We start from the raw sequence: 72,089 nt of genomic DNA, 5'->3' as shown, positions 1-72,089 counted from the left end.
ATTTTCCTTTCACGCTTCGTGTGAGAGCGCGGGCAGAGCTACCACACTCACGGCCTCGGCGAAAAGCACGTCCGGTGGCGCGGAAGAGGTGTGCCTGTGGAACGTGCCCGCTGCTCCCCGCGACCACACGTGCCACACCGGAGGAGCGTTGCCAGGAAACCTGCGACCCGACATGACCGTGACAAACGCCCCTGGAAATAGCACAAAGGGCCGGGCGGGCATGTGGTCACTTCGAAGTTAAGGACTCGGCGGGCTGCCGGAGGGAGGCAAGGGGTGAAGTCTGCCGTTCTGTTCCCTAGCACGCGGCAGCGGCCGCTTAGGGGAGGCTACGCCGAGGGGAAGACGGCGGGCTATTGTCTCGCGCATTACCTGCGCACTCTCCGTCTTCGCTCGTATATACCGACAGCGGGCACGCACGCGCGGCGCGAGGGGGCGCGTGGGGTGGCTGCAGACGGCACCGCCACAGCAGCGGTGCTCACATCCAACAAGCAACGACCCCAACTGAACGTCATTTCGCTCTCGTCGCGAAGTCTTCGAGGGAAATTCGACGAATGAGTACAATTATTTCGGGTCAAATTCGTCTCCGCAGAAAAGTCAAGACGGTAGTTTTAATGCTTCAGGTGTTCTATAGTCTTCCCGCACTTGACTAGAACGCACAGAGCGTTCTTAAAACCCTGTGAAACTGTCAGGAAAGTCCTTCTTTGTGATGTTCAACTCGAAGGTCACATTAGTACCTTCTTCGCTCTAAGCGAACGGAAAAGAGGCCCACTCTGCACTTCCATCTACATCTACATCTACGGGATTACTCTGCAATTCTCGTTTAAGTGCTTGGCAGAGGGTTCATCGAACCACAATCATACTATCTCTCTACCATTCCACTCCCGAACAGCGCTCGGGAAAAACGAACACCTAAACCTTTCTGTTCGAGCTCTGATTTCTCTTATTTTATTTTGATGATCATTCCTACCTATGTAGGTTGGGCTCAACAAAATATTTTCGCATTCGGAAGGGAAAGTTGGTGACTGAAATTTCGTAAATAGACCTCGCCGCGACGAAAAACGTCTTTGCTTTAATGACTTCCATCCCAACTCGCGTATCATATCTGCCACACTCTCTCCCTTATTACGTGATCATACAAAACGAGCTGCCCTTTTTTGTACCCTTTCGATGTCCTCCGTCAATCCCACCTGGTAAGGTAATACGTACGTGTTGATAGCCTCTAATCTCATCACCGTGACGAGACAAGAATTGTCGACAGGTAGCTTCTATTCCGTGTAAGTATCTCTGCTTAAAAACTGGTAGTCAGTAAAAAATAAATAAATAAAATATAACTACACTACTGGCCATTAAAATTGCTACACCGAGAAGAAATGCAGATGATAAACGGGTATTCATTGGACAAATATATTACACTAGAACTGACATGCGATTACATTTTCACGCAATTTGGGTGCATAGATCTTGAGAAATCAGTACCCAGAACAACCACCTCTGGACGTAATAACGGAATTGATATCCCTGGGCATTGAGTCAAACAGAGCTTGGATGGCGCGTACAGGTACAGCTGCCCATGCAGCTTCAACACGATACCACAGTTCATCAAGAGTAGTGACTGACATATTGTGACGAACCAGTTGCTAGGCCACCATTGACCAGAAGTTTTCAATTGGTGAGAGATCTGGAGAATGTGCTGGCCAGGGCAGCAGACGAACATTTTCTGTATCCAGAAAGGCCCGTACAGGGCCTGCAACATGCGGTCGTGCGTTATCCTGCTGAAATGTAGGGTTTCGCAGGGATCGAATGAAGGGTAGAGCCACGGGTCAAAACACATCTGAAATGTAACGTCCACTGTTCACAGTGCCGTCAATGCGAACAAGAGGTGACCGAGACGTGTAACCAATGGCACCCTATACCATCACGCCGGGTGATACGCCAATATGGCGATGACGAATACACGCTTCCAGTGTACGTTCACAGCGATGTCGCCAAACACGGATGCGACCATCATGATGCTGTAAACAGAATCTGGATTGTTCCGAAAAAATGACGTTTCGCCATTCGTGCACCCAGGTTCATCGTTGAGTACACCATCGCAGGTGCTCCTGTCTGTGATGCAGCGTCAAGGGTAACCGCAGCAATTGTCTCCGAGCTGATAATCCATGCTGCTGCAAACGTCGTCGAACTGTTCGTGCAGATGGTTGTTGTCTTGCAAACGTCCCCATCTGTTGACTCAGGGATCGAGACGTGGCTGCACGATCCGTTACAGCCATGCGGATAAGATGCCTGTCATCTCGACTGCTAGTGATACGAGGCCGTTGGGATCCTGCACGGCGTTCCGTATTACCCTCCTGAACCCACCGATTCCATATTCTGCTAACAGTCTTTGGATCTCGAGCAACGCGAGCAGCAATGTCGCGATACGATAAACCGCAATCGCGATTGGCTATAATCCGACCTTTATCAAAGTCGGAAACGTGATGGTGCGCGTTTCTCCTCCTTACACGAGGCACCCTCTGGCATGGGTGTGTGTATTGTCCTTAGAGTAAGTTACTTTAAGTTAGATTAAGTAGTACGTAAGCCTAGGGACCGATGACCTCAGCAGTTTGGTTCCATAGTCCATACCACAAATTTCCAAACTTCCGAGTTCTCCTACTCAACAGGCAGGTCCGTAGGAGACCCGTGTTCGAATCGCGGCCTTGGTACAAATTTTCTTTGCCTCCGTCTGAATGTACGCATCATAGATAATTGTGACTTGAAAACGTCTCTGGAACCATGTAGCTTCATTTGGCTCTGGAGAATGTCTGGGACACTTGATACAGAAGTGTTCTGTTTGTTCCTCCATTACGTTTCGTGGAACAAAAACGTTGACACACTACAGTCGTTCGCCCACTACTTAACACTGCCTGCTCGCGACTGACTGGTCGACTGCAAATCTGTTGTTTAAGAGTTTCAGTTTAAGTTGCCACCGTAGTTGCTGCGCAGATGTTGCTTGTACGCCACAATAAAATCAGTCTATGAACTGAAACTTCCTAGCATATCAAAATTATATGCACGACCGAGATTCGAACCTAGGACCTCTGCCTTTCGCAGACAAGTGCTCTAGCGAGTGAGTTATCCAAGCGCGACTTAGGACTCGCCCTCAAGGCCTTACTTCCGCCAGTACTTCACCTCCTACATTTAACACTTTACAGAAGTTCTGTTGCATACCTTGCGGGTCTATCGTTCTTGGGAGAAAGGATAATACGGAAGACGTCTTAGCCTCGACCTGGGAAGATTGTTTCCAGAATGAGCTTCCACTCGGCGGAATGTGCGCTGACTTGAAACTTTCCGACAAATTAAAACTGTGTGGCGGGCGACATCACACTGAACTGTCCTACAAATATAGCTATGCGCACTAGTAATGTCGAGTCGTATAACTGGCTTGAAGACGGATGCCTCGTTGTAAGCCGAAAAGTCAGATTTCACCATCCGGTTCTAGTTCCGAAATCTCATGGAATACTTACACACAAAACTTGTCGAGATCGTAGTGTACTTATTACTTTCTATGACACGTTTCGTCAATACCATCATCAGATCTTTTTGAATACTGTCTTTCATCCTACATGCTGCTCTGATTTCACTTTTGATTAACGTAATTTCGAACCTATGTTTTGTATTCTGGGGAGTTTGCAAGAACTAGAGCTTAAATTGTTGTGTAATTGGGAATCACTTCGAGCTGAGACAGCACGTATTAAATTTAGTTCTCTTAATACAACTCATTATGTTCCTTTTAACTTCATAAAACAGCTTTACCAGGTACAATTCTCACTGAACAGGATAGGAGATCATTATAGAGGTCGGTGATAGTACTTAAAATTTATGCACAGAATTTGTCTACATAGCAATGTGTTCATTATTTCGTACGTGGCTTGTCAATTCTAATAATGGCTACGGCAGAAATGAGTCGTAAGAAATAATAACCACATTGCAATCCAGACGAATTCTGCTTGTAAGAACTAAGAACTATCGGCGACCTCTATAGGGATATCGTTTCCTACGTAATCTCATAGAATACACATTATCCCGCGGAAATTTTCAAACTACATATCAGACTAGGTGTTGGTCTGTTAGCTAAAAGCAACGTGTGGGGACCTCCATACCATGGAGACATCTTCAAGCGTAAGTCGATAAATATTACAAAGGTAATGGTGTCGAATATGCGCTTGCAGAGAAGGGGTGCACGCTGGAATGCACTAAGGGTGCAGAAGGAAAAGGGTCATAACATTTTCAAAGGACTGTCCCGGCACTCCCTAATCGGATGACAGAGCGGGGATTTAGTCTGCTCCTTCTGAATGTGAGACCAGAATCCTAATCACAGGTTAGACACTCGGTCGTAAGTGGGTACCACTCTCATTGTAATATTTGGGGCAGTCAGTTCGAGCAGTTGAGTGTGATTTTGTTTGTTTCAATTTAGCATTAGTTTGAATAATAGTGCTGTTTTAAAGTTTTTTGCGTATATTGACGATTGCAGTAGGTAATTTGTAGCTTTTTCATTTTATTTTGTATTTGAATCCCCTTTGCTTCAGATTTCCAAACATTGTCGATTCTTCAAATATGTATTGTTGCTTATGGACTTCAACTGACAAAACGACGCAATCCTCAGGTTTTTTTCTGAGATGGCGACGGTATAAATTCGCGCCCGATTTCCCTTCTCATCCTTCCTTAATTCGAGCTCCGTGTCACCTGATCACATTATCAATTGGATTTTAAACACTTACCTTCTTTCCTTTCTTTTCAGTGTTTTCGTTTTTTTTTAAAAAACAACAGGGTCGTACTGTAAATTGGATTCGAGTGTAACACTTAGCAAGCTACCTTGTGGGATACGAAAGTGAACCTGACTCGGATCAGCTTGCTACGCGCGCCAGACCAGAGATCGTTGGTCTGGTAGATTGGAAGGCCTGGACCCCGTTTCAGGCAATTTCCCCCTCTCGTCTATGCACACAGCGGACAAGTACTTTCCACAGTCTCAAAACACAACAAACAGAGGCAGAATTTATCGACTCGCAAGCAAATGGCGTGTACGGAGCCCTCCTATTTTACTTTAGAAATGACATTTTGGTGGCAGAAATAGCATCCAGCAATAGAAATATAATAACGATAAATTCCTTTCCCATTAATATTCATTGTCTTCTCGCTCTATGAATTCAAAGTGTTTATAGATCGTTAATTATATTCATTTCACGAATTGCTGTTATATGACGAAATTCTAACTTCGATATATCAATTCGTTCGGTTTATTTCATCACCACTTGCGTCAGTAAAAACTGCCACTCTATTTACACTGCGCTCGTGTAACTTTTAATCTCCAAAACTCGACATCAGCGGCAGAAAATTAATCTGTATTGTCGGTAGCCTTACGTAATTATTTTAGCACGTTTATTGTACACATTTGTGAGCGTCTGAGATTCTTTAAGCATGTTTATTTGCACAATATAATCGAATGGTTTTAAGCCCTCTTAAATGTATACATATGATGGTTTAAAATAAGCACATAAAGGCATTTACAATTGCAGTGTTTTCTGGACGCTGGCTGTGCTTCAGGATATAAAAAGCGGAGAGCGTTTGGCGTAAACGAACATTGTAAATTTTGCTTCCGCAATGAGCGATAACAGAAAACCAACAAATTATTAACCGCGAAAAATTAAGATAGGCCTCTAACAGGTAAGCCTGAGAAAGTAAATTTATTCGTACAACAAAAAAAGAACCGAATGCTAGCCATAGCATGCAACAAGTGCATAAAACCATTTTTGAATGCTAATGGACTGATAGTGCCTATGGAGGCTTGAGACGTGACGTAGTACGAAAAAGTATGTTTCTTTCACGTATGGCCCAGCTGCTGCGACAGTAAAATGCAAGAAAGTGTTAAATTAGACTGATTCCCGAATCATTGGCGTCTATTATTTCTCTTGTTTAGTCAGTAACGTGACCATTTAAACGCATGTAACTGGTTAAGCCACAGCAATTCAGCAAAATTTTTATATACCACAATGTAATCAAAGTATGATACTTGTAACATCGGTGCCTGTGTAACCACTGACAGGCAGCGTCAAGAACAGCCCAAGAAACAGTAACCACACCGAACAAACAAACATTCACAAGATTTTAAGAATGGGTTTATCTCAGTCCTCCTGACGGGAAGGCAATCCGTTATTCGCGCAGACGTCGTGAATTCATGAAATAAAAGTAACTGATCTTACTTACTTTCCCGCTTACACACCAAACCTTAAACTACTTGAACTTGCCCAGATTCTGCGCTAACATATTCGTCTCGACTGTTTATGTTTGTTTTCACGTAAGTTGCGTTCATTACGTCCGAATCCATATTCTGGTCTGTAGTGTGCTTCGCAAAGAAAGTGATGTACGAAACTACCTCCGTATTGATGTAACAATCACTACATTTTTTTCGTCTTCCTTTTAATTTCTTCAATCATCATCTAGCGATGTCACTCTGTTGTTTTCTTACCGAGAATAACACCCTCTGATTTGTTAATTAGGAAGTTATTCTACTGTAACACTTTACGAATAGAGTCGCGCATTCTTGTCTGGCCAGTTAACTCTTTTTATTGTGTGTCATTTCATTTTCCTTAATAGTTGTTTGCAGGTCTCTTCATTTCGTTTACTACAGTTGTACTTTCTAATTTTCTTTAAGAGCCTATATATATGTCTGCAAATTCAATTTTTGTTTTCTGTGCACACAGTAACAAAAACACTGTTAATTTTTGCCTCCCATAAGAAATTAATTTACTTTTTTTCTGAGTAGGCTTACTGCATTTAATTTTGTAAATTTGGTAAAAATCTCATACATTCTGTAGCTTCGACGTGTAAACTGCGGTATTTATTAGTTTATCTCCGTTGATTCTAACAGATCCTACATCTAGAAACACTGTCTGTTTTTCTCTACTGGTGGTTACAAATATAGTACCATACATACTGATAATTGTTACAGTTGATTAAAAGCAGTAGATATTTTTTATTTTCATCTATTTTTTTAAGCTTTAGTTAAGGTGAGGAAGATGGTCGCTGAAGTATAAAACTGCACATAGTAACTCTTCTGGCTTCTTTTGTTTTCTGCTCAATTTCGGTTAGGAACGTTCAGCGTTAAGTCAGACATTTTACTAATAATGCAGCTAATGAAATATTTTCAAAAGTTTCAGGGTAAATGGATTGCCATTAATTTTTTACAGGACTTGTGCTTATAAATTCAGTATTCTCACAGAATTCCAAAATCTGTATCTAATATCTGTCGAAACGATGAAATACAAGAATTAGATAGCATTTAGTGTTTAGGGCTACGAATTGATCACCACCCGAATTGGAAATCCAAACACTATACTTCATAAAGTCCCTTAACTTCACACATTTCATGTTGGGTGCTGTGACTGCGTTTTCGAATTGAACTAAAAGCAATGTCAATCTTCTAATGTATACAAATAACTCACGATCGGCTCTTATGATTAATGAATGTCTGACAAGACACGATCTACTCGGTCTGATTATTCGATGAAACTGCCGAGAAAACGGGACGAAGCTTTGTGCAAAGGGCTAATAAACGAATTGTAGGCTACTCAAGGATATAACGTCAAGACTAGTCGCGGGAAACTTAAAAGTGTACATAATTTGAAATATGGATCTCAATCAATGAGTGGACGAAGACAAGCAAAGAAAGAGCCAAAACATTGAAATTAGCGTTCCGGATGAGGCATTTTTAAAAGGGCAAAACACAGATTAAAGAGCGGTGGTGGAAACTGTGGAACTATAATCCCCGAAGTGTCTTAAACCGAATAATACATAGGAGATGCAAAAAACGAGAGAAAAAATCTTGAAATATTGGGAAAAAATTCAAGACTAGTCGCGGGAAACTTAAAAGTGTACATAATTTGAAATATGGAACTCAGTCAATGAGTGGACGATGAGGCATTTTTAAAAGAGCAAAACACAGATTAAAGAGCGGTGGTGGAAACTGTGGAACTATAATCCCCGAAGTGTCTTAAACCAAATAATACATAGGAGATGCAAAAAACAAGAGAAAAAAATCTTGAAATATTGGTAAAAAAAAATAGGTTACATAAAATTTCATATAATATATCGGAGAAGAAGTAAAATGAGGACTATACAAGCATACTTAAAAGATTACTGATAAAACGGTAACTTGGAAGTAGCAATTCTGTCGTCATTGAGCAATAATGGATGCAAACAAGCGTTTTCGAAAGGATTCTGTATTACGTTATTAATTAAAAGCAGCTACACCGTGGATAAAGGAAACTAAGAAAGACGCCGAAGAAATTTCGACAAACCACAGATGTAGTGGTCGCGAAGTGTCAGGACGCGTTTAGTAGCAAGTAATGTTATCCGAGTTGCAAATCAAGACTAAAGACATTTTCTGGGAAATAGAAGAATACATGAATGAATACTACAATAGTCTGTGATAGTGATAATTCGTCCGCAACACACGGTTGCCATCATTGTGTAATATAACACAGTTTTATGTAGAACTGGATATGTATAGCTGAAGATTGTCATCCATGGCAAAAAACCAATTGATGCCATTTAATAGCATTTGCATTCCACGGAGCAATGTGGATAATTTTCTGCTTCGATAAATCACAAGTAAAACTATTTTTATGCTGTGTTAACATTCTTTTGCTAATTGTACAATCTTCATGGGCTGCTGTCAGGTAATTAGATGGAATATTGTCTCCCATTTCGTGGAACTCGTTCTGTTGTTTAATCAAGTCATTAGGCCTATAATGTTTTCACTTTTTAAGTTCGTCGACCTCGCCCTAATAAATTTTCAGTATCTGGTTCTGTCAACAGAAAAACACTTGTAACGTTCTGCTGTCGTTAATGTCTCTCAAACTTAAACTCTACCGAATATTGGAGTAGGTTATACTTTACACTAAGGACATTTGAACTATGTACGCCTGTTACCTTTTGAAAAACAATGACTTTGATTCCATGTATTTCAACTACTATAAACTATACGAAAAGACTGTTTATGTTTTTCTTTTCAGAATGGGCGTTATTACATATGTTGCAATATCGGTACCTTTCTCTAACGCACAATCTAAGACTAGAAAAACATTTTCGACTGCTGATTAATCGAGTAATGCGTACGGAGGTTATACAAAATGCTTCCGTAGAAGTTGGCATGTAAAATTTCGTCCGAGATACGAGAGCTAAAGAGCAGACAGTTGTTTTGTGTTACTCACGTTAAGAAAATGAGCAATTATTACGCGATGTGCTTTCATTCTTGATATCTCTGAAACTCACAAATTTAAGATTTGACACTTAGCATAATAATTGAACACGCGGCGCCTGAGTGTGACAATGTCTGCGCTACAACGTATATGCAAAATTAGTTGATTTTTCTCTCCTTTTCTGCATTCGTAAGACACGGCCTGAACTGCGGAAGGGCTGGCGGGGAGGTTGGTGGAGGGGGAACAGGTACACAGGCGCGCAAGGAGGGGAGAATCGAGACAGTGGTGGGGAGAGAAGTGGTGGGGAGGATATATGCGTGGCGCTCCCCCACCACTAATCGACGGCGGTATATCCAAACCTCCGTGGCCAGCAAGACCCGCTCGGAATGCCGTGCCGCTCGGCAAGATTGTGTTTATTGATCAATTCTACGCTGCGTCAGGGCGCCCCCGCTCATTTCTCACGCAGTTGGCGAAACATTTGCGCAGCTTTGGGGAACGGGAAACGAAAGAACTTCCGTTTCGCACATATGCGCCTCCAGGTCCTTGAAGTATACCCTCCCCTCCATCCCCACGGACGCACAGCTTCAGCCGAATCCCCGTGCTCTTCGTTCGCGCTTTCTCGGCTCTTCGGGGGAAGAGAGAGAGTTCGCCGCGGCATGCGGTGGAGGCAAGACGAAGTGACGTGCGTTGTGTTGTGATGTGACGCTCCACAAATATACTGTAGTGATGGTGAAGTGGTTCGTGCATTGGCTGTGATATGTCGTACTATAGTTTTAATACAGGTAAGAATGACCAGTGTTTCTGATACTCAGAACCGGCGCGCGTTTGTAAACCTTGTTTTGCCGGTAGTGACGTTTCCGTCTATTGTTTACGTCGGCGCACACAATTCTGTTCAGCACGTAATGAATTCGTGATCATTGATATGCAGGGGTGTTGATAAGTTAGTTACAAGTGATGTGGAAAACAATGAAACTTCCATAATACTTTGGGCTTTCCATTTGTTTATAAGATAAGACTTCTCTCCGAAATTGTCGCAGCTTCGCCTTGCGCGCTCTTTGAAACAAGCGACGTAAGCTGAGCATTGTTGCAGTGCAAGAAAAATCTCTGTCACTAGCAAACGAAGATAGCACTGTTATAGGATTAGAATTACGATTCTGAAAAAGAAGCTGCTGCAGATGAATAGCGAAACTGTAATTAAATGCAATGCTTGTTATCGTTGTATGTCATTAACTACAGACCGCGCTTAAAAAAAAAAAAAAAAAAACAACCAATGAAAAACAGAATGTTTTTGTGCCTTTGAGTGAAATAGTGTTTGCCTCGTACGTATATTGAATATCTTAAAATTTTGTTTTCTTCGCTGTTGAATTAACATTCCACATAGCGGTATTTTTGTCAAGCGTCGCTTCAATTTGCGTTTAAGTTGCTTTAGAAATTTAATTGAAAAAAAAAAACAAAAAAAACGCGCGATTGTCTTATTTGTCGTACTACACGTTTGTTGTCCGTGCTAGAGAGCCGTCGCGCACATTTTTAACAAACAATGAAATCCCACGTTTTTCTTGCCGCTGCGTGGACACTTCATAATCTTAAAATTTATGCTAAAAGCAGTTCCTTGCGTGAATTTGATATCGCATGTTCTTTTTCCAGGAGGCGAGACCGTCACAACGTGACGTTTAATATGTAGCAAATGGATCCTATAATTACTGCAGAAACCGAAGGTATTAATTTTAATAGCTCATATTGTATACCAATTTGTATCATACAACTTCGTGTGTCTCTGAGCTGCGTCCCCGAGAGACAAATTTCCATTGGAAATGTGTATTCGATGAAAAATAATGTATAAAACTAAATTAAGGTTTATCAGCAATTATTTTCGAAATTTTTAAATGTGTATTTGTTGATGATACGAACACTTGTTCCCACGGTAGCCCAAGCGATGCTGTTAATTCTGAACGACAGCAAACTTTCTTTTGGCTTTAGACAATTTTGTGATCGCAGTACTGTTACAGCTGGATATTTTCAGTAGTAAAAAAAATTATACAGAGAACCATATTCCACTCAACACTGTTGTTATTAACTAGAACACACGTAGTTTTTCTTCGAAACAGTGTTGCTCACTTTTCTACAAAGCCCCACACATTGTTAACTTCTCAGACGAAACTTGTATTTCCGTGGAAGAAACATATAATAACGCGCACTCCGACTGTTTCCAAACTGTAATTCGTGATAGCTTTTTATCCTATCAGGGCGTCGCGTTTGCGCTTGTTCTAATAACTGTATATTAAAACATATAAAAAAGTTGTCAGTTATTAGCATGACATCGACTGCTTACAAAGCAAAATTATTTTGTAGCTACAGCAGACAGCCTTGTGTTGGGATATAGTGCACCGGACAGACGAGATATTAGCCGTGCATGTCTGGAGATCGTAGAAAATCTCCGGAGATTGACCACATTTTCACGGTTTCGTCAACTCTACCTTTTTTTTAAAATCTGGTTGCTCGTTTTGTTCGCTTTATAAACATAAGCAATGGAATATCCTTGTTTTTAAATTTAGTATACACCCTAATGCAATTACAGCACAGACTTCAGATTCCAGCTTATTAAACTGCTTATCAGTAACAATTGTTACTGTGGTTTGTCATGTTTAAGACATGCGTAGACAATTTTATTTTCACCAACAGTTGCAGTTCACACATTTAGGAAACGTGACCGCTTGATGTGGTTGTAATACTTCGAATCTTTCATTTGTCTCTGTAGTTCGTTCTTGTTCTTTCAATGTATGTTAATTTTAGAATAATAGAGTATGGAACTGTCAATGCTTTTGCTGCATTCAACTATTTATATTTAAATAATTTTTTAAATTAAAATGAAATGGCGCCAATAGTCAGCACTTTTCTTTTTTTATACTGACCATACTTTCTCATCATTCATTCCAACATTGTCTTAAAATAAGTGGAACATCTTGCTTCATTACCAAAAGGAAACTTCAAATTTTTCCATTAAAATATCAATAAGGTCTATATGGCCCACTACGAACTGCTCATCTGTATTATAGTACTCCATGTAAACAACTGTTTCTTACTTGCCCATCTCAGTAAGGTAATGTCATATCACTTACTTTTCACGGAAACAACTTTTGGAATTTAGAAGCAGCTACATATTTTAAATATCTGGTGGCATGACAGTGCATTGGGTGCATCTTCGTGTTATTACATGAATGCCGTTAAATACTGATATGTTTTTATGACTGTGTCCATAACAGAATAAAGTAATATACGGAGTAAATCACTATGTCTGCTGGCAAACTGTACAACATACAGTAATTGGTGGCATACAAACCCAGAATTATAATAACCTGAAATGTGTTTAGAGATTTCTTTAGGAATCTCATTCCAGTGCCACCCCTGTTGTGTACATTATTTGGAACTCTGGTGGATTTCAGATAAATTCAGTAGTCCATAGTCAAGATATAAAATCAAGTTACACAGAGACTTTGTAACAATTCCCAGAGCTTAGAAAGATGTTCTGTACTGATCTAAGACTGCTTGAGTTTATGGGGTTTGTAGTTCCAAATGCTTGTCAGTCCCTCTTCTGATGTACCTATGTGTACTTCATGCAGCAGCTGTCATCACGTCATACAGGAGTGTGAAATGCATCCTTGACAGATCGGCAGTTTTCATTGCCTGAAATGATATATCACTTACTATAAAATATAACACTGAAGATAGTGAAATGGTATATAGCATTTCTTATATAATAAATATGAATATTAGTGATCACTGTCACATCGTGCGGAGTACAGACAATTCATTCTCTCTCTCTCTCACCCCTCCTCCCCCACATCCCCCCCCCCCCCCCCCCCACACACACACTTACACCCTTCAGTCATTCGTTGCATTTTGTAAATGCCATCCTGAAGGAGACCCTTCACAGGTTTGTGGAACAAATGGAGGTGCAGAATGACAGATAAAAGCAACCACAGTAGGAAACTTTCATAATGTACAGTAACAAATTTTGGTGAGTGCATATCTACTTACACAGATAATTACAGGAATACTTTTAGGTAGTTGGGTGACAAGAAGTTAATTTGAAAAATGCCTATGTTCTTACTCTTGACACTACTGAACTGCTGCTTTTATTTACAATTTTGTTCTAAGCATTTATGTAATTTTATTGATCTGAGAAAACTCATGTCTTTTGAAAGCTAAAAACATTTTTTTACATGCTTATTGCTGTTAGCAGTGATTTGCATCACATGAATCCAAAATTTTTGCTTAAACTATAAGCTTAACCAATGAGGCACTCTTAATTATTTTTAAATACTGGTATCAGAGAATTTCCAGTTTCCTTCCTGCAGTGTGTTACAGGTTTTTTCAACAGAATATAAAAGTTCAACTTGATCCCAAGAGATGGATAATATATAGATTATTTGGATATAATTTTTACTTAGTGTTGTGGTTGTAAGCTGAACAGTTCATGTTAAATTCACTCTTAACTATTAAGTAAAAACAACATTATTAGGTAAATATACAAGCATATAAGTGTAAGATACATTAAGATGTGTGTGTGTGTGTGTGTGTGTGTGTGTGTGTGTGTTATATAGTTCAACTCTTTGTAAAATCATAAGAAATGACTGCTGTAGCAATTTGCTAGAGAACTATTAAAAACTGAAGGTGTTTATTGATAGAATCACAAAAATACTGAAGCGTTGTATGGTATATATATTAATGTACATGGGTAATTTTGTTGCAGAGAGGTGTCCTATAATTAAATCTGCCATGGCATCTCCACACTACAGTTTGAGATGGAATAACCATCAGAACCACATCCTCAACGCATTTGACACACTGCTGCAAAATGAAACACTTGTGGATGTCACTCTCGTGTGTGAAGAGACAAGTGTTCGAGCACATAAAGTTGTTCTGTCGGCTTGTAGGTAAGCATTTTTTATAAGTACTGTTTTTTTTTAAAGGAAGGTAAAATTTCTAATGATTGTTAAAAATGACACTAGTAGGAGACAGTTGCTTGATAAACAGTTCTTCGTGCCTTATTTTGTGACATTTCTGTCTAATATGTGCATTTTTGTCTCATTTGGACATATTAGTAGATCAGAGCTTCAAATCTACAAAAAGCTTTTTTCTGCCTTTTAACCAAATGTGCTGCTTATATTCCATCCCATATTCCACAAAACAGTAATTTTCAAATTTTAGCTGTTACCTGTAATATGACAGCCTCTAATGGGTAATAAAAAAATTGATTTCCTTACGTGAATATTACTGCACTCAATTTTTAGTTTTAGAAACTAATTAGTTAGTATTATGCACTGATAACAAACAAAATCATCTTTGGTTGTCTTCCATCCCAAAATGACTGTAGTTTCTCTCTCAACCCAGTGTTTTGTTGTAGTTATCCTTTCTGTTACAGTTACTTGTTTCACTCCTTTCTCATCCTGTTTTTAATAATTAAAGCAACCATCTGCTATTTCACATTATTTTTTCTGTCTTCATAAGTAATACACCTACAGATCACTGTGTAAATACAGTTTTTTCTAATCCATTGTCTGCAGCCCACAATGAATTCCTCTTCTGCACCAACCTTTTCATCTTAGAGTAGCACTTGTAACCTACCATACATCTCCATTTACTTGTTGGATGTATTCCAAATATCTGTCTTCCTCTACAGTTTTTACCCTTTACAGCTCCCTCTAGTGCCATGGAAGTTATTCCTTGATGACTTCACAGATCTCCTGTCACCCTTTCTCTTCTTCAGGTCAATGTTTTCCATATATTCCTTTCCTCACCGATTCTGCTCAGATGTTTTGATTCTCTTCTTCATGGTTGTCCCACAGTCCATATTTCACTACCATACTACACTACTCCTAACACACATTCTCTGAAATTTCTTCCTCAAATTGAGGCCTATGTTTGATACTAGTAGACTTCTTTTGGTGATGAATGTACTTTTTGCCAGTACTAGTCTACTTTTGCTGTCGTCCCTGCTCCATCCGTCACGGTTTATTTTACTGCCTAGGTAGCAAAATTCCTTAACTTCATCTACTTCATGATCACCAATTCCAATGTTAAATTTCTCGCTATTCTCATTTCTGTTGCTTACCATTGCTTTCATATTTATTTGATTTACTGCCAGCCCATGTACTGTGGTCATCAGAATGTTTGTTCCATTCAACACATCCTGTAAATCTCTTCACTTTCACTGAGGATAGCAATATATAAGTGAATCTTGTTATTCATATCCTTTTACTATGGATTTGAATCCTGCTTCTGATGAGAATAACACCATCAGTAACCCACTCTCTGTCCTTCATTCCTGTTACACCATTTTCTTCTAATGTTGGTATTGCCCAGTTCTTGTACAACCAAAAATTGTAGTCTTCTTTACATTTCACTTCACTGACTCCCATTATATCTAGACTGAGCCTTAGCTTTTCCCTTTTCAGATTTTCTAGCTCCCATAACATATTCAAATTTCTGACATTCTGTACCCTGACACATGACACATTTTCAGTTACAGGCCACATGTCCTTTGTGTACACATTGTGTGTCTTTAATGCATTAGTTTCCATTACCTTCTGCATCCTCATGCCATTGATCAATGCGGAGCCTCCGACCTTTTAGGGACAATTTCCCTTTGCAGAATGAGGGTGACTTACACCAAAAGCATACAGCCACCATTACTTATGATTTTTTGTTCAAAATTTAAGTACTTGTTATGTTTGAACCAGGACCTAGGATGTATTGATTACTAGTCAAACACAACATAAAACTGGCATGTCAGATCACCAAAATTATTTGCTGCCGAGCTTAGGTAGCACTTGGATGGGTCACCGTCCAGGGCTGTCGAGTGCTGTTGGCAAGCAGGGTGCACACAACCCTTGTGAGGCCAATTGAGGAGATGGGGGATTAAGAAGTTGTGACACTGGTCATGAAAACTGACAACAATGGATGGGAGAGCAGTGTGCAGACCACATGCCCCTCTGTATCCGCATCCTGTGATTCCTAAGACCTGAGGATGACACAGTGGCCAGTAGGTATCATTGGGCCTTCATGGCCCGTTCGGACACTGTTTACTTAGTCACTGTCCCTCATCATAATAAAAATACTGAAATATGAATGCAGCCACAGTTAACAGCTTGTCCTAATTATATCTAACCTGCTGGCAATGCAATATGGTTTATTTTAGGTTTATGTAGTATACTTTTCTTTATGTCTCTCTTCATAATTGTGAACTTGGCTGTTTAATACTGAAAATTCCATATGTGTTTTATGGTAACATGCTTTAAATGTATACTGAGTGAAGTGGCACAGAGGTTAGCACACTGGTCTCGCATTCAGGAGGATGATGGTTCAGACCACATCTGACCATCCACATTTAGGTTTTCTGAGATTTCTCTAAATCAATCCAGGCACAGCTGAAAGGGCACAGCTGACTTCCTTTCCCATCCTTGACACAATATGAGCTTGTGCTCTGTCTCTAATAACCTTGATGTTGACAGGATATTAAACCCGATCTCTTCTCATCCCACTTTATATATGTACAATCCAGGAAGGCCAAAATTTTAAATTCCTTAAAAATGTTTCAGCATGATTTTCTATTAGTAACTCCTTTCACTATTTTTATTGCTCATTTTTAAATTTTAGACATCTGTTTTTGCAAAACTTGCATTTCCCCGTAACATCACATGATTCTATAACAGGCTACACACATCTGCATAGTAAGAACATATTACTGTTTCAGTGTTTCAGCAGTCACTAAGCATTCTTAAGACATAAGAATATTGACTCAACCTTGTGTTCAGTAGGTTGACTTGCTTTTCTCGTCTTAAATGACCATCCACAAACTTTGTTTGATGTTTATTCAGTGCATCAAATAATAGTAAAAAGAAGCAAGGAGAAGTATAATTTATTGAGAATTGAAAATAGACTTGAGATTCAAGTGACAATCCTTCAGCTTTAAATAAAGGCAATTAAGGAGGACTAGGGATTGGATTTGGTAGTCAGGGGGCGCATTGACATAGGACAGAAACATTTTACAGTTCTAGAAATGAAATCAGTGAGGAAAAAGTTAGGTGAAACATAAAATAATTCAAAAAGAATAATACAAAGATGATAAACTGTTGACAAGATAGGAGCCTGCATCAGTGTTTAAGTACCTGCGTTACACAAATTTCATGCCAGTATGTCTAATTTGACGTAATTATTGTATGCTTCACAAAGCATTAAAATTACATTGTATTCAGTGGCTTTTTGTAAAAATCTGCATGCAAATCTAAAAAGATATGTAACATGAATTGTATGTTTTGGGGGTAATGCAGTAGTTTCCCTGTGGTCTTTATCAAGCTGTAGTCCTAGCTGACTGATCCATTTGACATTAGAATTAGTAAAATGTGAATGAATTTGAGCACCATATTCTAAGCATTTCTAATATCGTGAGTATTAGTGTTTGTTTTTCAGATACAGGCACACGATAATCCTTTGACCTACTTTTTGTTAATTCTTCTTTTTCAGTCCCTACTTCCAAAGGATATTCTCAGAGAATCCTTGTAAGCATCCTGTCATTGTGCTGAAGGACTTGCGAGGATGGGAAGTCCAAGCAATTGTAGACTTCATGTATAAGGGTGAAATAAGTGTCATCCAAGAACAATTAACATCGCTTATAAAAGCTGCTGAGTCATTGCAGGTAAGACATTAAACTGATTACATTTTCGGTTTCATATTCTGCAGATAGTCATTTTTAGTGTTTTGTATGAAACTGGCATAATTGACAATATGCCTTCTACATTTAGCTGTTCAGTTTTCTCTTCTATTTCACAATCAATCATTTTGTATGTAGTAGGATTAAGATACAAAATCTGGCCTTTGTAGGCAAGTCTGCCCAGTTGTGTTGTCCAGGTATGACTAACAACTTTTCCTCACAGTTTCTGTTTTTCCAGTATCTTCATCTAGTTTCAAAACTTAACCAAAATTCTCCTGCATGCTTCACTATACTAGCACTTCTGAATCATCATCATCATCAGTGTTCTGGCAAAAGGCAGGTTTTCACATGGTAGTTCTCCAGGCTGTCTGGTCTTCTGCCATCCTCTTCAGGTCTGCATATTTTCCCCTTTATGTCATCTATCATATTGTATCTCCTTCTACCTCTCAGTCTTCTCCCACAAACCAATCCTTCCAAAGCATCTGCTAGCAAGCACTCCCTTCTCAATGAAGGTCCCAACCAGTTCTTTTTCCTTTCTCTTACAACCTTCAGCAGACATCTTCTCTCGCCAACCCGTTCCAATACTCTTTCATTACTCACTCTTTCCATCCAGCTTATTCCCTCCATTCTCCTCCACATTCACATCTCAAATGCTTCTAACCTTTTTTCATCCTCTCATCTCAGCGTCCATGTTTCTGCCCCATATAGTGCCACACTCCAGACAAAACATTTGCCAAGCCTTTTCCTTAGACCTTTATCTAATTTGCCACATAAGATTCTCCTCTTTCTGTTGAATGCCTCCTTTGCTATGGCAATTCGAGTTTTCACCTTCTGGTGACATCTCAAGTCTTTAGTTATTGTGCTTCCAAGATATTTAAATGCACTTTCACATTTATTCAATGATAGTATATGTTTTGGCATGAGATGGTACAAATGTAGATAGGGCCCATTAGCATACTTCTATGCTCCATGCAGCAATGTTGTCAGTCTTTGCAATGAAATATGATGAAAACAAAATGATGTGTTTTGAAAGCTGTTTTCTCAGGTCTCACAATAACCACAACATAGGAAATTGCAACATATTGAAAAGAAACAGCCAAATATTTGTGTCAGACCCGATTACAAAATTCATTGCTTGCTCTATATGTAAATATGTGGTATCTCTTCGCACCTCTCAATGGATATATAAAACTATCATCCCAGATAATTACACAGGTGATGATGATGGTGACAAGTATGATGAAGTGATACCACATACAATAAGCTTAGATAGTAATCATAAAAGGATACGAAAGTAAAAATTAATGTAAACCCTTTCTTTTTGTTTATTTTATTTCTCCTTATATTATCAAGATGTAGACTATAATGAATGCTATATGTTTGGAATATCTAGAATTTTAACTTTTTTAGGCTGATACTTTATACAGATAAAATAGTTTGTAATTCTGATTAGCCATAGCATGTTAAAAATAATATTTCCTCAACATGCCTCTTAAGAAAAGGGGTCATCTTGTACTCAGATAAATATGGTACACAGGAGCTATTCAAAGTAAAGAAACTTGAAGACAATATTATGGTGAGGAAGAGAAAGAGTATGAAGATGAGATGCAAAATGCAATACTTAAGAATTTGACAGAGCATTGAAAGACATTAGTCAAAATAAAGCACCTGGATTAGACAAAATTTCCTAAGAGTTATTACAATCCTAGGAAGATCCCAGGCCGGCCGAAGTGGCCGCGCGGTTCTGGTGCTGCAGTCTGGAACCGCGAGACCGCTACGGTCGCAGGTTCGAATCCTGCCTCGGGCATGGATGTGTGTGCTGTCCTTAGGTTAGTTAGGTTTAACTAGTTCTAAGTTCTAGGGGACTGATGACCACAGCAGCTGAGTCCCATAGTGCTCAGAGCCAATTGAACCAATTGAAGATCCCAGTGTGATAAAACTGTTCTACCTCATCTGTAGGCCATATGAGACAGACATACCTCAGACAGACGGTCATCAAGAAGAATGTAATAATCATAGTACTTGACTAGGCAGGTGCTAACAGGTGTGGGTATTACAGCGCCATCACTTTAAAAAGTCATGTCTCCATAATACTCTGAGGGGTTACATACAGAAGTATGGAATGACTGGTAGAAACTGACGTGGTGTAAAACAGTTAATATTCTAATGAAATAGAATTACACTGGAAGCTGTACTGACCCTGTGACTTTTCTTAGAAAATACACAACTGGCCGTTAAAATTGCTACACCAAGAAGAAATGCAGATGATAAACGGGTATTCATTGGACACATATATTATACTAGAACTGACATGTGATTATATTTTAATGCAATTTGGGTGCATAGATCCTCAGAAATCAGTACTCGGAATAACCACCTCTGGGCGTAATAGCAGCCTTGATATGCCTGGGCATTAAGTCAAATAGAACTTGGATGGCGTGTACAGGTACAGCTGCCCATGCAGCTTCAACACGATACCACAGTTCATCAAGAGTAGTGACTGGCAAACTGTGACAAGCCAGTTGCTCGGCCATCATTGACCAGACGTTTACAACAGGTGAGAGATCTGGAGAATGTGCTGGCCAGAGCAGCAGTCGAACATTTTCTGTATCCAGAAACGCCCGTACAGGACCTGCAACATGCGGTCGTGCATTATCCTGCTGAAATGTAGGGTTTCACAGGGATCGAATGAAATGGAGAGCCACGGGTCGTAACACATCTGAAATGTAACGTCCACTGTTCAAAGTGCCGTCAATGTGAACAAGAGGTGACCAAGACGTGTAACCAATTGCACCCCATACCATCACGCCGGATGATACGCCACTATGGCGATGACGAATACACGCTTCCAATGTGCATTCACCACGATGTCGCCAAACATGAATGTGACCATCATGATGCTGTAAACAGAACTGGATTCATCCGAAAAAATGACGTTTTGCCATTTGTGCACCCAGGTTCGTCGTTGAGTACACTATCGCAAGCGCTTCTGCCTGTGATGCAGCATCAAGGGTAACCGCAGCCGTGGTCTCCAAGCTGATAGTCCATGCTGCTGCAAACATCGTTGAACTGTTCGTGCAGGTGGTTGTTGTCTTGCAAACGTCCCCTTCTGTTGACTCAGGGATCGAGACGTGGCTGCACGATCCGTTACAGCCATGCGGATAAGCTGCCTGTCATCTCAGCTGCTAGTGATACAAGGGCGTTGGGATCCAGCACGGCATTCCATATTACCCTCCTGAACCCACCGATTCCATGTTCTGCTAACAGTCATTGGATCTCGGACCAACGCAAGCAGCAATGTTGTGACACGATAAACTGCAATCACGATTGGCTACAATGTGACCTTTATCAAAGTCGGAAATGTGATGGTACGCATTTCTCTTCCTTACGTGAGGCATCACAACAACGTTTCACCAGGCTACGCCGGTCAACTGCTGTTTGTGTATGAGAAATCGGTTAGAAACTTTCCTCATGTCAGCATGTTGTAGGTGTCGCCACCAGCGCCAACCTTGTGTGAATGCTCTGAAAAGCTAATCATTTGCATATCACAGCATCCTCTTCCTGTTGGTTAAATTTCACGTCTGTAGCATGTCATTTTCATGGTGTAGCAATTTTAATGGCCGGTAGTGTAGTTGAAGTAAGAAAAACCTACTTCTATAGTGTTCATAGATTTGGAAAAAGCTTTTGACAATGTTAACTGGGATATACTCCTTGAAATTGTAAAGGTATCTACTGTTTGTACAGAAACCAGACTGCACCTATAAGAGTCAGTGTATATGAAAATGAGGCATTAATTGAGAAGAAAGTGAGATATGCTTGTAGCGTATTGTACATGTTATTCAATCTGTACCTATGGCAAGCAGAAAGGAAACCTAGGAGAAATTCAGAAAATCATTGAATTTTCATGAAAAGAAATAAACACAAATTTGTTAATGGAATAGTAATTCTGTTAGAGACAGGAAAGGATTTGGATGTACAGTTGTTTGGAATGAATAGTGCATAGAAAACTGGTTATAATATGAATGCCAACAACAATAAAATAAGGGAGTGTAGTGGAAGTAAATCAATCGGTACTGAGGGAGTTAGATTGGCAAATGAGACACTACAAGTGGTAGATGAGCTTTGCTTGAGTGGTAGAGACTGCAGAAGTAAAGAAGATATAAAATGCACACTGGCAGTAGCAAAGAAAGCTTTTCTGCAAAAGAGAAGTTTCGTAATGTAGAATACAAATTTAAGTTTTAGGAAGTCTTTTCTGAATGTATTGTCTGAAGTGTAGTCTGATATGGAAGTGAAACATGGATGATCAACAGTACAGGTAAGAGGACAACAAATGGTTTTGAAATGTGGTGTTACAAAAGCAGCGAAGAAGTACTAAATGAATTTGGGAAGAAAAGATCTTTATAGTACAATTTGACCTTAGAAAAGGTTGACAGGTCACGACTGGAGGCCTCAAAGAATGATTAATTTGGTGATGGAGGAAGTGTTTGGGGGGGGGGGGGGGGAGGATTAAAATTTTATTTTAGAAGGGGACCAAGGCTTAATCTCAAACAAGTCATTGGTCTGAAGATCACTACCATAACATGGAAGAAACTTGTGCAACTACACAATTTCTTGAACCACAGTGAAAATTTTAGCTGATTTATCATCATAAGCTATGCACTTAGCAGTGCATGAAAGTGAGAACTTGATACAAAAAGAGCACAGAGGAAGATTTCTCATAGTTTACCCCCTGATGTAAGTGGTGGTATTGCAAGTGACACTGAACAGAAAGTACAAATATAATCTATGGAGACATTGGGTGCCACCTCAGCATGTGCAATCTCTGTGATGTATTCCTCCCAATCAGATGGTGAAGTAATCTGGCTAATCAGATGGTAATGTAATCCATCTGATCAGATGACATCCTCAGGGCATGAAAGTAAATGGGAGGCTCATGAGTTTCACAACAGTCAGAGTTAGCCCCTGATGATGACAATAGAGGCAGTCGTCAGAAACTAGGAATTTTATTTGAATTTAACATGGCAAGTATACTGAACACTTGTTATCAGAGGACTCCATTGTGAAAGTCTTTGTAGTCTTATGATTTGTCCTTAGGCCTTCTCAGTTGTGGTGCCACAAAAATAAATAAATAAATAAAATAAAATAAAAAATTGAACATGGCGGGTGATGTGTCCACTTTACATGGCATTCTTGTGTGAACTACAGTATGGTACTTGGAGTCAACAAATTGGCAATTGGACTGTGTCACACTATGACTGTATTAAGAGTGGAAATTGGTGTTAAAATGTAGTTGATTAGTGTTAGCTACATGTCTGAGATGTGTAACATTTATTTATAAAACATTTAACCCTTATTGGGATCACTGCCATCTTAGTATCATATTTGTGTAACAACGACATTTACATGCATAGTAATATTATGTAAGTCTGCATGGTCACTGGGACAGAGTCAGCTGTTAACAAAAAGACTGATTTCACTGATGTGTGTTAGCTGAAGCTATCCTGAATCCAAAGATTGCTTTGAATACTGCAGTACTTTACTAGGAATGGTACTGTTGGATGTGGTATATGTATGGTATACCTATGAACTGACACATAGCCAGTTACAGGTGGACATGCAGTTCCACATGGGCTCTAATCCATGTCCTACTTGACAGTTTTCTTATGCCCAAAACACTGAAGAAGTAAAAAAAATGATGAGAGACAGAACAAAATCCTAGGACCAAAGTGGGGCTTCAGAACTTCTTAACAGTGAGCTAATGGTAACATTGTCTGCAGATGTGTTACATTTGGAGTGTAAGCTGAAGCATTATTAGAACCTGAGTATATAATTTATACCATTTGCAGCTTCATTTAATATTATATACTCATTAGATATATTGCTGGAAAAAGAAATTAAATGAAGAAACTTATGACTGAACTTGTTGAACTATATTGTGCATACATATTTTGTTAAATATGTTTTCTAGGTGCGTGGTCTGGCTCACACAGAGCATGCTGTTTCGGAAAAGGATCAGCCACATACGTCACCACCACCACCTCCTCCACCACCTCCATCGGCTACTCTTACTCCACTGGAGAAGCTGGGACTATTTGCGTCAGCACCACCACGTAATTTCTCAAGTTCCACAGGTCATTCAACAGAGAAAGACTCATTTTCTCTGTCACCAGGACTGCAGGGTCCACCTCAGCACTTTGAGTCACCACTGAAACTCCCTCAGTTATCTCACATGCCACATATATCATTTACTGAAAATCCACCTTCACCTCAGCCAAGAAGGAAACAGGTGAGTTATTTTTCCTGCTAACTTACAATGAAAATTTGGATTAATAATTCAATAAAAGATAGGAGAGAAGAAAGGCTGATGTACAAAGATAAGAAGGGGAAGAAAAAGAAGAAAGAAGTAACCCAGTTTTCGAAATTTTTACCTTGAGAGAAAGACAGATAGGAAAAATTAATATTAATAAAATAGTTCATGATTGACACGGTTAAACAGTTGGCTGATGCAACATACATTAAATGGTTTGTGACATGCTACAGTTGGGCTCTGTTTTATATGAGGAATATTGTTCATCCGTTTCATATGTTTTTCTCAAGTTTTGAAGATGATAATCTGCTTCCATGGAAGAATGAAACAGGAAATTGCATAATTATTTCTGTATTAAAATAATGTATGGCAAAGGTGTAAAAAATAAATGTACAAAGTTGACTGAAGAATGTCTACTTACTCCATTACTGCATAGTATAGAGGAGGTGTGAACCATACATCATCAGTTTCAGTTACAGACAACCAACTGGAATTTTATACAGGTAGCCAGTGACAAATGAGGAGATGTCTATAGGCTGCTAATATGAATCACTCAGCTGTGGGGATGGCCATTTCTTCACTTTGCATTTGCTACGTGCTGATGTTTTTGGTACTGATATTTGTGGTAGTTATGTACTAGTACATGTCTGTTTTTGTTAACCATTTTGTCTGAGAAAAAAATCTTTGCTGTAATGACAGACTGATCAGCAGTAGATTAGTTGGAAGGTATTTGTTAATTTGCCACAGGCAAACAAAATGCAGTTTGCTTTTCCTCTGCCTGAGATTTCTTTAGTTACAAATTTATAGTGATCTGGTACTGTGACCAAAAAGATATGAAGGAACTTGTAAGATACGAAAATCTTGATATGTATGTAGCATGTTGGCAATAAAATGGTATCATTTAGTGCTGAACACTTTTCATTTATAGTCACTTACTCTTAAGTACACATTAGTTATTCCATTGATGCCATATAAAAGCTCTGCAGGTGTGGTCTATCTTCATTGTCTGAAATATTGGAGTTAATGAATGTTGATATGTCAGACATCTGTTCTGTGAGTAGTAAATTAATATTTACACAGCACAGAAAAGTATCATGGTTGGAATCAGGATGTACATTTGATACTAATTTGGATAATAAGTAACCAAATAACACTATTCAGGGCATTGAAGGTGTCATAGCAACAGACTGTCAGCTAGACTAGATGAAACATTCTTAAGTGCCAGCAGGCTTTTTGAGACCCTGAGTGAAACATGTAATGATGCTATATTTTATGTTTGTCAATCCTCTTAACAGCCAAAATTCTCTTCTTACAAAGTTCCCATTTCATATTACTCAGTAACAGAAAGACATTCAGTGTTGCTGCTGAGGAAGAAATGGTGAATCTCAAGACTGAATCATTAGTAATGCTATATTTTGGCTTAATTTTATAATAATAAGACCCAATTAGTTAGAGAATTAAAACAATTTTACAGGAGAAATGTTACAGAAATAGGAAACAAATTTGCATTTGAGAGTTACAACTAAAAATAAAGAAGATCTCTTTCCAATTAATATGACACTGAACCACAACATAGAACACAAACAAACTTTCTTTCTTTCTTGGGGCCTTTGTCCCACATCATGTGGGGTCGGCTGTGTTACTATTGATTTGGCAGTGTTAGTCGCAGAGGGTGGCTGGATGCCCTTCCTGCCGCCACCCCGAACACCCCAGGATGAAAGTAATGCACCCCAGTTGTCTGTGTCTAGTGTAAGCCATGGAATAATGAGAACGTTTTTCAAATGTCTGCAAGTTGTGTAACTGAGGCGGAACATGGGGACCAGCCTGGTATTCACTTAGCAGGAGGTGGAAAATCGCCTAAAAAGCACATCCAGGCTGGCTGGCATACCGCCCCTTGTTGTTAATCCACCAGGCGGATTCGATCTGGGGCCGGCGCACCTACCCGAGTCCAGGAAGCAGCGCATTAGTGCTCGCAGCTACTCTGGCGGGTCACAAAGAACACAAAGCAATGGAAAGAGTAAAAATAACCACTCACTGTAAGATGGGATTTTAAGTGATATACAGAAACATAAACGAAATGAACATCTTATTGAGGTTTTAGCTAAAAACAAAGAAACTAGCATTAGACTTACACATACACATGCAACTACATTGCCCCATTGTTGTGATCCCACAGCGGTGGGAGGTTGTGTAAAGTGTAATGGGTGGAGCAGATGAGAGAAATGAGGAAGGAAGAAGTTAGAAAGGGAGAAAAATGCCTGAAGGAGAGAAGTGTAGCAAAGAAATTAGATAGGTGTGTTGCACCAGTGAGCTCACCCTCCTGCAGGTGATGGATGTCATCTGTAGTACACAATGCAATAGGAGACATGTTTTTGTAGGGGGATAGTGAGCAAGATAGAAGAGAAGTAGAGGGAGATTGTGGAGGAAACAGTGTGAATGTAGATTAATAGATGTTGTGTAGCAGTCATTGAAGTTGAACATGTATAGCTCAGAACCGTGCCCTGACATCGGACTGTCTACTTTGTTCTTGACCATAATTTGGCAGAGGCCATTGCTTCGAGAGGACAATGGGTTGGTGGTCATACGTACATAAAAAGATGTGCAGAATTTGCAGTGAATATGTGCAGAAGTTGCAGTGAATTTGTTACATGATATGACTCCTCACAATTGGCCATGCCTATAATAGGGCAGGATATGTTTTTGATAGGACTGGCATTTGTGCAAGGGTCATGCCTTGCACCTGAGTCTGTCACATGTGTGTGACTCATGTGACAGATTGTGAGTTGGCTAGCTTAAGGATAGAGGAGGATATTTCAAGGACTGAATAGAGAACAGAATGTAACTTTGAAAGAGGTGGGAAGGGTCTTGGGAAGGATCTTCCCATTCAAGGGCATTTTGATAGGTAGTAGGAGCTTTTATGGAGGATGTGGTTAAGTTTTCACAATCTGGGGTGGTGTTCTGTACTAAGGGTACTGCTTTTTTGCAGCTGGCTGGTACATGTGGTTGGACTTTTCTTTGTGAATTAGTATTTACAAGGCTGACATTGGTGCCTGTAACGAAAGCAGGACAGAGTCACTATCTACATTTTATACCCCGCCCATTCCATATTTTATTGAAAGTTTAAAATAATATTCCATCTATATTTTCATTTGATAATCAATCATGTCTTGGTTTTTAGACTTCTTTTTTGCAGCACTAGCTTTACTTGTTCTAAATAATTTTGATAAATAATTTACATTTCATTTCTATCAGGCTCGGCCTCGAAGACGATCTGGAGACTTTGGTGCTCAAGATTTGACTAAAGGTACAACAGCATCACCACCATTAGAAACTGCAGAGAATTTGTCAATGAAAAAACCTGTGAACCACATGCTTAGTAACAATGTTAGTGCATCGGCTCTTCCAGTCCAACATGGTGCATCTATTCCTTCACCACATCAAGTGGTAAGTCATTGTTACTCATTTATAATTCAAAATCTTGTCATTTTTTATTACTTATAGCTCTTGCATGAAATATATATTGCCATGTAGAGTTTTCAATATTCACAGGATCACACATCTTGCCTGACACACAGAAAGAAAAAATTGACTGGTCTGTGAACTATACATTCAGTCCAGATGATGGTAGGGTGTAGGAAACCAAAGATTTAGTATAAGATCCAAACAAATGTCCCCTCAGATGAGACTATTAAAATCCTAGTAGTCAACATTTGAAACAAACAGCCAAAGAAGACCAGAGCATTCTTGAACAGCAATGGAGCTCATGTATCACTAGGCACAGAAAGCTGGCCAAAACACAAAATCTACAGCAGTCAGATATTTGGGGTAAATCTAACGGTATTTTTAAAAGACAGGCTAATGAGAAATAGAGGCCATGTATTCACTGTAGCAGTTAAGAAACTAGAATCCACCAAAAGAGTACTTGAAGCTGCATGTGAAATTGTTTGGGCAAGACTCAGAATCAAGGGTGGGCCAAAACCAGATTAAGTAGGAAGAGTTATGTGTCTAGTAAACTACATACATGGGCAGTAGTGTCATATTGCAAGGAGGAACTCAAGATATTTAGTTCGGGCCAGGAGCACACAGACAAAGTGTGAGTCAATTTTAGAAGAATAATTGACCAAACACTCATGTACATATTAGAACAGTAAGTTCATGAAGACGGGTTTTCCACAGTAGACAGTCTCCATAAAGAAGCTGCTTAGGAAGCAGAGATTACTGCACAATAGGTGTAAAAGAAAGTGTAGGCCAATAGATAAAGAGAGTCTTTATGAAACGTGATTAGTTGTCAAAAAGGCAATGTGTAAAGCCTTCAATGACTGTGCCAGAATCTTGTAGAAAGACCTCTCACAAAATCCAAAGAAATTGTGATCATATATTAAAGTGTGAGTGGCACCAAAGCTACTGTCCAGATACTCGTTTATGGTATAGAAACTAAAACTAAGGGTAGAAAATCAAAAGGAGAAATGCTGAACTCCATGTTCATAGGTTCCTCTGCAAATGAAGATACAGGAGGACTGTCAAAGCTTCAATTTTCACACCACTGCATAGCTTAATAATTACCTATTAGTGTCAGTGGTAGGGAGAAACAATAAAAACTGCTAAAATTGAACAAGGCATCAGGAATCCCTGTCATACTACATATGGAATTTGCAGTGCAGTTAACCCCACTTTTAACCATAATATAGTGCAAACAAAAGCCTTTGGCTGGTAGATGGAAAAATGAATTCATCACACCCATCTACAAGCTTAAAATACCATCCACTGTCATCAATTTCCATCTGTTATAGTATTTTAGATCATATTCTGAGCTCAACCTAATGATTTACCTTGAACATGATGACCTCTTCCATGCCAATTACTGTGGATTCCAAAAACATTTAAAACCCATTTCATCCTTTTCTCACATTACATCTTGAAAACTATCAGGTAGATGCAGAAATTCCAGAGCTCAAAGATCATGTGGCTCATTATCTTGCCAACACTTATTAAATGCACTATGATCACTTGGAAGTTTGTGACTGGACTGAGGATTTAGTGATATAGCACATAGCAAGTTATTTTGGATGGAGAGTCATCTCAAAAGATGTAGAAGTTATAACAAATAAACAAATACCATCTGGACCACAACTTTTTAATTACTGACTTTTGGTTTCAGGTTGAGGTGGGAACAAAAAAGCAGTAACAGTAATGATTTTACAGAAGTGCAATATTACGGCTACTTGTATTGTGGGCAGTAGGGATAAAAATGAACTATTATGAACTGACACATTCATGGCAAAGCAAAGTGTAGTTTGTCAACAATTGAATAAAACTAATGTAAAACACATGCATGTGGTGGAAGGGGAAAAAATTGTTATAAATGTACTGAGAGCACACTTGTTCTTTTTTTACATATTTTAAAAAGTTATTGCAAAATTACCATCAATTTGTGAACTTTTATCATTTTAATGAATAAGAATAGGAATAAACTGAGGATTCTTACTGTAAGTTAAAAAAGAGAAAGGAAAAGGAGTCTACCATATTTACTCGAATCTAAGCCGCACTCGAATCTAAGCTGCACTTAAAAAATGAGACTCCAAATGAAGGAAAAAAAATTTTCCCGAATCTAAGCCGCACCTGAAATTTGAGACTAGAAATTCAAGGGGAGAGAAGAGTTTATGGCTGCACCTCCAAATCGAAACAAAGTTGGTCCATTGTAATATGAGACACAATTTAAGTCAAATGAATGACGATACAGCTACAGTAGTTTGGTTCGAGACGTAAGCTTAGCAGTTAAGCTTTACCAGGTAGCCATTGCTATGTGTCAGGCACTCCGTCCGTATTAATACGGGTACCCTTCCTTTTTCACGTGCTTCTTCTCGTTTGAATTGATTGCTTATTTTTCTTTGATCTGATAAGTGCCGTTCTCTTTTTTATAGGTGTTTACGTCATTCTAAGCTGGAAATGCCTTATTGTACTGTGTCATCCTTGTTTGTCGCATTCTGATGATAAGTGCTTACAACCTGTCACCGCTCGCGGCATGGCTTGCTTAGTTGCTTTAGTGCGTGCTGCCGCCGCTTATAATAAAAAAAAAGAGGACTTGTCTCATTAGTGAAACAATGGCAAGAGACTGCTATTTGCTGTTACTTACACTACTGCTTTCTTTGATAATGATCAACAAGAACCAAATAATAGACTGCGTGTGATAGAAAATGTTCTGAACGAGAATTCAGCGAAAATTTTTCTCCGCTTGAAAATCTTTGCAGGCAAAGAAATTAGTCATCTTAGATTCAAAAATCTAGTTAGTTGCCATGCTTCATTTCTAACTACCACTATTTAGCATAAGAATAATATGAATATAAACATGACATGATATGTATATTCTTCCGCGTTTGCTGTTGTCTCACTCTAGTTTCGTAGTTTATTAGGCAGACAGGATTTAAATGAGATAGCAGCAAACACGAAACAATACATGGCAAAATGTTTATATTCGTATTATTCTTACGGTGAAGAGAATACTGCATGTGATTCATAATTCATAAAAGTTCCTGTTAGCAACCATCTCTTCTCACAGGTAGGAAAAAATTCAGAACGTAGAGTTGGCCATATTGTCAAACATCCCAGACAGTCTTGCCAGTGGATTTTCGTAGTGCATTGAAATGCTGCTACATTCGAAGATGAACAATACGGACTTTTTATTTACTTCGTTGGATAATGTATGAAAATGCAGTGGTCGAAACTCGGGGAGGAGAAAAAACCTCGTCTTCCACCTTTTTTTAAAAATTTATTTACTGACGCAGAGGTTTTGGTGCCAGTATTTATCTTTGTGCCCGCAAAGCATGCCTGTGTAGTGCTACATATATTCAACAGCAGAAGTTAGTTGTGGTGTCACCTACCAACATTTTTCAGAATTTCCGCTCGCTTTGCACTCGATTCTAAGCCGCAGGCGGTTTTTTGCATTACAAAATGGCTCTGAGCACTATGGGACTTAACATCTGTGGTCATCAGTCCCCTAGAACTTAGAACTACTTAAACCTAACTAACCTAAGGACATCACACACATCCATGCCCGAGGCAGGATTCGAACCTGCGACCGTAGCAGTCGCGTGGTTCCGGACTGAGCGCCTAGAACTGCTAGACCACCGCGGCCGGCTGCATTACAAAAACCGGAAACCAGAAAAAAAGTGCAGCTTAGATTTGAGTAAATACGGTAGTTACAAAATAACCATAACTGTGTAAACATAGTACATTTCAGCATGAGTGATGCATTGCACAATAATAGATAAAAAAAAATTATAAACATACTGACAGCACACTGCATGCTTTATATTTTCATTCTTGTGTACATATTTTAAAAAGCCAGTGCAAAATTACCGAGCATATCTGAGACTTTAAGAATTTGCTTTCATTTTAATGAATAAGAATAGAAATATGTTGAGGACTCTTACTGTAAGTTAAAATTGAAGAAGAAAAAGGGATCTAGCTATAAAATAACCATAACCATAGCATTTAGGAGTAACTTCAGCAGTGCCTCCATATGTGTTGGAGCCCTTGTTAATGCAGGGTATTAATGGCCTTGTCAATATTAATAGTAACCTCAAGAGTTTTGTGGATGATGTAGCTGTTTATAATGAAAGATTATCGAAAAACAGCTCCACATATGCAGTCAGAATTTAATACGTTTCAGAATTTTGCTAAGATTGTTAACATGGTTTAAATGCTAAGAAATGTAAAATTGTGCGCTCCACAAAACACACACACACATGCCATCCTATGATGAATGAGTCAAAATTGGCATGAACTAATACAAGTGTCTGAGTGTAACAGTCTTGGGATGATATGATCACTTAGGATCAGTCGTAGACAAAGGAGGAGACAGATATGGTTCATTGATAGGGTAATGGAAAAATTTAATGAGTTTGCAAAGTTTGTAAAGGTGTGCTACGAAATTAATGGGTACTCCCTATGGCTTATTTGACTAATTGATATATGTTACTGACACTCCCCAGAGCCTTTAAGTATGAATCCAAATGAAGTACAGTTTGTACAGTTACTTAAATGATATGAAGAGTAACCATAGACTGACAGATACACACTTCCCCTGTGTCAACACAATGATAAAATTAAGTAGTTCAGACTGGCTCAAGCCAGCTTGTATGCAGGATTCTGGTATTTGTGGCCCCATCAGAGGATGCTCTTGCTGATAAGTTTCATCTGGATAGTGGCACTGTGGTAGTCAACAGTGATATAGTGTCAGCTAATCAGTTTTCATAGTGATGTCTAGTGGCATCACTATACTTAACAAAACTCATGGTTGGCTCATCCTAGGTTATTGCTTACATGTGTGGGACCCAGACAAAATGAGATTAAAAGACGGTATTGAATGTACACAATGAAGGGCAGCCTGAATGATGGCAGGTTCATTTGACCCGCAGGAGACCAATATGGGAAGAACTTAACTGTTAAGTGCTTGACACACGCAGAGGAATGTAAGTAGATGCTCTATTATCATGTGGAAATAACACAGTTCACAGTCTGATCCTATTGTCACAGTGAACATAATTGAAGCTTTACAACCTCTGCAATAATAATTACATATTCACTTCCCAATTAATCATTTAAACAGTCAATAAATCATTGAACAAAGTCCTGTAATTTGATGAAACAAGATACATTTTCTGATTTGTAACTTGAACTGATTCATCTGTGATACGTTTCACAGTATTGGTGAACGTAGATTATGTACGTTTCATAGCTCTCTGCAGACTGACTAAAATGGCTTCGAACAAGCATCCTTTATACTTTTTAAATAACTGAAACTGAATTTGTCTATTATTGTTATCTGAATTTTCATAAAGTACCATTATAGATTAACATTTCTGAGTAACCGAATAGTGAATGGATATTCATTTGAAAATTAACTTTCAGGTACATTAGCAGTTCCAATTGAATTACACCGGTTAGTTTGCCAAAATATGGGATTCTATTTCAGTAACAATATTTTAACTACATAATTTAGTTACTCTGAAACTAAGTGAGTGCAGGTGTTGCTAATATACTTTCATGATTAGCTGTAGAGATATTTCAGTTATTTATGTAGCTTTTTCATTTATGTAATCAGGAAGTTAGTAACAAACTATTTATTTACATATAAGCAATGATAGCAAAATCTGAAATTACTGATATTTTGTAATAAACATAGTTTTTTGGCAAACTAACTAGTTCATTATACTCATGATGACCAAAGAAATGTAACAGAGAATAAAATTAAGTTGGATAAGCCCTGGGTCAGTATTTGCCAGATGGGAGGGAACATAAAAATTGTAAGGAATATTCTTTCTTTTTTTCATTGCCACCCACATTGTGCTTTGTAGACATGTACTATTAAATAGCTAACTATATAATCCAATATCTGGACAATTAGCTACAAAATTTTTACAAAAAATGTCACTCATTCAAATTCAAAATCAGTTTGGTTATCAAAACTGACCATTATGCACGATACAAAGATACACAAACTGTCCCAAAACACATTCAAGTACTGTGTCATACACCATACAAGAGAAACCATATTTAATTATCAAAAGTTCTTTTTAAATTAAAATGATTTTTGTTTTAGTGGCTCTGAAAGTCAGAAATTAATAGCAAAAGAAAACAAAATGGGAAGTCTACACACACTTCATTATTCACAATAGGAAGAACTTCCCATCTTCCAGTCACTTCACTACTTATTGGGCACCAATACACTTTTCGTTGTTGTACTTAGCTGAAGATTGGTCCATGCCTCCTTCAGGTCAAAATGATTGTCCCATGTCCTCTAATTTGACCAATGCCCTTGGAGGTGGTTATTCTCCAGTATTGTATGTAGAAAGGAAAACAAAACATCCCACTGTAGTACACAAATAATTATGATAACTGAATCTATAAGAAAATGTTTCATTTTTAAAGACATATCCATCATGTAACATTACATATATACTTAAGTATTAATATTTCATGTTGACATAACAGGTCACCTTTCACAATGTATAGAGAATGGAATCTGTTTCATCTCCTCCTATACCTTAACTCAAATCACTTACTCACTTCACTGCACTCAAAAGTCCAATTTACAAAATATTTCATGTACCCCTATTTCTATTTCATTAATGTCAAATCCAGTCAGCATGTATGAATTAATATTTACTCATTGCAGTGAGCTACTCAATTAATGGAACTTTTGTCCTTTACTGATCATTATCCTTATTGGAAACACAAAAAGCAATTACTAATGGCAAGAAAATTGAATATGCAGCAAAACATGATTAGTGCTACATCAAAATATTACTTTTGTATTCAATTTTTTTGTATGCAGTGCCATAGATTATACACAAAATATGTTGCCTCACTCATAAAAGACATTCCATTGCACAAAAACCATATGCATCTGTACACAATTCACGTGTTATACTTACTTATGCCTGTTATTTCTCTCATTTACTGCTCAGTATCAGCAATACTGATTTGCTTTCACTCTTTATTTCTTGTAAAAACCCTGTTAGATGTGTTATCAACAATTATTCTACTGCAAAGTCAGGCTCCCTACCCATTCATTCCTTACCTAATACATTTCTGCTTGTTACTTCATTTCCACTGCATTTATTATAGATGCATCATTATACCTTACATCCTTGCATGATTATTACCTCATTACTCCATTATCGAAGAAATAAGCACCTGCTTTGCTCATCACATACAAAAAATGAACCTACAGAGCTACACTCTGCAATAACAAATCATAGTGTTGTATACAAAATTTACTCACATTACATACCAGACAAAATATCAGTTGCTGAAATCATCACTTCACTGGATTCCATCATATTACTTTAAAGTGAGGCTTAAGAGTTACACATATACAGGTCTTGCATTTTAATTCCATATACATTACTGAAGGTAGCTATTTCTTAACTGTTTTCTTTTACTAATGCCAGAAGGGCTATACTATTGACACAGTTTAATGCATATGAGCAAACCTCTCCGTAACCGATTGCACTGAGTACAAAACTTTTTGTATGTACTTTTTATAGTACTAAACCAAATACTCAAAATGTTATTTCTTTCTTTCTTTACTTCTGCCACTGCACAAATTCCTACTGACTCAACACATTAGCTGATTAACTTTTGATTTTATATATGATTTTCAGATTTTTTCATGTTTCTCACATATCCTGACTAATCTTTCATTTTCCATTCATGTTACCTTTTCGCTGAACAAAATTTATTACTATTGACACAAAATTCTCCTTGCTATTACTATGCACTGAAAAAAAAAACTTCATAAAATTTAGCAAAATTTTCCTGTACTGTATATGCTTCACATTATTTCATTCTATTCTAGCTCTTATTGGTATACAAAAATCCAATCCCAAAATAGTGAACATTTATATACATTTAAGCTAAGCAGTGTAGAAGGTAATTACTGTTCACTTATAATCTACAGACATGATAGTAGAAGAGGATTGAGTGGTCTATGAAAGGAAGAATAAAATCACCCAGCTTGGGGAAGCATTACCACTACATAATGAATTCAATACAGAGCACTGAACGTCCTAAAGGGTACTAGGGAAGTTTTGAAATACAGCTTTATCTACACTCCTGGAAATTGAAATAAGAACACCGTGAATTCATTGTCCCAGGAAGGGGAAACTTTATTGACACATTCCTGGGGTCAGATACATCACATGATCACACTGACAGAACCACAGGCACATAGACACAGGCAACAGAGCTTGCACAATGTCGGCACTAGTACAGTGTATATCCACCTTTCACAGCAATGCAGGCTGCTATTCTCCCATGGAGACGATCGTAGAGATGCTGGATGTAGTCCTGTGGAACGGCTTGCCATGCCATTTCCACCTGGAGCCTCAGTTGGACCAGCGTTCGTGCTGGACGTGCAGACCGCGTGAGACGACGCTTCATCCAGTCCCAAACATGCTCAATGGGGGACAGATCCGGAGATCTTGGTGGCCAGGGTAGTTGACTTACACCTTCTAGAGCACGTTGGGTGGCACGGGATACATGCGGACGTGCATTGTCCTGTTGGAACAGCAAGTTCCCTTGCCGGTCTAGGAATGGTAGAACGATGGGTTCGATGACGGTTTGGATGTACCGTGCACTATTCAGTGTCCCCTCGACGATCACCAGTGGTGTACGCCCAGTGTAGGAGATCGCTCCCCACACCATGATGCCGGGTGTTGGCCCTGTGTGCCTCGGTCGTATGCAGTCCTGATTGTGGCGCTCACCTGCACGGCGCCAAACACGCATACGACCATCATTGGCACCAAGGCAGAAGCGACTCTCACCGCTGAAGACGACACGTCTCCATTCGTCCCTCCATTCACGCCTGTCGCGACACCACTGGAGGCGGGCTGCACGATGTTGGGGTGTGAGCGGAAGACGGCCTAACGGTGTGCGGGACCGTAGCCCAGCTTCATGGAGACGGTTGCGAATGGTCCTCGCCGATACCCCAGGAGCAACAGTGTCCCTAATTTGCTGGGAAGTGGCGGTGCGGTCCCCTACGGCACTGCGTAGTATCCTACGGTCTTGGCGTGCATCCGTGCGTCGCTGCGGTCCGGTCCCAGGTCGACGGGCACGTGCACCTTCCGCCGACCACTGGCGACAACATCGATGTACTGTGGAGACCTCACGCCCCACGTGTTGAGCAATTCGGCGGTACGTCCACCCGGCCTCCCGCATGCCCACTATACGCCCTCGCTCAAAGTCCGTCAACTGCACATACGGTTCACGTCCACGCTGTCGCGGCATGCTACCAGTGTTAAAGACTGCGATGGAGCTCCGTATGCCACGGCAAACTGGCTGACACTGACGGCGGCGGTGCACGAATGCTGCGCAGCTAGCGCCATTCGACGGCCAACACCGCGATTCCTGGTGTGTCCGCTGTGCCGTGCGTGTGATCATTGCTTGTACAGCCCTCTCGCAGTGTCCGGAGCAAGTATGGTGGGTCTGACACACCGGTGTCAATGTGTTCTTTTTTCCATTTCCAGGAGTGTATTTAGTTTTTTCAAAGTAATTTCTTGCCCATTAAATAAACCTCTCCATGCTCTGAAACCAATCGCTAAACCAGTTCTCCCAAGTTTCTGTAGGGAGTAAGGCACACTCATTGTCCCAAGCTTTCAGGAGGCCCTCATCACTTCAAAACTGCACTCCTTTCAGCTTCATTTTCACATGTGGAAAAGTGAAAAGTCACAAGGAGAAAGTTTGGACTGTAAGGAGTTTGCTCAAGAAGCTTCAGTCCTATACCTCACAAATATTTTGTGCGTGCTTTGGCACAGTGAGCTTGAATGATGGGGGAACCAAGTGTCCATTCTTGACATTGGTTGCAAGTTTTCGAAAGATTGGATGACTTTGGGCAAACACTGCTCTGTGTACCACTTAGCTGTGATGGTCCCCAATTTCATTCCATTTGAAAAAAAAAAAAGAAAAAAGAAAAAAACCAGTATCATTTTCTTCTTTGCTGATAGAGATTTTCCTACAGGCGTGTCGTCGTCTTCAAAGACCCAAACTTTGTTCTGAGCCTTAGTCGGCATGTCATAATAGTACAGCCAAGTCTTGTTCCCTGTCATGATGCTATTCACATACTGAGATTCTCCCTTCGAAGACTTCTTTAACATCTCCTGGCACCAAGCCACACATTGTGTCATCTGTTCTTCTGTCAGTCTATGCAGCACCCAGAGACGGCAAAGTTTCTTTACTCACAAGTGATCATGCAGAATTGAACAAATTGCTGCTGCATTTAACCCCAAGGCATCCTCTACCTGCCTGTAGGTCACTCACCTGTCTTTGTTTAGCATTTTCCTCATAGCATCAATGTTTTCCTCCTTATCTGATGATTGGTGCCTTCCCGTCCTCTCAGTGTCCTCTAGAGTAGTATTTCCTCTTTGTAATTTTTTGTACCACCTGAATATAGTTGTACGATGTGGACACTCATCAACGAGTGCAAGTCATTTCTTCAAAGCACTGGTCTAAGTTTAAATTAGGAGCAAAGTTGTACCACAAAACTGTCTGAATCTCACTTCATGACCACGGTGCCATTGCAAGCACCTCAAACTAACCCTGCTAGTGAACGACTGTGCTCACAGACTTGTCACATATCCTAAAATGCAAGTATGAAGTATTCTCAGAACACAGCAACAATCAGACTCCTGCAACTTACTGTTGCATAGTGTTGCAAAGCTTTCCAAGTACCTTTGTACTTGCTTATAATTTAATGTTATTGGTTGAAAGCCAAACTTCATCTTTCACAACATTTTTCAGATCAGCACAAAACAAAACAGAATTTCTGTACATTCTACCTCAGTTGACATGATTGTGTTGACCATTTTGCATCCCGTAATCACAAAAATAGTGAGCATTGGCAGCACACTAAAAATTACTGTCTATGCATTTATATTGGATACTACCTTTTGCAAATTGTTTACTTTACTGTCAATTATTAAAACTGACTCCACTATCACATCTTGTGCCACCATTTTCTTTTTGTTTGTACACTTTCCACTTCCTAGAGACTCTTCTCCAAGGGATCCATGGAAAACGATAAATGTACTGTATTGTACTGTACTATCACTTATATTACTATTGTCATTACATGAGTTATCCAAAAATAAGTCACATTTTTATTTATTCCTACTTCTCTCTTATGTAAGTTATAAATTTCATCAACTTTTCCTTCCACCAATTCGGATAAACTCTTTTGCATAAAACTACCAATTTTCTCCACATTGAATCAGTAAATAGTCTATCTCCAACATTTATGCACACTTTGCACAGAAAAGTGTTACTGTATAATTCATTAAAATTTTTTTCTGAGTACTTTTGATAACCAGATTATGAACATAATTTGATTTTGTACTCAAGGTAAATTTGGAAACTTCATTCACATTTTTATTTACTTCTTTCAACTTAATGAAAAGCATGTCCTCTTCCTCTGATAAGTCATCAGCTTTCCCAAGAGAATCATTCACATCTTTATCTGCATCATTCTAAACCTCTTCCTGATCAAAACTGTCATTTACACTACATGTACTAATTACACTATGTGATGAAAAGTATCCGGACACCTCGCTGAATTCGACTTACAAGTTAATGGCGCCCTCCATCGGTAGTACTGGAATTCAATATGGTGTTGATTCACCCTTAGCCTTGATGACAGCTTCCACTCTGGCAGGCATATGTTCAATCAGGTACTAGAAGATTTCTTGGGGAATGGCAGCTCGTTCTTCACAGAGTGCCGCACTGAGGAGAGGTATCAATGTTGGTCGGTGAGGCCTGGCATGAAGTCAGCATTCCAAAACATCCCAAAGGTGTTCTATAGGATTCAGGTCAGGACTCTGTGCACGCCAGTCCATTACAGTAATGTTATTGTCATGTAACCATTCCACCATAGGCCTTGCATTATGAACAGGTCTTCGATCGTGTTGAAAAACAACAAGGGGTGCAAGCTCCCTCCATGAAAGACATGACCACACCATAACACTACCATCTCTGAATTTTATTGTTGGCGCTACACGCACTGGCAAATGATGTTCACCGGTCATTCGCCATACCCACACCCTGCCATCAGATTGCCACATTTCGTACCATGATTTCTCACTCTACACAACGTTTTTCCACAGTTCAATCGTCCAATTTTTATGCTCCTTACACCAAGCAAGGGGTAGTTTGGAAGTTACCGGTGTCATGTGTGTCTTATGAGTAGCTGCTCAACCATGAAATCCAAGTTTCCTCACCTCCCACATAACTGCCATAGTACTTGCAGTGGATCCTGATGCAGTTTGGAATTCCTGTGTGGTGGTTCAGAGTGATGTCTACCTATTACACGTTACAACCCTCTTAACTGTTGGCAATCTCTGTAAGTCAACAGACGAGGTCGGCCTGTACACTTTTTTGCTGTATGTGCTCCTTCACATTTTCACTTCACTATCACATTGGAAACAGTGAACCTAGGGGTTTTTGGGAGAATAGAAATCTCACATACAGACATATGACACAAGTGAGACCCAATCACCTGACCACATTCAAAGTCCATGAGTTCTGTGGAGCACCCCATTCTGTTCTCTCATGATGTCTAAGGACTACTGAGGTCGCTGATATGGAGTACCTGGCAGTAGGTAGCGCAGCATAATGCACCTAATATGAAAAACATTTGTTTTTGGGGATGTCCAGATACTTTTTACCACATAGTGTACATCTTCACCTACCATAGAGATACATTCTGTTTCAATCTTAATAACCTCAGGTTGCATCTCCGGCCATCCTGATTTAGGTTTTCCGTGATTTCCCTAAATCGCTTCAGGCAAATGCCGGGATGGTTCCTTTGAAAGGGCACGGCCGATTTCCTTCCCCATCCTTCCCTCACCCGAGCTTGCGCTCCGTCTCTAATGACCTCGTTGTCGACGGGACGTTAAACACTAATCTCCTCCTCCCCACCTCAGGTTGAGTTATCTGAAATTTATTGACATTACTGTCCACTACTGAAGTTCTACATTCCTATTCAAACTGACACTCATCCACATGTCGTATACACTGGCAAGAACATCATTCACTGGTTGCATGCACTCTACTTTATTGTCACTCAAGATTTCAACAGTCACATTAACACCTGCCTCTTAATCAGAACTGCTCACACTAGTTCACATTTATCCACAGTTTCATTTACACCTTCCTCATTTAACTCCTCTGTCTCAACTAAGAGCTCCTCCTTTTCACTATTTCCAATCATCAGTGACTCTTTGCACACATTCTGTTCCACTATCCTTATCTGTATAAGTATATACACCTAAATTCTCTGTAACAACCTCCACCTTCTCACTATCAGCAGTATGGATTTGCTGTACTTCAAATACCAATTTTGACCACTAAGAAAGAGCTCCTGTGAATGTGCTGGCACGGAGATCTGTACGCTATGGCTGCTCAGAGGGAACTGGATTCGGTCGCGGCGGCGGCCGATTTAAATACCCTCTGCCCGCGGCGCGCTCCCTCCACTGTCCGTGCCTTGCGCCACGGTCGCGTGGTGGAACAGATTGCGACGGCATCTGAGATGACGTCGGTGTGATGGCTCTGTCTGCCGTGGTCATCACAACTATACGTTTGCTCGATTTACTCTTGATTAACCCTCGCTGGTTCCCAAGCCTTGCTAAGATTATAGCCACAGTCACGGTTTATGAGGTCGTCATTGGTGCGATATTCGATGGCCTCTCTAACAACGCTGTCCCACTATCTCGACGTCTGTACCAGAATCCTTGTGCGTTCATACTCTATAGCGTGATTTTCCGACAAACAATGTTCAGCGACCGCCGACTTGCTCGGATACATCTGTCGAGTGTGCCTCTGGTGTTCACGGCATTGATCCTCGACGGTACGCATCTTCTGACCAATATACGACTTGCCACATTGACACGGAATCTGGTACACGCCGGCCTTCCTCAAACCAAGGTCATCTTTGGCGCTCCCCACCAGTGCACGAGTTTTGTTGGGAGGACAAAACACAGTTCCTACCCAGTGTTTCTTCAAAATGCGGGCAATTTTCCCGAGAGTGTGCCTGTATATGGAATAAACGCAGTGCCTACCTCCTCCCTCGTGATTTCATCCATCTCCACAGGTTGTGCTGTAGTGGTTGGGCGGAGAGCACATTGAATCTGCCACTCTGAGTACCCATTTTTTCGAAATACAATTCTCAGATGTTCCAATTCCTGGGGGTAGACTCTCTGTGTCAGAGATAGTGCACGCACTACGTACTAGAGTTGTAAGTTCCCCATTCCTCTGTGAAGGGTGGTGGCAGCTGTCTGCGTGCAAATACAGATCAGTGTGCATTGTCTTCCGATACACCCCATGATCTAGGGTGCCGTCAGCCCTTCTCTTGACCAAGACGTCAAGGAAAGGTAATTTACCCTCCGTTTCAGTCTCCATAGTGAATTTTATGTTGGGGTGTATGGAGTTTAGATGTGTAAGGAAGTCAAGGAGTTTATCCATACCATGAGGCCAGATGACGAACGTGTCGGCCACGTAATGGAAAAAGCAAGTAGGTTTCCATTCGGATGACGACAGGGCTTCCTCCTCAAAGTTCTCCATGTACAAATTCGCTACCACCGGTGAGAGTGGGCTACCCATGGCGACTCACTCCGTTTGTTCATAGTATTCTCCATTAAAAAGAAAATACGTGGAAGTCAAGACATGCCTAAAAAGTTCAGTGGTCTTCTCGTCAAACTTTTGACTAATCAATTCTAGTGACTCTCGCAGGGGTACCCTCGTAAACAAGGAAACTACATCAAAACTCACCATGATATCTGACTCATCCAACCTGAAGCTATCAGATTGTTAGTGCTGCTGAACAGGTTGCAGCTCGACTTCCGGCTGAATCAGCTGAGGAAATACCTCGTGGAACTTGTCATGCGTTGATCAAATCCAAGCCGATGAAGTCAAATATCACCAGTAAAGAGAGGGCGGCCATTCGTGATCTTAGGGAGGGCTCTGAAATTGTTGTCTTACTGGCTGACAAAGGCAATGCTACAGTTGTTGTCTCCCATAAGGACTACACTGATAAGATGCAGAGCCTGTTAAATGACGATTCCTACGGGAAGATCAGCATTGACCCTACAAAGAAGGTGGAGAACAAGACGAGGTTGCTTCTCAAGGACGCAGATTTACCGCAGGGTGACGCTAAGAAATTGTTACCCCAAGGTCCGGTAACGCCTAGGCTATATGGACTCCCGAAGGTTCACAAAGAGGGGGTACCACTACGCCCCATTGTCAGCAACATCAGGGCACCTACATATTTGTTGACCAAATACCTGACGAGAATATTAAGTCCTTATGTGGGTAAATGCCCTCATCACATCCGTAATTCTGTGGATTTTGTTAAACGCCTTGATAGCTTCAGGTTGGATGAGTCAGATATGACGGTGAGTTTTGACGTCGCTTCCTTGTTTACGAGGGTACCCCTGCGAGAGTCACTAGAATTGATTAGTCAAAAGTTTGATGAGAAGACCACTGAACTTTTTAGGCATGTCTTGACTTCCATGTATTTTCTTTTTAATGAAGAATACTATGAACAAACAGAGGGAGTCTCCATGGGTAGCCCACTCTCACCGGTGGTAGCGAATTTGTACATGGAGAACTTCGAGGAGGAAGCCCTGTCGTCATCCGAATGGAAACCTACCTGCTTTTTCCGTTACGTGGATGACACGTTCATCATCTGGCCACATGGTATGGATAAACTCCTTGATTTCCTTACACATCTAAACTCCATACACCCCAACATAAAATTCACTATGGAGACTGAAACAGAGGGTAAATTACCTTTCCTTGACATCTTGGTCAAGAGAAGGGCTGACGGCACCCTAGGTCATGGGGTGTATCGGAAGACAACGCACACTGATCTGTATTTGCACGCAGACAGCTGCCACCACCCTTCACAGAGGAATGGGGTACTTAAAACTCTAGTACATAGTGCGTGCACTATCTCTGACACAGAGAGTCTACCCCCAGGAATTGGAACATCTGAGAACTGTATTTCGAAAAAATGAGTACTCAGAGTGGCAGATTCAACGTGCTCTCCGCCCAACCACTACAGCACAACCTGTGGAGATGGATGAAATCACGAGGGAGGAGGTAGGCACTGCGTTTATTCCATATACAGGCGCACTCTCGGGGAAAATCGCCCACATTTTGAAGAAACACCGGGTAGGAACTGTGCTTTGTCCTCCCAATAAAACCCGTGCACTGGTGGGAAGCGCCAAAGATGACCTTGGTTTGAGGAAGGCCGGCGTGTACCAGATTCCGTGTCAATGTGGCAAGTCGCATATTGGTCAGACGATGCGTACCGTCGAAGATCGATGCCGTGAACACCAGAGGCACGCTCGACTGATGTATCCGAGCAAGTCGGCGGTCGCTGAACATTGTTTGTCGGAAAATCACGCTATGGAGTACGAACGCACAAGGATTCTGGTACAGACGTCGAGATACTGGACAGCGTTGTTAGAGAGGCCATCGAAATTCGCACCAATGATGACCTCATATACTGTGACAGTGGCTATAATCTTAGCAAGGCTTGGGAACCAGCGATTGGGTTAATCAAGAGTAAATCGAGCAAACGTATAGTTGTGACGACCACGGCTATAATCTTAGCAAGGCTTGGGAACCAGCGATTGGGTTAATCAAGAGTAAATCGAGCAAACGTATAGTTGTGACGACCACGGCGGACAGAGCCATCACACCGACGTCACCTCAGATGCTGTCGCAATCTGTTCCACCGCACGACCGTAGCACAGGGCACGGACAGCGGAGGGAGTGCGCCGTGGGCGGAGGGTATTTAAATCGGCTGTCGCTGCGACTGAATCCAGTTCCCTCTGAGCAGCCATAGCGTACGGATCTCCGTGCCGGCACATTCACAGGAGCTCAGTCCGTCAGTTCACCTGATGATGGTGACACGTATGATCGCTGAAATATTGTGCCCGTTGGACACTGTAGACCGGCAGTACACCCGTGAATATTTTGATTATTGTTAACATTATTCAGTTTAGCTTCTATGTCTTGTGCTACTTCATTTAATTTATTTTCAAAGTCAATTTTTACAGTTTCAGTTTTCCTATCCAAATTCATAAGATTAGTTTAATCACGTTAATGTTTTTCTTAGTGTCTTCCATTTCAATCTGTTACTTACTAATTTCTTTTTAAAATTATTTTTTAATGTCACCACTACTTGCATCTATTTTTGAATTTACTAATAGCATTTTTAGCTCAGTTCATTTTTGAATTTAGCTCTCTCATTAACTTCAACATTTTGGAATGAAAATTCCCATTTACTGGCTCTTTACTGCACTCACTACTCCCCTCATGCAATTTTTGTTCGACATTAACTTGTTCAGCCAATACAGAACTGTTCACTTCCTCATTCACACTACAGTGAGCAGTGAGTGGAGATCTGTCATCCAGTTTGTCACACAAAGATAAGCCTAGCCTGGGTTTATGTCCATTATTGTCTTCAGGTTCAGTTTTTAATTATTACTTTATGTCTACCCACCAAGTGAAATTGCTCCATTCTCCCACCAGAACACTATTTTTCTCATGTCCATTCACAATATTCACTCCATGTCCATCAACACCTAAAACACTGTCGAATAACTCACTGTCACATATTTTAATGAAGAATTACAATGTCAATTTACGCCGATGATGACTGATTTGAAATCAGCTGAACTCGCGCTATTGTCATAAACTTGTGTGTTGATTGGCTGCTGTACAGTATGAAGTCAACATTGATGATGTCAGGCAGTTCTGCATTTTTAATTGGTCAAATCAATCTCACAGTGGCACCCACTTCTAGTTGATTTAGGTGGGGTGCATAGACACACATAACAGCATAGGGATACAAGTAGCTTTGAAGCTACCTCTCTTTTTCTGGTATAAGTACACACTCTCAGGCACAACCACGACATCCAACATACCCACCTACAGCTGTTGATTGGTATGTTTGGTTGTTTGCATGATAATATCTGCTTACACTAGAAGAAGAGCTCCCTCATGTCCTTGCCTAACTTTTCTTCCCTCCTCATCTCTTCTATCTGTTCTCTACCACTCCAGTTAATCCTCACTCAAGATTACTCTTTTTCTCTGGCAGATTATTAAAATCTGATTCACGCAGTCCTTTCAGAAACATCTGAAACCTATGACAAGGTGTTACTATTCAGTTATTATTCAACCAATGTTCCTCCCTCTCTCAACATAATGAGTGGATGTAGGCAGATAAATTTCAAGGATTTAGTTTTCATTGTGGTTTCTTTAACTCATTTGAACAAATTATACTATGTCAAATGATTAGATGGTGGTATACTTGAGAATTACAGACTTTCTATCCTATTTGTCAGTTTTTGTCCATAAAGTAATGTTATTATTACTCTCAAGTTAATACATCCACCACACTGTATCTAAATATATTTTGATTTATGGTACACTAGTTATAAATTGTAAGCATTCTGATTGAACTGTCTAGTTATTTTAGCCTTTTTATGTATGATAGAAATTACTTAATCTTGCATGCTAACTCAAAGCACCTAAAATTGAAAGATATTTCTATTCTTCATTATGTGCATGTTTCTGCATCTCTCCAACATCATAGAAATATATTATGCAGTTTTCCATAAATTTCTCCCATCAGCAAAACGATAAATTTTCTTTTTGTGAAATATCTAACTGTCTCAGTTCTGAAGTAACACTACGTAAGCAGAATCATACAGAAAGTTTCATTTGTTTTTTGCAGCATCCACCTCCTCTCAAACTGGAAAGTGAAGAGACTCAAAACCTTGAATGCAGCCGTTTAGAGATACACACTCCGGAGAGAGATCGTGAAAGAGAGAGAGAAAGAGACAGGGAAAGGGATCGGGATAGACTTGACTTCTGTAACAGCACTGAATCTGTCAATCTTCCACCACCACCACCACCGCCAGTAAGTAGATTATTAAACTTGCCTGGAAACACTAATATTTTCTTTCCTTTATTTTTATTGATATTTGAATTTACATGTTCTGTTTCAGGATGCATCACTAGATAATTCTAGTTTCCCACCACTCTCATCTGTTTCTGCACTGTCTTTAACTCCACCACACAGTAAGTGCATATTATTCTTTTCAAGCTGCAATAAATATATTAGTTCTAGTGGCAGACTGTTACAAATTTTCTCATTTGGAAATTAAATCCTATTGTAAAGTGTCATCTTTCACAAAACTTTGTAATGAAATGATATGCAGCTCTCTCTGAAATATCTGCTCTGAAAATTCAATTGTGCCCTTGATAAGATGAATTAAAATAAACATTTCATGATTTTATCAGTCCAGAAGCAAAGTCAGAGAACAAATTTCCTGATAATAAGTATTTCATTTGTCAAGTAAGTTAAAAACAACCTAACTTCTCATCAAAAATAACAAAGCATGATGTAAACTCTCAAAATGTATGTCTCTTTATCAGTTGAGGTGGTAATCAGTAATGAAAATGTCTATGCAACAAATATCCTAATTTTAAAACTAATACCTAAAAATTCATCTAAAGTTTCCAAAGCATGTTTAAATTGTTTTAACTGCCACACAAACAATAAACAGATTTGTTTTGAAATTTTTGGCACATTAATTTCAAACACAGTTCAGTTGTTCCATTCTTCACCTTAAGTCCCATACCAGTATCTTTACTCCATTGGCATTGTGATTTTATTGTTTATATACACTTATTGTCTTTTCACAGGCATGTTATTTTACTGTATCCTTTACTTAGTTTTTCTTCTTGTTTCCAATATTGCTCATTGCAAGCAATGTTAGGATTTTTCTTCTCAGTTTTAATTATAAAATTTGTCATTTGAGCCCTTCTCACATAAAGAATAATAAGAAATAAATAAAAGAATCAGCAGCATGTTGATCTCTCCTGTTTCTGTCTTACAACCACTTATGGACATACATATAGTCAGGTGTAGAATCCAAACCATGGAACAATTAATTTTACATGCACATACACACACTTTCATTGTTAGCTAAATAAAATCTGCATCTTATTTTACAGACAAGAAAAGATTTTCCTTCTCTTCTGCACATGAATGTGTTAAGCCTCAACTTTCTTTTGTATTACCTATCTTCCTGATTTTTATGATGCAGAGTCTGCCTGTGTATTACACAAGTTAGCGCTTAAACAACTATCTGTTCATGTGTATGTGCGTGTGTGTGTGTGTGTGTGTGTGTGTGTGTGTGTGTGTGTGGCCATGTGCGTGCACATGGGTTTGTGCACACCTTTCTTCTGTTCCATATAATATTCATATTCCATTTTCACTTCCACATTTTGAATTTTCCTTAGTGATTTATCAATATGTGTAATAATTATGTACGGTGTGAAGCGAATTTCATGCACTTAGGCTTCGCAGCTTGACTCCCCCCAAGCCAGTGATATAAAAATGTCTCTCACAAAATTGCGTCCAGCAAGTACATCCGGCAGAAAAAGGACGTTAAAGAGTGGCAATCTGGCAACACTGTAGCCACATGCATGTTAACTACCTCCGTCAGTACACATTAGTCGTGCTGTACAGTTGGTGCAGTGGATATAGTTTTGGGTTAGCATGCAGGAGATCGATGGTTCGATCCTGGGTTGAGGTATATGTTTTTTATTTGGTAAATGTAGTCCTGGCAGTACGGTATCTGGCATCTCAATCATCAACAGCGATTGCAGTGGGTGTTCTAGAAAACATACTACAGTCGTAGAAATGGAGGATTGGTCAGCTTTGAAAGAAGCCCTTTCCACTTTGTGGGTGTGAATTTATGTTTTCTTTGTACCCTCCTCCAATGGTCCCATGGATTAGTACCAACATTATTCTTGCCTCGTTCAGCTCCACTACATTTTGTTAGGGCCTTATGTTACCAGTAGGACAAGCAACGTGCTTTGTGAATAATGTCCAAACTCTGTTACTGTTTGTACACGTTATCATCATGGTCCCACTAATTATGCCTTTCAACATTGAGTCTGGTAACCACATACTGTTTAGCATGTATCTTGATGCATTATTATTATTGTTGTAATTGTTATTCTATCAATGGGATAGTGGAAAGATCACATTTATTACCATTAGGGAAACAGTGTAATTTGAAACCAAACATTTCACAATTAGCAGTGTTGTTATGAATCATGCAGAGCAGTATCTGTCAGAGGGGTAATGCACTTTAGGTGGAACAGTGCATAGGACTGACAGTGTGTTTATACTTTATGCACTGTCCACCAGACAGGGGCTTGTTGCGAGTGGAGTAATGCGCCCGTGACAGACTCCAGCGTACTTGCGTACACATATCAAATTTTCTCATTGTAAACCTCTAAGCCATGTGGCAGATGTGTGGCATACACAAACGATGAATATGTGGATATGCTTCTGGTCCTTGGTGCATCTGATAACTGGGCTGCTAGATGTCCTCATCAGCGCCATCCAGATAAAAGTGTGTTTCGTCATCTGGAGCTGTGCCTTTGGGAGTCAGATTCTCTCCTTCCACCATCATATGTCAGTGGTCGTCCATAGGCTCATTGTACTCCAACTACTGAGGAAGCTATTGTGGAGGTCATACACCTCAGTAAGTACATGTAACATAGCAAGGCAGTGACGTGTCTCACAAGGCATGGTCATTAACATGATGCACGAGCATGGGCTGGACCCATATCATTATGCTTTCACGCAACACCTGCATCCTGCAGATTGCCATCAGCGGACACAAATCTGTGAATGGTTCCAACAACAACTGGAAGCCAACAGTGACTTCATGAACACCGTAATACGGTCAGATGAAGCAGCATTCACTCATGAGGGTGTCTTCAATATGCACAATGCCCACTATTGGTGTGAGGTTAACCCGCACATCACCCATAACTGTTAATATCAAGTTCACTTTGGTATCAACGTCTGGGCCAGAATATTGGGCGACAGGTGTCTGAGTCCCTACTTATTGCCTGACTGGTTGACTGCACGAAGGTATGATGTATTCCTCTCAAACTATCAGCCTGATGTGCTGGCAGATGTTCCACTACATATTCGGCAGATGATTTGGTTCCAACATGATGGTGCACCTCCACACTCTGGAATTAACGTGCAACAGTATTTGGACAAAACATTTCCAGGGAAATGGCTTGAACGTGGAGGTCCAATTGTATGGCCACCGCGTTCACCTGGATTTCTTCCCGTGGGGACACCTGAAGGAGCTCGTGTTCTCTACTCCGCCAATGAATGTGAAAGAATTGGTAGCATGTGTTCATGCTACTCTTGTTACTGTGGATGCAGCTTTGCTGTGAAGGGTGCTGTATAATCTGGTGGGTTGCACAAAGTTTGGATGTACAGGGAGGTCACTTTGAGCATCTGTTGTTCTGGTTACAGTGTATTCTGTTGTGAAGGTCATGCAATCATTAATATGGACACTTTTATTTTCACTGGTTGTTAATGTGAAACATCTTAGTGCTCATATTACATGTAGTATAAATAAAAAGTACTGTGCTATCATTTTTAGCATCTCAAAATTGATATTGTTTTTGTAGTTATTCTGTCCTGTGAAGGTCATTTGTTTCAACTGTCTATTTCTTATTTGTCTAACCACATATTTGTTATGTCAGCATTACAAAATGTTGTAAATTTATACATGTGACATAAGAAATAGTGTATATTACAGTATGAAAAAAAAAGAGAAAAAAAAAAGAATGCACCCCAACCCAGGATCGAACCATTGACCTCCTACATGCTAACCCAAAACTCTATCCATTGCACCAATACTGCACAGCTGAAATGTGCTAACAGAGGTAGATACCACACACATGGTTACAGTGTTGCCAGATTGCCACTCTTTAACGTCCTTTTTCTGCCGGATGTACTCACCAGACAAAATTTTGTGAGAGACATTTTTTTATCACTAGCATTTGAGGGTTTGGTCTGTGAAGCATGAGTGTGCAAATTTCACTTCACCCTGTATAACGTGGTTTTTGGCAATTTGTAAAATGTTAAGAGGATTGGCCTTTAATATTTCAGTAATTATGATCATCAACATGTTATGTACATTTTACACATTACTTGCACGTTGTAAAGCAATATACAACTAACCCACCTTTACATCTTTTGCCTTCCAGTGTTTTCTCTTGATTCTCAACTTGGTTTCTTTCCTGGGATTGAAAGTTGCCGGACACCTCTGTTGAATGATATTCCAGAACAGAGGACGGAAAACCACCATATAATGGGCAAAAGGAAGAGCAAATACTTGTGTAAGTAATGACAATCATGTATCTTGTATTTGTGTAGCTATGATGTATAACTTCATACTGATACCTTCCCTCTTGCTCTCTGTCTGTCTCTCCTTCTCATGTAAAGAATAATATGAAGAAATAAAAGAATCAGCAGCATGTGATCTCACCACTTTCTGTCTTAGAACTGATTTGTCAACCAGTTATAGACATACATATAGTCAGGTGTAGAATCCAAACCATGGAACAATTAATTACGCACACATACACACACTCACAAGATTTGGCATAGGAGAGCATCACCTTAAGTAAAAGGACTTTAATTGCAAACTTTCAGATTACTAATTGTTACACGTAATCAAAGTGGTAAGTTGCTATGTAATGAAAACTCCAGTATATGGTACTCAAAGTTTTTGTTAGTGAGTGCTCATGACAAATGGTCAATGTAATGTTGGAAATAACTGAAACAAATAAAAATTCAGAGAGAAAATAATGCTACTCAGAGAGCCCATTTTTTAAATAGTGGAAACGTTGCGGTTAATCCTTAAGATGAAATGTGATCACTTACAAAATAAAATAGCCTTGCAATGAGACTGTGTGAACCATCTCAGTTGCTGTTGTCATTTAGTGCTTTCTGAGATCAGTTCTGAACTTTTATGGGCTGCTGCAGATTGCACAAGGTCAGGTAAGTGTGATATTTGGGCAAAAGCTTGAGTTCATATGATTTCTTTCAACAATTCCACTCTTCAGGTACTTAGTTCTTCCTTTCATACTTCTACACACATTATGTGTGTGCACAATCATGAAGATAAACTTCTCATGCTGCTACTTCTGCAACTAACAACGCTAGTCTTAAGTCTTATAGCCTCATGTTGGGACTACAGAGAGGTTTTTATGATCTGTTAAACACAGTGCTTCTTTGAACTATCACATATGCTTTTACATTTTGTTCATTAAATAGATAATAGAATGACTGTTGAGAGCTGAAAATCACTGAAGAAAATCTGGAGTCATGTGTAAAATGGACTGGCAGTTTTTGGTGGACTTTACATTAATTTTCATTCCTATTCTGAACATATTTTGCCCTTCCTTCATTCTATCTTCAACGTACAGGTTAATTAAAATTTCCTTGACACTACCTGAATTCAAAGCTGTCTTTCAACATATTCCACTTTTATCATTCTTAATAGTTATTTCAGGTTTTGTAAATTATGTATCCTGTGATGCACTTTATTCCTATTCTCATCATAAATATGTCGGTGCTGGAATTACTGACAGTTTTTCTAAGGCCTGCAAATTTTATCTCATAACCAGATGTGCCTAAATTCTCTGTGAAAGTGGAAACTGCTGTCAGCATGCCTCATATTTTCTAAAGACAAACTGATTACCAACAAGCACTTCTTCAAATTTTCTTTCTGTCACAAGAGGTATATTACTTTATTGGCCAGTTCACCAGAATGAATAAATTAAGCTTATTATGTATAGTTCTCATAATTATCTCCTAATGCCTACTGTGGTCCTTAATGATAATGCTTTTCTGTGAATCTGTCTACTTTCACCAAACTGAACTCCAGCATTTCTCAGAAACGATAGCAAAGTGAGGTGGTGTAGTGGTTAGGAAACAAGATTCTCATTCAGGAGGACAGTGGTTCAAATATGGATCCAGCCACCCAATCTTAGATTTCCTTGATTTCTCTAAAAGACTTCATGCCAATGCTGTTATTGTTCCTTTGCAAAGAGTGTACCCTTTTTCCTTCCAGGACTGTCCCTAATGAACTTGTGGTCAACAGGACATTAAACACTGGTCTTTCCTCCTTTCTTCAAAAACTACCTTTTTGAAGCATATTAACAATGCCTTTTCTTGTTTGAAATCAGATGTTAACATATTCTTTAAAAGTCAGACTACACTATGTAAAGGAAAGTTGCTACTAACCAGATAGCAGAGTTGCTACTAACCATATAGCGGAGATGCTAGGTCCCAGATAGGCACAACAAAAACACTGTCACAAATAAAACTTTCGGACATTAAGGCATTATTCAACAATAGATGCCACACACGCGCACACACACACACACACACACACACACACACACACACACACATACGCACGTTACTGCAGTCTCAGGCAACTGAAAACACACTGTGAGCATCAGCACCATTCCATGATAGGAGAGGTGACTGGGTGGGGGTAAGGAGGAGACTGGGGTAAGGAGGGGAGGGATAGTATTGTGGGGAGGGTGGACAGTGAAGTGCTGCAGGTTAGATCGAGGAAAGAAGTAGGGAGGATGGGGGGAAGTAGTGGAAGAGGAGAAAAGTAAAAGACTGCGTGTGATGGTGGAATGATGGATGTATAGTGCTAGAATGGAAACAGGGAAGCGGCTGGATGGGTGAGGATGGTGACTAATGGAGGTTGAGGCCAGGAGGATTACAGGAACGTAGGATGTATTGCAGGGAAAGTTCCCACCTGCACAATTCAGAAAAGCTGGTGTTGGTGGGAAGGATCCATATGGCGTAGGCTGTGAAGCAGTCATTGAACTGATGGATGTTAAGTTTGGCAGAATGTTCAGCAACAGGGTGGTCCACTTGTTTCTTGGCTGAAGTTTGTCGGTGGCCATTTATGTAGATGATGGCTTGTTGGTTGTCATGCCCACATAGAATGCAGCACAGTGGTTGCAACTTTGCTTGTAAATCACATGACTAGTTTCACAGGTAACCCTTGCCTTTGATGGGATAGGTGATGTTCCTGACCGGACTGGAGTAGGTGGTGGTGGGAATATGTATGGGACAGATCTTGCATCTAGGTCTATTAAAGGGGTATGAGCCATGAGGTAAGGAGTTGGGAGCAGGGGTTGTGTAAGGATGGATTGAGTATATTGTGTAGGTTCGGTGCACGGTGGAATACAACTGTGGGAGGGGTGGGAAGGATAGTGGGCAGGATATTTCTCATTTCAGGGCATGACGAGAGGCAGTCAAAATCCTGGCAGAGAATGTAATTCAGTTGCTCCAGTCCTGGGTGGTACTGAGTTACAAGGGGAATGCCCCTCTGTGGCCAGACGGTGGGACTTTGAGAGATGGTGGGAGACTGGAAATATAAGGGATGGGAGATTTATTTTTGTACAAAGTTGGGTGGTTAATTGTGGTCTGTGAAAGCTTCAGTGAGATCCTCAGTATATTTTGAGAGGGACTGCTGGTCACTACAGATGTGATGACCAGGTGTGGCTAGGCCATTATTGAAAACTACTTTTTCCAGTGCCCAACAGATTCCAAACCAACAACTTCCTTCGTAGTTGCCATTATCAACTATATGCTCACCCACAATTACTTCTCCTTTGAAGGTATTACCTACAAACAAATCTGGGGTAGGGCTATGGGCACCTGCATGGCACCATCCTATGCCGACCTATTCATGGGCCATTGAGAGGAATCCTTCTTAAAAACCCAGAATCTTAAACCCCTCACTTGGTTCAGATTCATTGACGACATCTTTGGAATCTGGATTAAGGGTAAGGACACCCTATTCACATTCCTCCAGAACCTCAAAAACTCCTCCCTCATTTGCTTCACCTAGTTGTACTCAACCCAACAAGCCACTTTTCTAGATGTTGACCTCCACCTCAAAGATGGCTACATCTGTACCTCTGTCCATTATCAAACCTATTAACTACCAGCAGTACCTCCACTTCGACAGCTGCCACCCATTCCATACCAAGAAGGCCCTTCCATACAGCCTAGTCACCAGTGGCCTTTGCATCTGCAGTGACAAGCTGTCCCTCTCAAAATACACTGAAGATCTCACTGAAGCCTTCAGAGACCTTAATTATCCTCCCAATCTTGTACAAAAATAAATCTCTCGTGCTTTATCTTTCCAGTCTTCCGCCATCTCCCAAAGTCCCACCATCCAGCCACAGAGGAGCATTCCCCTTGTAACTCAGTACCACCCAGGACTGGAGCAAATGAATTACTTTGTCCACTACCTCTCGTTGTTGTTCCTGCCCACTATCCTTCACACCCCTCCCACAGTGGTATTCTGCCGTCCACCAAACCTACACAATATACTCGTCCATCCTTACACAACCCTTGCTCCCAACCCTTTACCTTGGGGACATACCCCTGTAATAGACCTAGATGCAGGACCTGTCCCATACCCCCTCCCAAGACCACCTACTCCAGTCCGGTCACGAATGTCACCCATTCCATTAAAGGCAGGGCTACCTGTGATACAAGCTAACCTGCAACCACTGTGCTACATTCTATGTGGGCATGGCAACCAACAAGCCATCTGTCCACATAAATGGCCACCACCATACTTCAGCCAAGAAACAAGTGGACCACCCTGTTGCTGAACCTGCTGCCAAACATGACATCCCTCATTTCAGTGACTGCTTCACAGCCTGTACCACGTGCATCCATCCCATCAACACCAGCTTTTCTGAATAGCGCAGGTGGGAACTTTCCCTGTGATACATTCTACGTTCCTGTAACCCTCCTGGCCTCAACCTTCATTATTCACTGTCCTTACCCATCCAGCCCCATCCATGTTCCCATTCTAGCACTACACAGCCATCATTCCACCATCACATCACACCCAGTCTTTCTACTTTTCTCCATTTCCACTACTCCCCCCCCCCTATTCCCCCCCCCCCCAATCCACCCCCCCCCCCCCCCCCCCCCGCCCTCCCACTTCTCCCCTTCCCTCGATCTAACATGCAGCACTTCACTGTCCACCACCACCATACTATCCCTCCTCCTCCCTGCCCCAGCCTCCTCATCACCCTCACCCATTTGCCACTCCCATCATGCAGTGGTGCTGTGCTCACAGTGTAGTTTCAGTTGCCTGAGATTGCAGTCGTGTGTGAGTTGCGTATGTGTGTGTGTGTGTGTGTGTGTGTGTGTGTGTGTGTGTGTGTTTGCGTGCTTATGCTGTGGCATTTCTTCATATTATGTGTGCTTATGCATATTTTCATTTCATTAATTATCTGTGGTCTTTTTCGGTGTCCAAACTGACCCCATGTCTTATGGCAATAGTGTTTGCACACATGTAATATTTTCTGTCGTGATTACGTACCATTACTCATGTACTAAACTATCTAAGTTTCAGCTTAGCAACCCAGACACTGAAAACTGTAGCTACTTTCTCCATTTAGTGAACTGTTTATACACCTAGTATGAAGGCTTTCACGACCGGATGACATATCTTCTGGTAAACCTTCCGGGATGTAAGGTCGTGGTCCATGAAACTCTTCAGCTCCTAACGTTTCGTCCAGAGCTGCGCTGGACATCTTCAGAGGGGTGTTTCTCCTCCGGTGAGTCTTGCCGACTCGGCAAGACTCACCGGAGGAGAAACACCCCTCTGAAGATGTCCAGCGCAGCTCTGGATGAAACGTTAGGAGCTGAAGAGTTTCATGGACCACGACCTTACATCCCGGAAGGTTTACCAGAAGATATGTTTATATACCTCTTCTTAATGTAGTTTATGTATTTCTCCTGCTTTCTTAGGTTGAACCATCTCTTATCTGAGGCCTTATTTGTAGATCATTATGGTGTGTAGTCAGCATTGGTGCTTACGTAGTTGTTTAGTGAAAACATTTCCTAATGTGTTCCTTCTTTTGTGATTTATGAAGACTGTTGGAATTTGAAATCTAGGCAATACCTCAAAGATTCTTGCAACCCCCCTGCCCACTGACCCATGGTCACTCTACTGTGTTACCACAATTTGTGGTCACTGTTCAAATGTTTAGCATCATAGTTCATGATGGTTTCATTACAGTCATAAATGAATATTGCCACTCTCCTGTTAATAGTAATTTTTTGTGTGCATGGGGCTTTTAGTTGTTATAGTTCATATGTTTTTTACACCTCTTACTTCTGTGGTACTTAATGATATCTCCCAACCAACTAACTGAATAATTATCTTCTGCATCTAACTGCAGCCTGTGCTGCTCTCCTGATGGGTTCTATAATTTTCTCTGTAATAGCCTGACCTAATCACATTCAGCTGTTCATATTACACATGCTAACTTCTTAATAGCAGTCCTCACCTGGAGATACTATTGAATTAGTTTACCTCTTTAATAAAGGCCTAAGCCATGTGATTTACCAGGGTGTTTGGTAGTGCATGTTATTGATAGAATAAAACCTGGTCAGTCTCTGTGTTGAATGGAAGATCGTGATGGACTGTTTCAGTATGTGATTTTATGACTGTTGACAAGCCTTAAAATAATCCAAGGTACACACAAGACTGGGAAATATCATCCCTGAGCAACTTTAGATGGATTATCCTTACCTTTTTCTAACAACATAATGGAATGGACAGCAAAATACAGTATCACTGCATCAGTCCTTGCAAATAGCAACATGATGTAGTAAATCACTATGAACTATGTTCACATATTGTTGAAAGTGATCTCAGACCATGTTAGCTTCTTGAGGTGGGCTCATTAATAACAAAATACCACAGTATCTAGATGTGTAGAACATATACAACATTTCAACATCATGATGGTAGAGTGTTGATGCAGATCTGAGTTCGTAATTCGTTTACAAAAACACACACACACACACACACACACACACACACACACACGCATACACACACACACACACACACACACACACACACACACACACACACACAGAGAGAGAGAGAGAGAGAGAGAGAGAGGGGGGGGGGGCTTTTCCCATGTCATATAATTTGGCCCTAGAATTACTGAAAAATGGAGGATAAGACCCTCCAACTTTTGTTTTGGTGTATGCTTTGTTATTAGTATTTTTCTTTTATTTCATACATGAAAATACTCATGATTTAATGGATAAATTACTCACATGTCATTGCTAACATGTTCTCGAGATCTAAATCATACTTAACATACATAGGATTCACTTGTTGGCTGAAAATAGAACAGCACCTTTTGTGTCTACTAGAACATTTAGAGTGATAAAGAAAAATAGATCTAAAGTAGTTATCAAGATAAGATAAGATAGCCAGTGATTTTCCTGAATAAAAGGATTGTACTTTCTCCATAGTTAAACAAATCTTTAATGATCTCATGTTTCTGAATTCTTGTTTCAAAGAGTAAAGTTTGCAATGAATGGCACCAAACTCTTTATAGTCATAAAGGTGTTAATGTTGTTGTGCATGTTATTTAACTGTGAAAAAATGTGCTTTGATGCTTATTCTATAATTTAGTACAATAATGTCTGTTGTGTGTACATTCAGTGGGCCGACCAAAAGGGCAGCACAGTGCTCCTAGAGGTGGACCACCACGCTCTTGGACGAATGCTGAATTAACTGAAGCACTGCAACATGTATGGAACAAGAAAATGACAACCTCTCAAGCTTCCAGAATTTTTGGAATTCCTTATAACAGTTTGCTGATGTATGTTCGTGGAAAATATGGAAAATCATTGAAACTGGAACAACTCAAGAAAGATTGCCTTGGTGGGCCAACTGGTCCCTTGGAACTCTTAGGACTTGGACCTATGGGACCAAGCCATGGAAACAACAACAACAATAATAATAACAACAATAATGCTTCTGGTAAGTCCAACAACCCAGAAGACATGTTGGGACCTCCAGTCTCAGAGCATGACTTGGTTTCAATAGGACCGAGTTTTAACCCATACACAGCTGCAAATTTCTACCCTGATTTTGCAGCATCATTTCCTGTACCTGTCAGCATGATACATCTCCTCCCTCAGTCAGAAAAGAACCGTGAATTGTTTGGCCCATCAATGCCCCTTCCCTTGGACATCACAGCTGCAAATAGGGAGGATGACTGCAAAAGTGGTAGTGGACGCAAATCAAGAGAGAACAATAATAGTAACGTTGATGAAGAACATGAAGTGATGCAACAACCACCACCGCCAAGAGAGGACACTGCACAACTTGTGGAACAGAATGGTCAAAACTAAGAATCTTAGGTAGTGACTGAGTGCTCCCATGGCCATTTTACTGTTTTTCGTAGGGCAGTCATTTCAAGATATGTTTCCTGGATGTGAAACTGAGACCATCACATTTTTTTACAGAATGCTGTGTGTCTTGAAATTACTGTAGCTGTTGAAGTACATTTTCTGCTTAAATGGAATTAATCTATGAGCCTACCTCACAACCTGGAGGTCTCTGCATTTGACTGAAATCCAGCTTATTCACAGCCACAATAAACTTGGGTGCTGAAAAGAAATGGTGTGCATAAGAGGTGCAGAAATATTGTGATGGGTTTGGTGCAACATGAAACACTTTGATAGATTTTTGTCTTTCTCTTGTGCTTTCTATATATATGTTAGGAAGTACACACAATCAGACAAAAAGATAGAAAATGTGTCAACATGAAATTGTCATGTTCCATGGTTGATTGTTTACTTTACAAGACTGACTTCAAATGCCAATGTTCCAAGTAACTTATATTTAATTATAATTAATACATCCTAATTAAGTTAATTCATAATAACAGAAACAACAGTTCCTGCAGAGATTTATACCAAATATTTGATAATTTTAAGTTTGAAGACAAATATGAAATGCTTTTATAGTCTATATTAATACTTCAGTAAATACATAGTAGAGGTAACATCCTTTTTATATTAGTTTTTTTGTGGTGAGATAAGTGAAAAAGCTTGTTAAGAAATGTTGGACAGCATATGGAAGTGCTAATATATTGCTTGGGATGATTAACAGAATCTTTCCTCCATAATTATGGATAATACAGATTTTCAAGTGAAACGGAAGTGTTATTACTGTTGTGATAAATGTTATAAAAGCATTTGAAACATTGCTTTAACTGTAAAACTGTTGTTTGTTATCAGCAAGGTATCAAGAAAATGTGGTTACTTGACATGTGCTAAAAAGTTTATCTGTAAATGTCATGAGCTTGTGGTATATGAACAAGCTTCCACAGGCAATTGTGAAGGCTTATGTGAATATTTTGGATGGAATGACACTACCCACAAATGCAATTCTTATAGACATTTTAGAAAATAGGAAAACACATCTGAAAATGAATATTGCTTATATGCACACATACACAAAACACATTATTTTAGGTACCATGATTCATAGAGTAATTTTCTTTTATGTCCAGGTTTTGCTAAAAAAAATATGATAGATTGTAATAGCATTAGTGTTAGAGTATTTTTTGATGACTAAAAGATGTAAGTACCATTTAAAATTGACCATGCTGGAAATCTGCTTTCTGATATCTGTCTCCTGCCCACAGAGAGAAAAAAAATCAACATTCACACTTTTTTGAAAAAGTTTAATGTAAAGACAAGGTATTTGGTGAATAAATGTGCTGAATGCTGTATAATAAGTTTTAAAAGTACAATATTCATAAGGAACTAAATCTTTTTAGCTAATTGTGTGGACATATCTGCTTTTCACAACACTGTTGTCACTGAAGGTACTATTCTGTAGTTGAGTGATGCATGATACACACAAATCTGTGACAGCACAAGGACTTTATTAGTTTTCAAGCTACTGCCTTTTTTTTCTAGTGTAAGTGAATACCCTTACAAACCCATCCACACAGACACTCAAGTACATCTACTGAAATGCAGCATTGTTCAGAATTAAGATGATTTTTCATTATCAGTCCTCTTCTAATTTTTTCAACCTGAGCTCCTCTTTTACTCTACTAGTATTTTTGTTATAGCATGAAATGATCCATATTGTCATATTGAAGTGTGCTAGCCACTGAAAAGCTGTGCAGGAAGCAAAGCTTGCATTCTGTTCTATGGATTATGGTACACTGTAATGTGAATTCCCTATTCCAATACCATTTGACTTTCCAGCACAACATTTAGGCATTTTGAATCTGTCACTACGAAGTGATATAAAACAATAAAATGTCTTAAGGTTTATGTGGTTGTGAAGGTGAAAAAGATTCTCTATGATAACTGTTTCATACCACTATTAAAAATTTGAAGATTCTGGCTGATAAATAGAAATAGGTTATGTGTTCTGTTTTATTGTACAGCTTAATAAGAGCTTAACATAAACCGCATTTCATACATAAAATGCATTACTTTCATTTTATCTACAATCACAGTATGTATGCAGGAAAATGAAATACGGTATTTAATTTATGTCTCTTGACACTTCAGTGGCAGCAGTGCAGAGCGTATGAGGCTCTACTTAAAAAAAAAGAAAAAAAAAAGAATCAGCTTATTGACATGTATTTAAATGCAGCATTCCTCCATTTTTCAGCCAAATTCTTTGTCATTTACAGTAAAATATGTTTCACACGTGTGTGTGGTTGTAAAATAAGGGCATAAACAGAGGCCAAATTATTTAAAGTGCTATATAGTCTCAGGAATATTTTAATAAAGATTTCTGAGGACATAATAAGTTTATCCAAGATTTTCATATGTTTGTTTCACAGCTATTGTGGTGCAAGAAGTAATTAAAAATTTAAATTCAAATATTCTTTGTTAAAATGAACAAACATTTAAATGCTAAACTATTTTGTTTGGAAAATATTCTTTTTATTATGGAACAATTTTCAAGCATTTGAAACTGACATTTTGGTCGAGTATATATAACTGACCACTAAATAATAAATTGTCTCTTTCCAAGAATCTTATATGGCATGTATTATGTTGCCTGATTTACATCGGCCTCTGTTGAACCCTTTTGTATATAGATTTGAGAGAACAAATTGTACAAATTACTGTATGTAGTCTGTTGAATGTTTTGAATCTTAAAATTCTTTCACTACAATCAGGTTTAATTTATGAAAAAAAGAACTAGAACTGATGAAATTTGGATCAAGAATCACAATAAGAATTTACATATGCTAAATTTTTAAGGGAGATAAAATGATTGGCATTAAATTATGTTGGCATTATAGTGACTGATTTGAATACTTCATTGTCCACAGAACATATTTTATACCATATAGACTATTCTTTCAGGAGACAGTTATGTTTTGTGACAGTTTTCACAGTAAATGCAATGGACATGTTATTGCAGAGTAAGAAGAATGGCTGAAAATGTCAAAGAGGATTTCCCTTACTTTCTTTTCCATTGATGTAATCATTTCAAGGCAAATTGAATGATCCTTTGATTTTTTTGAACTACAATTTGGGAGCCTATTTTTTAGGAAGTTGAATATGTCAGTTAATATGTGAGGATGTATTCTTCACTATCACAAGAAAAAAGTATGGATGGTTGCTGATAAAATTGAGTAAATTAACCAGTGTAAAATGGAAACATTAATTTTATTCTGTTAGGAGATTTAAAATGTATGCTGACATAAGATGCATCAATGTACTGCAGTTTTTTCATCTGCAGAAACAAGCAGTATTCATGATGCCAACAAAATTGCAAAATAGAAGGAACATTGCATATACTGTGACATAATTCATTTATCAGTTAAATTAATTTTTTCTCACACAAAATTTTAATCATGGTACAGAGTAAATACTGAATTTTAATGTGGATATTTTTGACAATTAAAACAGTTTCAAATGTGGGATGCTTTAACATTTTATATGAGGTATAGATTTTTCACATGAACAGACATTAATCTGCATCTAGAAGTGTTTTCATGGATAACATATTTTAATTACTTACTTCCCAAAACAATTGCAGGGTAATGTTCCATTGAGAAGGAACAGCTTTTCATACACGTACATTGTGTGTGCATATGTATGTATATAAATACATGACACATCAAGTAATGTTAGTTGACTGTTCTAGGAACTTTACACATGACATTACTTCAGGCTTCCAGATTAAGGGCATGCAATTTTAGAAACAGTGATTATATTAATAATGATGTGTTTTTACTGTTTAAAAGTGTGGTTCAAGTTTTCACATTAATTTACATGTGATTTGTGAAACCGAGTATTCTGAACCTTTTTTCCCATTAAACACTACAGGCTGTTTTCTCCACTATTCTGTTTTGTTGTAATTGCATACAAGTTACTGTGAAACAGGGCAGTAATTCACTATTGATGTAGACATTTTCCCTATCATAGTCAAGTTACATAATTTATTAGTGCTGAAATTTACTGAGTTTTAAAATGGAGATTGTGTTTCCTCCAGCTGTCCAAGTTTCTTCCCCAAATAACTTCATGTATCAAGAGTGATGATGTCTTGGCATCAGCTTTCTGACTTTATTATGTAAGTTTGATGCCTTTCAGTTACTTGTATATACATTTTTTTTAAAATTATTCTTAATTTGAACACACTAATTTTTATTTCTGTATATTGATAAAATAAGAGAAATATGAAGCGTTGTTATATGTATACTTCACAGTACTTTAAATAATAATTTATTGATACTAACCAAAGTTTTAAAATTGTCTATAGTTATTTATTATGCTCTCATTTCAAGATATATTTATTGTAATTATAAACGAAAATTTATGTATATTTGCATTAATGATTTATTGCTTCTTAAATGGGCCATTAATGTTAGCTGAAGTAAGGCAGTTTTTCTGAGTATGGATGATTGCTTATTAGTGTAAACTGCCCAGCACAGTATAAATAAAATGTGTTTGTTTTCTTATGTTACTTGTTCACTCAGGTCACTTGATGAAAAAGTATTGCAAGTTTTCATGGTGTCCATTTAGATTTGTATACCTCTTCATTTTGTTTTCATTCGATACTTAGTGAAGATTGATAAAAGGTTGTGCACTTTAATATATATTGTAGATATATTTAACTGAGTGTAAACATTTACCTATAATTTATCTGTATGAGGCTTTGTATTACTTTGATCCTATGGCATCGCATGAAGCACGTTTGTAAAGTTCCTTTACATGATAAGTACAACATTACAGTTCTGTATTTGTTTCTGGATATATTGACTATGGGGAAAGGTGTAATAGAATATGTTAAACATGTCTTTTGTGTTAAATGAACAGTATTAAATGAAACATTCCAAGCATTTGCATTTAGTGGCAGAATTTCATGTAATTTATGCAAACATTAGCTGCCACTCTGTAGTTTGTTTTTACGGCACCTTCTAACGTAATTTAATTTCTATCATATTTGGCAAACAACTGCTTTAAAGGTATTGTTTTGCATGTATACTGCTAGCAATAATGTGTAATGGACTGATCCAGCTGCGCAGTTTTGTGGGTTATCAGTCATTGCTATCATTTACAATTATATCTCTTCTGCTGTTCCAGAATGTGACACTTAATAAGCAAGTAGGGACCTCATATTCAGTGAAAATGAATAAGCTGCAACTTTAAATCTACTCTGGCAGACATTAAATCCTCATTGTTGTAAGCTGCGTCTATTTTGTTCACAGAAAATGCTCGGATAATATGATTCAACTTTTTTTTAACCCATTCTACCGGTTTGTATTGATTGATTTTCAACAGTGAATTATTTAATGGAATGCAACCCAATATACATACTGTGGACAGTTACATATTACAGTTTCAGTATGACACCAATGTACTTCCAGAGTGCAGTAACTGTTAATCTGTGAAAGTTCAAGTGTAATACTGTTTTGTAATGTTTCTGTGTGTTATACACCATAGCAGTAAGGGGAATCATTTTGTACACATGTTTTCATAAGAATTACATCACCAAAGGACATCTTGCAAGTTTTTACACTAACACTGTTGCAACATCAACTGAGGCTTGTTTTTCACATCCATTGACTCGGAATCAGGGTATTTACTCATATTTTCAGTAAGCTGTGGACTCCTGTTTGATTGCCGTTATATACGATAATATTATCAGTGACCCCATGGCCAAACCACTTGTTATTGTATGATATTACAGAATGAAAGTTAATGCCATATGCGGAAGAATAGTTGTTTTTGCTTTTTTTCCACAAACGTACATATTTGTGCAAGACATAGTATTGGTGATAGACTGAAATGCAATTAAAAAACATTAAAGCTTAAGGAGTTTTTGTGGATTTAATCAACCCACATTGTAATTATTCCCTTCTGTTTTTGAGATAGGTCACATAGCTAAGGGGGTGCAGTAATTTCATAGTCAGTGAATAATATGCCTGTCATATAAATCACAGCATATGAACAATTACTTTATCTAAACTATAAAAAAGTTAAAAGTAAGTCCTTCATTACTTTATTTATTACTGCTTTGTAGTAAAAGTTAATTACTTTTTATAAAACTGAATAACTGAAGATAATGTAGACCCCCATACATGTTACCATATACTCACCAAGAAAAATTATAGTACAGAAAAAATAGATATCACATCTGAAAAAACAGTTATGTAATAAGCTATGTTACAGCTGGTTGTCCTGAAATTGTGAAGTTGCCACAGAAACACCATTTTGTGATTTTGTTAACAATCAGTAGAACTTACAGGGAATTCACAAAAACTGTTAAGTAGTAGGTCACAAATGCTAATCCATTTTGAAATTTTTTGAGATCTGTCTGCTGTGACAGACATAGGGATGCAAGAGACTGAAATATTTGTTGTCACTGCCAACTTCTACATAACAATTATTTTCAGTTTTTGAAACCACTGTTATTATTTTGGGAACTGTGTTTCATAACTTTATAACCTTTGAATTTATTTCAGCTTGTTTGTGTATTCTGCCCTCTTCTTTTAAGGTTAGCCAGGGATTTTTTGTGTATCATGTTCCCACTTTTGGTGCAGTACAGTGCTGAATTAAAGGAGTGTAATCTTTTGCTTGTTACTGACTTTCATGTAACACTCCATAAAATTGTTCTGTTCATCAGTTATGATGTAGACCTATAAGATTTTGTAATTTGCATTTTAACATTTTTTTGTGCTCTTTCATGATATTTACTGGTTATTAAACTGTTCTTTGATCCAGAAACTTTGTTATGGTGCATTACCAAGCATGACCAAAATGGCATGTCGATTCATGAAGTTACATCACTGTGAATCCGCAAGGCACCAGCACAAATTTTTGAGACATATCACGATTTTACCTTGTTAGAATACTGATTTTCTTTTTTGACTGTTTGCCATCCATTGAAATTACAATGTTAAATATATGATTGCTGCATCTCCTTACATCAGTTTCTATTATGTTCACTGTTTAATTGTTTCTTCTTTATACAAACATCTTACATTAAATTGTGGTATTGCCTCTATATGATTTAACAGCAGAAACAAGTATTTTTTTAAAGTATTTTAATCATCAACATAGAACTGTACACAGAGGTTCTGCCATTCACAATGGATGTTTTGAACACCGTGGTGTCTATAGCTCCTTGTAACTTTCTAGTTACTAATGAAGCACTGAAAATGTGTATGCTTTCCCATGTATTTTACAAAAATTGCAAGATATAGTCAAGTTCAATGAAAATTATTATGTTTGTAATAATGAAGGAAATAAGAAATATGGGTGTTAATATTAAGGGAAAATGGTGAAGTTCCTCACAGATTTCCTTTTAACTCTTCTTCTGCTTCAGCTGAAGAAGAAATTACATTTTAATAGATGTTGAACAGATAATCTTAAAAGTTTCTGTATAGAAGTTAGATTAACAAACCAGCCCATGCTTCAACAGTGCTGAGTATTGAATGAAACATTCTGCCATGAAATACTACATACATCCAGTTCCTACTTTATATTATCAGGTCATTGAAAGAAGCTGCATGTAGTTGAATTACATCAGATCGATGCAGCTTTTTGTCTTATATATTTTTCCCATGTTTCAGCATGTATGCAGATGTTAACATTTGGTCTAGTGATAATTATTGTAAAATAGGAAGACAGTTGAATACATGTTATGTGTGTTCTGTTATTGGTGTTGTTATGAAATTGTTGATGAATCAGCAGTGCTATGGACATATTTTTAAATTAGTAGTACACAGAATGTCCATCAGAGTATTTGTATATAATATTTAATAATAGATAGATTATTTTCCATTTTCATGACATGAACTAGGAACTACTTCTGTGCCATTGCTTAATTTGAGAGTAATAATACATTCATCAAGCACTTCTGACTCATTCATGAAATATTTCAGGAACTCTGCTGTAGCCATAGAGCTGTTCCTATTTCCTGTCTAGGTAATTGAAATGTTTAAGAAATATTTATCAGGTGGAAACCTGCAAAACTGCCATTACTTATTACAGCAGCTGAGACTGTAATGTTTCCTACGCTTCACAATAAAATATAGAAAAGCTCTGCTGTTGAATGCCAGTACCAAATTCATAATGACAAGTAATATCTCATATACTGTAGAATTCTTATAACATTGTAATTGCTGACAACTGTGCTGTAAAAAAAATAAAATGTATCATAACGTAGCTACAACAGCAAAAATGTTGGTGATTACACACACTATATACAAGAAATATGGTATTCAACATGCAGAGACAGTTCATATTATATAAAGATTTTCTACCTCAGCTTAGTTTCATACAGACATTGTTAAGTAGTTCCTAGAAGACAGTACTTACAAAAGTGCAGAAAGAGGTTTATTACCAGAAATTATATTTCATAAATTTTATGACATAAATGAAAGATTTTTTCCCTCAGTGTCATTGTTCATTCCATTGTAGTGCCATCCTACTTTAATCAGTTTGTGACATTCTTCATTCATGTTATTTATATCATGATTCCACTCAGCTGGAAAAACTTCTTGTAACATGTATGCTATGTACATATAGTGCGATGTTTATTTGTCAATGAATGAGCAATGAAGATTGCTAGTAAGGTGACATGTAACCTTTATTTTCGCTCCATAACTCATTGTCATAGAATCTACAACATGCCACTAAATATGCTGGAAGCCATACAATCTTTCTGTTGGGTGTATCGGCATTATTTGTAATGCTTTCACTATCATTCTTCTGAATGAATTTATACACAGTAGAGTCTCTTCATCCAGAACACATATTGCATTAGCAATATACAGTACATTAATTTTACTACTGTGATGGCAGACTGAAACCTCTCACATCTCTAAAACTCTTTTTGTTTTGGTCTGATTTCATGCCAATAGTATATCAGAAAATTTTCATATATACAATCAACAAAGAAAGTAATGGTTTACACTGCACTTGTTGACAGCCATATCAGATTTAGTATAGACATTCTAGATGAATTTTTGTAATGAAAAATTTAAAAATCATGTTATGACATGAAATGAATTAGCAGTCATCTTCCCATAATCCCTCCCAAACTGCTATCATTTACACATCTTTCTCTCTATGGGCCTTTCCTCAGATTTTGATAGATTTAGTTTATTTTAGTTGTTTCTAGAAATTTTAGTATCTTCCTATTTTTTGTACTTGGGTATTTTCTATCTATAACTAACCAATCACACCCTCAAAATATCTTTATTGTGACCCTGTTTCTCTCAGGAGTTGTGTGATCAGCGTACAACATTTAAGATATTGCTTAAAAAAATGCTGTGCAGAATCCAGAAGAATGTTCCACATAAAAAAATAGTGATTTATATAACCTTAACAATTTTCTGCACTCATAACAGTGCAATAGCTTCATTGTGATTCTCAAAAATAGGAACTTGAAACAGTTTATGATGTCTGTATGCATTTAACTGGCTTGTTTCGATTATCATCAGAATATTAAGTTAGTTACAACAAACATACATTGTGAGGACGAGATTTCCAGCATTTACATTCAGAAAATTGACAGGGAAATTTTAAGATTTTTCTTCTCTCTCTGTAACTGTTATTGTTATATTTTATCCATACCATTAACACATAAGTCTCAGATCACAGGAAAGGCTCAGATGATGTTTGGAAGAAATAAGTTGCTTGATAAATTGTTTTTTAATACTCCTTTCTCCAAACTAATGCTAAGTCTGCTACAAGATTAGCTAAGACTTCACATAATTTCACCTCAACACTCCTGCTGCATCAAAACATTTTTCACATAATCGCAATATAGGGAGCAGAAAATTGTTAAAGAATCTTAAATCTGTTGGGAGTGTGTCACTGTTATAGATACATACCTCATTCATAAAATGTAACTATGTTTTCATATCAGTCTAGTTTTATCATCACTGTGTAATGGAATTGCGATTGTGGGTGAAGCAGACTCAGTAAATAGATATACATATGTAAGTGTGTGTGTGAGTAAAGTAAACAGGTGATTGGTTTGTAGTTCCTGTACAGTGATTGTTTGCATTGGAGCAAAGACATGCAGGGCATTGATACTTGACTATATCATGCAATCTATGTTGAATTCGTTATTATGCACATCTTAGAGGACAGGAGGGATGACTATGGGGTTAAAATGGAGGCATATAAGACCATTAATTACGTATAATGAATGTTATTTGAAACTATGCATCAGCAATATTATTTAATAGCCTATGTTGAGATGATGATCTCATATGATTATAATGTGAAATATAGCTAGCTTTTATTTCACTACTTGGTTACTAAATTGAGTGGTCTGCAAGAAAGTATGTATTGTATTGAGTCATACTGATTGTCAGTTTTGTAATTTATCTTTTTCCTTTTATTTTGTTTGTCGATGATTTCCAAATGTATAAAATCTCTATTTATGATGATGTATCAAATAAAAACATATTTTAATTTGAGAAATGTAAAGTTATTTTTCATTTCATGTGTGACAAAATACAAATTTATTGCTCCAAAAGTACATTGTTATGTGAAAACTATACCATTGATTCACATGACCAGCATTTAAATTTCAAGATACACTTATTCATTCCAACAATTCTATGTTTTATATAATATTTGCCTCAGGATGATTATGCTATCTTCTCCAAATAAGTAAAAATCAATAAAATGGTATTAGAGAAATGATTCACAAAGGAGTACTTGGTTAATTAATCTAATTATTATCTCTAATGACCTTAGGGTCAATAAGAAATTAAATGCTAATTTTATTTACTTCCTATAAGTATAGAGCAATAAACATTGTTGTAAACAGATATAGGTAATGAAGTATTGAGTTCTTAAATGTTTCACTCTCCTGATGTCAATAATTAGTCAGAGAGCAGATGTGATGACAGAGTATTCTAACAGACATGATTTTCATTATTCATTGTCTACTGGTCTGAATAGTAACAGCTGGACTGAATCATTGTTGGATGAGGATTTAGGAACACATTATTGTACTTTAAAGTGCACAGTGATGAGATAGTACACAAGCCATAATTTAGTAATAAGAAAGCAAGGCTGAAGTTGAAAAGGATAAAGGAAGGGACGCACTGTCCTACGAATACCAGGTGTACTGGTATGAAATGAGCGTTACGATAAAAATGTGTCAGTAGGGAACATTTGTTGTGAACGAGCCTTAATTTTTGTTTGTTTGTTTGGTATGACATCTATCAAAGATATTTAGTATACATCAATTCATGGAAAAAACATCATATGTTTTCATCCTATTAACAATGTCGAATTTTGTACCAGAAAGCATTAATTTTTTGTTTTCATTTGAAAAAAAAAAGGCTGCAGAGTCACATTGAATGCTTGTCGAGGCATATGGTGATAATGCTCTATCAGAAGCAACATGCAAAAGATGGTTTCAATGGTTCAGAAATAATGATTTTGATGTAAGAAATGAAGACTGTGGAAGACCACCAAAAAAGTTCGAAGATGCCGAAATGCAAGCAATATTGGATGAAGATGATACTTTGAGTCAGAAGCAAATTGCAGCAATGCTAAATGTTGCACAACAAACAATTGCTGACCGTTTGAAAGCTAGAAAATGGGTGAAAAATGAATTGAATGAAAGGCGATGGAAAACCGAAAAACCATTTGTCAAATTTTGCTTCAAAGACATGAAATAAAATCAATTTTGCATTGAATTGTTACTGGCAATGAAAACTGGATTTATTTTAAGAATCCTAAATGGGAAAAATCCTGGGTTTATCCGGGACAACCATCAGCATTGACTGCAAAACCAGATCGATTCAGCAAGAAGGCAATGCTCTGTGTTTGATGGGATCAGAAAGGTGTGGTGTATCATGAGCTTCTATGACCCAGTGAAACTGTGAATACTAATCACTACAGACAACAAATGATCAATTTGAACTATGCATTGATCAATAATAGACCAGAATGGGCCAGAAGACATGGCAAAGTAATTTTTTTACATGACAATGCACCTACACACAAAGCAAAACTGGTTCAGGATACAATCAAAATACTTGGCTGGGAGCTGCTACCCCACCCATCATATTCACCAGACTTGGCCCCTTCCGACTACCATTTGTGTTCATCAATGGGACACACATTGGCTGAGGAACACTTCGATTCCTACAAAGAAGTCGAAAATTGGGTGTCTGATTGGTTTGCTTCAAAAGACGAACATTTCTATTGGCGTGGTGTCCACAAATTGCCATAAAGGTGGTCAAAATGTATAGAAAGCAATGGTCAGTACTTTGAATACAATGTTTTTACTTTTCAATTCAAAATTAGTATTTCATTTTCACAAAAAAATGCTCATTTCATACCGGTACACCTGGTAATAGATTAAAAAATTATGAATTTGAAAGTACCATATGCAATAGCTGTTGAACAAAACAACTGCATAGATGACAGAACTATAGCACAGAACTAAATGTGTGAGTGACATATTGAGAATGCCCATGACTGTGTAGTAAGATAAGTTTTTGTGAAAATATTTCCAGTCACAAAAAATATTTACAAAATATTTTAATGATTGTATTGATGCCAGTAGCACCAAACAATCATTTCATTCTCAGATAACTGCTGTGCTTTTTATGAGAGATACAGATTGTCAGTTAATGCTGAAATGTGCATATGGCATTTGTGGCTGAAATCCCCGTCCTGGGGATTTGGCCACCTGGTGTAAGGCTTTTTAGTTGACATTACTTCAATGACTTGCACACAATGATGAAATGATGATGAGGACATCACACATACCCAGTCCCCATTGGAGAAAACCCCAAGCCAGCTGAGAATTGAACCCAGGACATGGAGATTAAGAGAAAGCACTGCTAACCATAAGATGGCAAGCTGCTGACTCTGTTAATGTTATTACCATGTCATGGTGCCAGTGAAATATCTCAATTTTTTCTGAGGCTCTGTATACATGTGTAACCCTGCAGCACTATCCTATGGTGATGAGCCACTATAAAATGTGTAACAAATAATCAGTGTGACTTCAGCTAGTGTCTG

At 38.7% G+C, this 72,089-nt stretch overlaps 1 protein-coding gene across 1 annotated transcript; it reads left to right on the top strand.

Moving 5' to 3' along the window:
• Positions 1-14,012: 14,012 nt before the first annotated feature.
• Positions 14,013-58,940, top strand: LOC126455962 (protein jim lovell-like). Its single transcript, XM_050091719.1, is given in 8 exon segments — positions 14,013-14,170; positions 17,760-17,931; positions 23,915-24,232; positions 27,506-27,697; positions 46,554-46,739; positions 46,828-46,900; positions 50,918-51,049; positions 58,216-58,940. Coding segments are annotated over 8 exon segments (1,956 nt in total).
• The last annotated feature ends 13,149 nt before the right edge of the window (positions 58,941-72,089 follow it).

Source organism: Schistocerca serialis, chromosome 2 (genome assembly GCF_023864345.2).
Source record: "Schistocerca serialis cubense isolate TAMUIC-IGC-003099 chromosome 2, iqSchSeri2.2, whole genome shotgun sequence".
NCBI lineage: Eukaryota > Metazoa > Arthropoda > Insecta > Orthoptera > Acrididae > Schistocerca > Schistocerca serialis.
The sequence above is the reverse complement of the archived record's forward strand: the minus strand, read 5'-3'. Positions and strand labels throughout refer to the sequence as shown.